This window comes from Musa acuminata, chromosome BXJ1-5, assembly GCF_036884655.1.
Source record: "Musa acuminata AAA Group cultivar baxijiao chromosome BXJ1-5, Cavendish_Baxijiao_AAA, whole genome shotgun sequence".
NCBI lineage: Eukaryota > Viridiplantae > Streptophyta > Magnoliopsida > Zingiberales > Musaceae > Musa > Musa acuminata.
Window position 1 is genome coordinate 36,402,151 of NC_088331.1, and position 72,089 is coordinate 36,474,239.

Here is a 72,089-nt window from a genome sequence, read left to right on the forward strand (position 1 = left end):
ATAAATTAAAAACTGAATATCATGATAGTTTAGCTCTAGTATAAAATGCCATGATCTAGAATCTCTTCAAAAGGAGAACTTGCTACTTAAGTACACCTTGAAGAAATTCGAGGTTGGTAGCAAATCTTTGAACATGATCCTTACAAATAAGGGTCACGTTCCTAAAAGAAGTGGAATCGGATTTGTGAGAAGTCCTCACCAAAATCCAACCACTTTCATTAAAGGTCCCGTCTTACATGTTCGGCACCAAAGCAATTGCAACTTTTGTTGCAAATATGGACATAAAACTTATAAATGTCCATTCAAGAAAATTAGTCCGAACAAACTAATTTGGGTTCCTAAAGGAACCATGATCAATTCTATGCAATATGATGAACAAGTTTTTAAGGCACCCAAAAGAAAATGGGTACCTAAAAATAATCTCTTCTTGTAGAAACATACACCATCACAAGCTAGGAGCAAGAGATGGCATCTAGATAGTAGATGCTCAAGACATATGACTAGAGATCCATCTCATTTCTCTATGCTCACAAGCAAAGAAGAAGGGTACGTCACCTTCGGAGACAACAACCAAGGCAAAATCATTGGCAAGGGAACCATAGGTAACAAATTCAAATTTTCTATTGATGATGTCTTACTAGTTGATGGATTGAAACATAATCTCTTGAGTGTTAGTCAATTATGCGATAAAGGTTATATCATTAGATTTGAATCAAATGTGTGTATTATTGAAAAACCAAACCATAACATAACTATGATTGCATTAAAACAAAATAATGTCTACACCATCAACCTTGATGAGCTAAGTAATGAAATGTGCTTCTCTGCTTTAAATGATGATGCTTGGCTTTGGCATAGGAGACTAGGCCATGCAAGCATGAAACTAATATCTAAGATCTCATCTAGAGAATTAGTGCGAGGAATTCCAAATATAAAGTTTATTAAGGACAAAGTATGCGATGCATGCCAACTAGGTAAACAAATAAAAACTAGTTTCAAACCAAAACCTCAAATTAGCACCACTAGACCATTACAATTGATTCATTTGGACTTATTTGGACCAATTGACACGACAAGTCTAGGAGGAAGCAAATATGTGTTTGTAATTGTGGATGACTATACTAGATACACTTGGATCTATTTCTTAGCTCACAAAAGTGATTGCTTCAAGTGTTTCTCTAAATTTTGTAAACTCACTCAAAATGAAAAAGGTTTCATGATTTCATCAATTCGGAGTGATCATGGTGACGAATTTCAAAACCATGACTTTCAAAATTTTTGTGAAGTTAATGGATACAATCACAACTTCTCCACTCCGAGGAATCCCCAACAAAATGGAGTAGTTGAAAGAAAAAATAGAAATCTACAAGAAATGGCAAGAACGATGTTAAATGAACATAGTTTACCTAAGTATTTTTGGGCCGAAGCCGTAAATACGGCTTGCTACATCATGAATAGAGTCCTAATAAGACCATCCTTATCAAAAACTCCCTATAAATTATGAAATAACAAAAAACCAAATATTTCCTATTTTAAAGTTTTCGGTTGTAAATGCTTTATTTTGAATGAAAGGGATGCCTTAGGAAAATTTGATGCTAAATCTGATGAAGGCATCTTTCTTGGTTACTCTTTCGTTTCTAAGGTCTTTCAGGTTTTTAACAAAAGAACCTTAGTAATAGAAGAGTCTATTCATGTAGTTTTCAATGAAATTTCTAATTTAAAGAAAAATGATTTTGATGATGATCTTGGTTTTGATAATTTGAATTTAATTGAACCCCCTCCTCAAAATAGCAACTTGGATGCATCTTCTTCCGAAATTTCCTTAACCAAGGAATGGAAGTATATAGATGCTCATCAAAAGGAGCTAATTATAGGAGATACATCAAAAGGGGTTCAAACTCCTTCTTCTTTCAAGAATTTTTGTGCTAACGCTGCCTTCCTTTCTCAAATCGAACCTAAATGCATTGACGAGGCCATAAAAGATGATTTTTGGGTTATTGCAATGCAAGAGGAATTGAATCAATTTGAGAGGAATAAGTTATGGAAGCTTGTTCCTAGACCTAGTGACCATTTAGTCATTGGTACTAAATGGGTCTTTAGAAACAAGCAAGACGAAAATGGTATCGTGGTTAGAAACAAGGCTAGATTAGTGGCCAAAGGTTTCAACCAAGAAGAAGGTATCGATTATGAAGAAACCTTCGCTCCCGTGGCTCGATTAGAAGCTATAAGGATGCTCCTTACCTACGCTAGTAGTAATAATTTTAAACTATTTCAAATGGATGTCAAAAGTGCTTTCTTGAATGGTTTTATTTCCGAAGAAGTATATGTCGAACAACCTCCCGGATTTGAAAATTCTCTTCTTCCTAACCATGTATTCAAATTGACTAAGGCTCTCTGTGGCTTGAAACAAGCTCCTGGAGCTTGGTATGAAAGGCTTAGTTCCTTTCTTATTTTAAATAATTTTAACAAAGGCAAGGTTGATACTACATTGTTTATCAAATATTTTGAAAATAATTTTCTTATTGTGCAAATTTATGTTGACGATATTATTTTTGGCTCTTCGGATGAATCACTATGTGAATCATTTGCCAAATGTATGAGTCATGAATTTGAAATGAGTTTAATGGGTGAATTAACTTTCTTTTTGGGATTACAAATCAAACAACTTAGTGATGGTATATTTCTTAACCAATCTAAATATACATTAGAATTATTAAAATGATTTAACATGGATAATTCAAAAGCAATAAACACCCCTATGAGTACTTCGACTAAGTTAGATATGGATGAAAATAGTAAAAATTTTGATCAAAAAACATATAGGGGTATGATAGGTAGTCTACTCTACCTCACCGCGACTAGACCGGATATTATGTTTAGTGTTGGACTTTACGCTAGGTTTCAATCAAATCCTAAATTATCTCATCTTAAAAGTGTTAAAAGAATATTTAGGTATCTTAAAGGAACTCCAAATTTAGGATTGTGGTATCCAAAATCTGAAAAATTCGATTTAATAGCTTATGCAGATGTCGATTTTGGTGGATGCAGGATAGATAGAAAAAGTACATCCGGAACATGCCAATTTTTAGGACATGCACTTGTTTCTTGGACTTCCAAGAAACAAAATTCAGTTGCACTATCTACGGTGGAAGCCGAATACATTGCTGCAAGTGCATGCTGTGCACAAGTTGTTTGGATGAAAAATACATTAGAAGACTATGGAATTCACTTTAAAAACATTCCCATAAAATGTGATAATACTAGTGTCATATGTCTTACTAAAAATCCAATTCAGCACTCTAGAACTAAGCACATCGACGTTAGGCATCATTTCATACGCAATCATGTCCTTAACAATGATGCTGTTCTAGAATTCATTGACACAAAGCATCAATTAGTAGATATATTTACAAAAGCTTTGAATGAAGACCAATTTGAATTCATTAGAAGGGAATTAGGTATGTTAAATTGTCCCTAAGAATAAACTTGTTTGAATGGATTTTCCGTAAAGCTTTTCATCCTCTCTCCGTTCCTCGATGAATCTGATCCTTCTCTTTCGATTCTAAATGACATGTTAAATTATCTTATCCTATCTTGAGTCAAACACCGCTCCCATCTGATCAAGATTAATGATTTTATGATATCTTGTGAATCTCGAAATTGATTTTGATGGCTTGATTATGAGTTTCAAGTTGATGAATTGAATTTAAATGGATTTGTATTCGAATTATGATCTTAGCTTATTGGAGTTACTACTTGAAATTTTTTTTATCACTATCTCTTCCTTGTACATCTACAATTTTTGTTATTTATAGAAAGAAGAGATTTGATAAAATGGATGAATGCTGAATTTTCCTTTAAGATGAACTCTGCGTAAATATTTTAGCATACTTAATTTTGAATGATAAAATTTTTATGATCAATGCTGAATTCCTGATATTATAATCACAAATTATGTGCTTCAAGTCTCATTCCCTTTTTGTTGATGACAAAGGGGGAGAAAAGTGGTGACTTGTACCATTTTAATAGCATGACTTATATGAATTGCAAAAGCTTGTGTGATATGAATGTCTTATATGCCTTGCAAAATCTTTGAGAATATCGCAAGATTCATTGATCATATTGAAAGCATGCCTTACATTTATATCATGAAATTCATGTTGAAAATCTTTATCTCCTGCCGTAGTAAAAATTGTCTCTTATCATTTGACTTGAAAATGATTTTCATCGAAGTTTCGCATTTACTTATGCTTAATGAGAATAACGATAAGTTCTACAGTTAGAACTTATCGGTTTATGCTTGAATTCAATGAGATGGAATTGAAGTGTTTTTATCTTCTCATAATATGGCATATAGAAAGGGGGAGTTATGTTTAACTTCGTCATCAATTGATTGTCATTATCAAAAAGGGGGAGATTGTTGAATCTCGGATTTTGATGATAAAATCAATTGATGGGTTAATTGATCTAATCCATATTATTGAGTTAAGTGTGCAAGATTGACTACGATAACCAAAAAACACAAAGCAAGAATACCGGAGTCAAGTTCGATGGACATTTAAGAGTCCGAAGAATCGTCGGAGATGCTGCCGGAACCAACCGAGAAGAAATCGAAAACCAATCGGAATTTTCGGAAGTTCACCGAAGAGATCGTCGGAGGTTCACGGAGATCACCGAGAAGGCTCGGCTACTCGTTAAAGTCATCACAAGTTCGGGAGCTTGTTGGGAGTCCGTCGGAAGAAGTTCGTCAGAAAGCTCGCCGGAACAAGACTCGACGTTCGCGGTTGAAAACTTGCTTAGGATGTTTTTTTTTTGTTATGTAGTTCACTTATAATTAGGATTAGGATTAAGAGATAATCCTATATCCTGGTTAGGGGCCAACTGAGCCCAAAATTAGACTTGGTTTGGGCTAAATTTGAAGCCCAACAAGTGAACCGAAGGGTCTGGCAGTGGCACCGCCTAGCACCCGAGAGCTGGGCAGTGGCACTGCCTGGGCTGGTGGAAGGTGGGAGCCTCATCGAAGAGGGGCCTCGTAAGTGGATGTAGGTCATTTGACCGAACCATTGTAAAATCGGTGTGATCTCTGGTTTGCATTTACTTATTGTCATTTATATTACTGCAAACCATTTGCACTTTAATGCTCTACTTCTTTCTCTCCATCTTACTTATCCCTTCAAGTTAAAATGCAATCGAAACGGTTTCAAATGAAAATGTTGCTTTGATCGTACGAAGTTTCCGAAAGTGTTTAAATCTTGTTGAAAAGTTTATCGCACTTTACCGCTGCACTAATTCACCCCCCCCCCCCTCTTAGTGCCGCTCCGATCCTAACACTACGATAAAAGTAAGACATGCAGCAGGAGTTGCTCCGGAGTCAAGACAATAATCACGTTGGGAGTTCGAGAGTTCGACGGAAGTTCGAACAGTCGTCGGAGGTTCTGTAGGAACAAATCCGAGAAGTCCATGAGCTTGCCAAAGAAGCTCGTCAGAACTCGCCAAGTGGATCGTCGCAAGTCCAAGAGTTTGCCGGAAGTCCGCAGGAGCATCACTGAGGGTTCAACGGATGATCAACGGAAGTTCGCCGGAAGCTCGCCGGAAGATGCGATTGACGCACCGGAGCAAGTTGCAGTAAATGTCTTAGGGAATATCATAGTTAGCACAATGATTAAGTTGGAAATGGGAGATGATCCCATTAACTTAATCTTAGGGCAATTGGGCCCCTGAAAAACCCAAATTGGGTCGAATGGATCAACCCATTCGGACCCTGATTTCTATCAGGCTGTTGAACCGTCCAAGGCAGGAGGTTGCACCGCCTGGGCTCAGTCTCTGAGCGAGACTGGGAGGTGCAACCGCTCCAGTCAGGTAGTGGCGTCGCCTGGGCTCAGTCTCCGAGCGAGATTGGGTGGTGCAACCTCCCCTGACAAGAGGTGGCACCGCTTGGGCTCGGTCTCCGAGCATTGGCTAAGCGGTGCAACCGCCTCAGTCAGGAGGTTGCACCGCCTGAGCTCGGTCTTCGAGCTCTGGCAGGAGGTGCAACCGCCCCTGACAGGAGGTGGCATCGCCTAGAGGTTCAGTCTTCGAGCTCTACCAGGCGGTGCAACCGCTCCAGTCAGGAGGTGCAACTGCCTGATCCCGAAATTCCGAGAATTGACAGTTTTAAGCTCCAAATTTGAACTGGGTTGGGGCCTATAAATACCCCACCCATTCAGAACTGAAAGGGCACAGAATACACACCGAAATCTTGATCTTGTTTTGTGATTTTTAGAGCTCAAAATTGTTGTAAAGGCCAAAAGTTCTTCTCCCTCTTTTCTTCCAAGTTCTGAGGTGTAAAGAGAGGAGAGAAAATTCTGTAAGGGTTGTCTCCTAAGCCCGTCAAAAGGAGTGAAACTGTAAAAGGGTGGTTGGCCTTCGCCTATTGAAGGAAGGCCTCTAGTTGACGTTGGTGACCTCGTCGGTGGAGGAAGCCAAAAGTGGAGTAGGTCAAGATTGACTGAACCACTCTAAATCTCGGTTTGTATTTACTTTGAGCATTTTATCTTTACTGTAAACCTCCTCTAAAGCTTACTGCCTTCTGCGCATATACGATCGGGTTTCAAGCTTTGCACTTTCCGAATCAGCGTTTAGACGTAAATCTATTTTTCGTACGATCATCATATTTCAGTTTGCGTTTACATTTTGATTTCTATCTTAACTGCAAACTGCCTTAATATCCTTGCTTAAGCTGTATCTCGCCTAATCAAGTGATTTACGAATCAGCATTTAAACGTAAATCAGTTTCTTCGTACGAACGTCATATTTCAGTTTGCGCTCATATTCTGGTTTTCATCATAACTGCAAACTGCCTTCATAGATTGACTTTAATGTCATCTCGCTTGATCTTAAGTTAAAGTAATCTTAGAATCGGCTTTCACACCGAAATCGTTTTTATCGTTTGAACATTTTTATCGTCGAAAGATTTCCGCTGCACTAATTCACCCCCCCGCCCTCTTAGTGCTCTTGATCCTAACAGGATTAGCTATGATAGTGATCAAGGCATAAAGCAAATGAAGTCCCGGAGTCAAGAACGAGATATTGTTGGGAGTTCGAGAGTTCGTCGGAAGTCCGAACGTTCGTTAGAAGTTCTGCCGGAATTGACCGAGAAGTCCAGGAGCTTGCCGAAGAAGCTCATCGGAACTCACCAAGAAGATTATCATGAAGTCCAGAAGCTTGCCGGGAGTCCACTGGAACATTGCTGAGAGATCGTCGAAAGTTCACCGGAAGATCGTCGGAAGCTCGCCGGAAGAAACATAGACTAACCATACCGGATTTGCTTAGTCTATGACTTAAATTTCATGGTTAGCACATAATTAAGATTAGAATTGGGCCAACCCAAGTATGGGACAATTGGGCCCATGTTTGGGCTGTGTTGGGCCAAGAGAAAGGCCCAAACAGTGACCAAACAGGTGAAACCGTCGTGGCACAGTCTCCGAGAATATGTCAGGTAGTGGTACCGCCAATATGGGTGGTGGTACTACCCAAACACAGTCTATGAGAGACTATCAGGTGGTGGTATTGCCTAGTGTCAGGTTGTAGGCGGTGGTACCGCCCGTACCTCAAAATTTTGGGAATTTAAATTTTGGCTCCAAGTTTTGAAGTCATTTGGGGTCTCTAAATACCCCAGCTATTCCTACATGGAGAAGCAAGAAAAATGAAAAAAAACTCTTTGTTTCTAGAGTTGAAAACCCTTGTAAAGTATAGAGTCCCTCGTCTTAAGTTTAGAGACCATTCTAAGGGAGAGTATGAGGGAAGCTTTATAAAAAGGGGGTGTAAAGGTTCTCTCCTAAGCTTGCAAAAGGAGAATAGAGTTGTAAGAAGGAGGTTGATCTTCACCTATTAAAGGAAGATCGTTAGTGAATGCCGGTGGTCTCGACGGAAGAGGAATCGGTGGAGTGGATGTAGGACACGACGATCGAACCACTATAACTCAGTTTGCATTTACTTCTTGCAAGTTACATTTACTGCAAACTGCCCTTATTTACTCTCACTACTCTATTTCCTCATTACATACTTACATAAGTGTTTTTAAGTTAAATATTTTTCCGATCGATTTTAATCGTACGAAGATTTTTCAAACCGATGTTTTTACCGCTGCACTAATTCACCATTCCCCCCCTCTTAGTGTTGACTCATTCCTAATAGTTGGTATAAGAGCCAAGTTTTCCTAATAGTTGGTATCATAGCCAAGTTTTTCTTATTTGGTTGAACACCCAAGAGAAATAACTCTTTTCGGCTTTCCAGAGGGTCACTCTCTCATTCGTCCTTCATTAGGACGGAATACACTTATTAGAAAACTCGAATTAGAGTTTTCTTGCTTTCTATGGATTTGAATTTATGGAATATTATCAAAAGTGATTTTCAAAAATCTTCTACTCTAATGAAAGAATGGATTGATTTGGAGAAGAAAACTTTTTCCTTAAATGCTAGAGCTATGAACGCTCTATTTTGTGTTTTGTATAAAACTGAGTTTAATCGAGTTTTTCCTTGCGAAACGGCTTTTGATATATGGCACACTCTCGAAATCACACACGAAGGCACTAGTAGAGTAAAATAGTCTAAGTTATATCTTTTAATACATGATTTAAATTTTTTCGAATGAAGCCAAGTGAAACCATTGTTGACATGTACACCCGTTTTACGAATGTCGTTAATGGTTTAAATGCTCTTGGAAAATGATTTTCTAATTTTGAACTTGTTAACAAGATCTTAAGATCTCTTTCTAAAAATTGGAAATCGAAAGTAATGGCTATACAAGAAACAAAGGATTTAAATAAATTTTCACTTGAAGAACTTATCGGGTCCTTGATGACTTATGAAATGACTCATGATGCACTTGACAAACATGAGAACCACCTTATAAAGAACAAGAAGGATTTGACACTTCGAACAATAGAATACCAGTTGAGTATGAATCAAGTGATGATGATGATGACATTGAACTTCTTAAGCTTAAAAAAATCTTAAAACAAGAATCAAAGAAAAAAAATAAACTTAAAAAGAACGTAACTACTTGCTATGAACGCAAGAAGAAGGAAGCACTTTGGGATGAATCGAGCTCATCCGATGACGAGGAGCAAACCAATGAAGACAAAACGACGAACTTCGCCTTAACGGCTCTCGACGATGAGGTAAATGACTCATGCGAAACCCCCTTAATTTATTTTAAAATTACTTGATACATTTCATATGTTGTTTTTAAATTAGTATATAAAAAATAAAAATAAATAAATAAAAGGGGATCATGCTTTTCTTTTTCTAGCTAATTTTGAAAATGATAAAAAAAAATTATATATTTTATGATAAAGAAACAAAATGTTAGATTTAAATCTAATAATCCTATGTATGTTTTTAAGAAAAAATAATGTGTATCTAAATTGATGATTTCTGATTGTGATTAAAAATACTTCATGAAATCATGCTTCATGATTTAATGATGGATAATGATGTAATGAAAATATTAACTGTTTTGATACTATGATTGATAATTTTATTCTATGCATGAGATTTTGAAGTTATACATGATGATTTTTGTGATTTATTGATCTTGATGATTTTTGTGATAAATCTTGCACTTTTGTTTTAAATGATGATATATGTTTTGATTTGACAAAAAGGACAAGGGCATGTATATATGAAATCAATCACTTAAATTAAAACAACTAAAAAGAGGAAAACATTTTTTGTGAAAATTTTTTTTCTCTATCTTATCAATTTTTTAAAATAGATTAATGATTCTATTCTTGAACTATTAAAGTGACTTTGTTAATTTGACGAATTGAATGAGTTGAAAATAAATAATGGTTTTTTCTCTTGATTTCTCAGAATTTATAACATAAGATTACCATTGAAGATCATTGACCATTTAATCTCCTAAGATTTATTATTTACTAAAAAGGAGATTTGTCAAGATGAATCATTTATGAATTGATCTTTCTTGATCTTTCAACTCTCATGTCATAATTTTCATATGATTACCTTTGTATTTACGTGATGCTTAGAGCATTGAAGGAAGAAAAAATAAATTACACTATTAAAAATTCTTCCTTCTTGTTTATAATAAAAAAGGAGAGAAAAAAATTGCTAGCATATCAAGAGATTGATAAATCAACTTAGGTCATTTTGAATATCTTGAAAATAATTTTGATGATTTGAGAAATTGAATTTCAACAATTTTTATTCAAATCATGATCTTGATCTCTTGAAATTACTTGAGATTTTTTCTTAATCAAGATCTCTTCTTTTTACCCCTATAATTTTTCTTGGTATTTTATTTAAAGAGGAGATTTACTATATGAATCATGTCTTTTGGTATTTACATGATATGATGTAATGTAATTTGACATTTAGATACTATCATGATTTGAAATACTATGATTTATTGCTAAAATGATGTATTATGAATGCTTGAGTATCATGTTGTTAGGATCAAGGTCAGCACTAAGAGGGGGGAGGGTGAATTAGTGCAACGGTAAAATCACATCTCGATTAAAACTTTCATACGGTAAAATCGTTTCCGACGTAAAATCATTTTCGGAAACTTAACTTAAATTGAAAGCATACGGAAGTGTAGTTGATGTAAAGTAATGGAGGTAGTTTGCAGTTAAGATAAATAGCAGAAAGTAAATGCAAACCGAGATTTAGAGTGGTTCGGTCAATCTTGACCTACATCCACTTTTGGCTTCCTCCTCCGACAAGGTCACCGACATCCACTAGAGGCCTTCCTTCAATAGGCAAAGGCCAATCACCTTTTTACAACTCAATTCTCTTTTTACCGGGTTTAGAAGATAACCCTTACACCTCCACTCACTCCTCTCTTAATCTATTCTAATACTTAGAACTTTGAGAGGAGCTCACATAAGATTACAATGGTGTTTCTATAATTTTTTACTCTCAATACTTGTGTGCTTTAACCAGGGATGAGAGGGGTATTTATAGGCTTCAAGTTGATTCAAACTTGGAGCCTAAAACTTTCCTATCCCGGGTTCCCCGACTGCCTGGCACCACTGCCCGGCACAACCACCCAGACTAGTGGTACCACTGCCTGGCACCCTGCCAGGGGCGGTACTGCTAGTCATAGGTGCCCAGCAAACAAATCACGTGAGTGATAACAAGTGTGACTTGATATAGAATCTTTTTGCTTATTATATTTTGGCGTATATCACTTTATAACTATTGCATAAATGCATATATATATTGTGATGTCTATGGATTTGTGCAATGGGAATCGGATCGTGATGAGATCACGATAATGAGATCGATTCACCTTTAAACGCATATCCTAAATAATCCCGGTCATAGGTTACTCGAGAGGGACATCGTGATAACCGGACAGACTGGTATGCTGTATACCCATCCATATGATGGATGCAGTTGGTCTCATAGCTGCTCGTGTAGGGACACTAGGGATACAGTACAGGTGCTCATTAGATAATGAGTTCACTGATTGATCCGCTTACGGAATGCTGGATGGTTGATGATCCCTTAATGTCAGACAGCGATTCCGTAGTCCTAGTGGTATATTTGGTCCTTAGACTTGAGACACCAAGGATGTCCTGTATGAGTGCTCCACTCTTTGATACCAGACTTATAGGTTTGGCTGTCCCAAATCTAGTACAGCTGGTCATTGGGAGTGGTAGTCGACCTTACAAGGGCTATTGAGTGTCGATAGAGGATCATCTACTCTCGGCGTCATGAGAGGAATATCCCATGTGTTCTTGCTCAGATAAATTCCTAGCTAGGGTCAGTCGGGTTGAGAGAGAAAGAGTTCTCCGGGAGAATCCGATTAGAGCGAGACTCGAGTAGAAACTAGGGGAAGACCCATTAGGGTTTGACAGGGGACCTCTATAAATAGGAGGGATTCAGAGCCTCATAGGCTATAGCCTTTGCTTGCCTCTCCTATTCTCCTCCCCCTCTCCACCTTAGAGCAGGAGAGGAGGACACTTGACCTCCTTCACACTCTCCTAAGGATCTACAAGGAAACAGGGATATACGATCTCCCTAGGTAACACAATCTACTCTATACGCAGTTTTAAGTTTCACAGATTTTGCGCACCAATCTTTGCACGACGACGAACATCTCTTTGGGAATCGGGGATTTTATTTTCTTGTTCTTCCGCTGCGCATGTGATGTCGCCCCTAAGATTTTCCAACAGTGGTATCAAAGCCAAATTGTTCATGCGAATGATTGGTTTTGAACTACGTGTGTTGTGTTTAGGAAAAACTTTTGACGTCAAAATCGTTGACGCAAAAGCAAGAAAGCGCAGCAACAGTTGTTGCCCTCGATCTACGTGCGTGTAGCGTAGCCGCAGGTAAGCAGCATAGGGGCTGCTTCTGCAACAGCCGGCCGGCAGCCTGCTTGCAGCAGGCTTGTGTTCGGCGGAGCTAACAGCCTGCGGGCAAAGGCGCCTGCGGCCGCTTCTCCCGCGGGGTGAGGCGTCGCAGGGCAGCGGCGCTTACCACCGCTGATCCCGCGGGCGAAACCCCCCCATAGGGGCGGCCGCCTGGTGGGACAGCACCGCCTGCGGGCATTGCCCTGCCGGCAGAACCGCCCGTGGAGGCGGCGGTGCCCGCAGGGGCACCCATCTGCAGTGGCAACGCCGCCAGTGGGCGTGCCGCCTACAGGCGAGGGCGCCCGCCGCATAGGCCGCCGTCAGTAGGGTGGCGGCGGCGGCGATAGTAGCAAAGGGCAGTAGGGCATTAGGGTTTTCGGGATAAAAGATAGTTTTACCCCCTCGGAATTTGAGAAATTTATGTTTATGTCTTTTGTTCAAATTATAAAAATACCCCTATGAATTCAAAAATTCCCTATATGTCCCTGATTTCATAAAATACTAATTAATTAAAAGGTTTAGTTGATTATTATTTTTTATCATCAAGTAGTCCTACATGATGATGATTATTTATACATGTGATGTATGATGTGTGGACGGATGATCATGGACCGTGTGATGTGTATACTTATGATTATTATTATTGAGGTCTGCGAGCCTCCATTATATTTCTCGTTTATTGTCGGGCCAACGTGCCTATGATTAAGTTGTAATCATATGAGGAGGCACAGTGGGAGCGTGGATGCGATAGCGGGACCCACGAGATGGACGATCGCGATGCATCAAGATGTCGACGGAACCGACGAGGACGATATGGACGATCATAGGGCATGGAGATGCACCGTTGCACACATAGATCTTGATGTGAGTGATTAGGCCTATTGGCTCGGGCCTAATCACATTAGGTTGTGGTCCATGATCATCTGGTGTGATTGCTTATACACATACTAGATATGTATATATATTTGCATGCGATGTAGATATATATTAAATATGTATATGTGTGACATGTCATATTAGAAGATCAAATCATAAAAACATCTCTTTCGATAATATTAAGTCGGTAAACGTGAGGCAATTATATAAAACTTGTGTGTGGACATTGTGTTTCAGTCCCTATCAGATTTCTTTTCACAGTTCATAATGAATTTTAATATGAACAAGCTTGAGGTGACTCTCCTAGAGCTCCTCAATATGTTGAGGGAGGTAGAGAGTACTATTAAGAAAGATAAGTCAGTTCTCTACACTTGTGAGATTAGAAAGAAAAGGAAAGCAGAAAGGTCCCTTAAGAAGGGAAAGGGCAAGGGCAGACCAAGAAAAGCAAAGGTTGCTAAGAAAGACCCAGCAAAGGACAAAAACTAGTGCTTCCACTATGGCAAAGATGGGCACTGAAATAGGAACTGCAGAGAGTACCTTGCAGAAAGGGCGAAACAAAAGCTTGGAGAAGCTTCAGGTACATTCATGATCAATCTCCAATTGTCAGATTTTTGTGATAGTGCATTGGTATTGGATACCAGTATTGCTTATCACATCTACAATTTATTATAAATTTTAGCAAAACCGAGGGGAGATTGGCGAGAGGAATATTGCATAAAGGTTTGTTTGTGCTAGACACTACTCCACATATCATGAATGTAAATGTGTCCAAAAGGAAACGAGATGAGATGAATAGTGCATACCTATGGCATTGTAGGCTAGGTCACATCTATGAAAGAAGGATTCAAAAGTTACTAAATGATGGATATCTAGATCCATTCGACTATGTGTCATAGGCAACTTGTGAGCCTTTCCTTCGTAGAAAACTGACCAACTCTCCATTTAGTGGAACTGGAGAGAGAGTCACTGAGCTGTTGGAACTCATACATAGTGATGTATGTGGACCCATGTCAACTCATGCCATTGGTGGTTACTCCTACTTCATTACATTTACTGATGATTTCTCAAGGTATGGATATGTGTACTTAATGAAGTACAAGTCCAAGGCCTTTGAGAAATTCAGAGAGTATAAGAATGAGGTGGAGAACCAGACTGGAAAGAGTATCAAAACTCTTCGATCAGATCGAGGAGGTGAGTACTTAAGTACAGAGTTTACTCAGTTCCTCAAGGACCATGGGATATTATCCCAATGGACACCTCCTTATACACCTCAGCTCAATGGTGTCTCTGAAAGGAGAAATCGTACGCTATTAGACATGGTACGGTCCATGATGAGTTTCGCTGACCTACCCATCTCATTCTAGGGATATGCCCTAGAGACTGCAGCTTACCTTCTGAATAGAGTTCCAACTAAGTCGGTAGTGTCTACACCATATGAGATATGGAAAGGGAAGAAGCCTGATCTTAAGGTTGTTAAGATTTGGGGCTGCCCTGCCCACGTTAAAAGACACAACCCCGATAAGTTAGAATCAAGGACAGAGCGATGTAAATTTGTGGGATACCCCAAGGAAACTTGTGAGTATTATTTATATCATCTCGAGGACCAAAAGGTCTTTATAGCTAAGAGAGTAGTGTTCCTTGAGAAGGAACACATTCTTGGCGGAGACAGTGGGAGAATGATAAAGTTGAGCCAAGTTGGAGAACCAAGCTTAAGCACCACTCTGCAGCCCGAGTCTGTTTAGGTACCTAATACACAAGTTTCAACTTTACGTAGGTCTGATAGAGTATCTCATCCTCCTAAAAGATATGTGGGACATATTCGAGGAGAGGATGTTGAGGATATTGATCCGCAGACCTACGAGGAGGCTATTATGAGTATAGACTCCGGGAAGTGGCAAGAAGCCATGAATTCTGAGATGGATTCTATGTACTCCAACAAGGTTTGGATGATGCGCCCGAAGGTATTTTACCCATCGATTGCAAGTGGATATTTAAGAAAAAGATCAGAGTAGATAGAAAGGTAGAGACCTATAAAGCAAGGCTACGATGAAACCTTCTCACCCGTAGCAATGCTAAAATCAATCAGAATTCTATTGGCTATTGCAGCACACTATGATTATGAGATCTGGCAGATGGATGTGAAAACCATATTCCTCTATGGGAACCTCGATGAGGAGGTGTATATGATGCAACCTGAGGGATTCGTGTCCAAGAACTGCCCAGATAAGGTGTGTAGATTGCTTAGATCCATTTATGGACTAAAGCAAGCTTCCCGAAGTTGGAACATAAGATTTGATGAGGCAATTAGATCTTATAACTTCGTTAAGAACGAAGATGAGCCTTGTGTTTACAGGAAGGTAAGTGGGAGCGCTATCATCTTTTTGGTGTTATATGTAGATGACATCCTGATCAATAGGAATGACGTAGGAATGCTATCCATAGTAAAGGCTTGGTTATCTAGACACTTCTCCATGAAGGACTTAGGGGAAGCATCCTATATTTTGGGGATTCAAATCTATAGAGATAGATCCAAGAGGATGCTTGGCTTGTCCCAGTCTAAGTACATAGAAACCATTGTCAAAAGGTTTGACATGGAAAATTCCAAGAGATGTCTCATACCGATGAGACATGGGATATCGCTTTCTACGAGTATGTTCCTAAAGACTCTAGAAGAAAGGGCGAACATGGATATGATACCTTATGCCTCAGCAATAAGGTCTATCATGTATGCCATGGTATGTACTAGGCCTGATATAGCGCATGCTCCGAGTGTCATGAGCAGTTATTAGGCGGATCCAGGCTTGGAGCACTAGAAAGTAGTAAAGTGTATCCTTATGTAATTGAGAAGGACTAAGGATCTTTTACTAGTATATGGAGGTAATAGCCTTAAGGTTGAAGGCTACATAGACTCAAGTTTTCAGTTTGATGTTGATGATAGCAAGTCGAATTCAGGGTATGTGTACACCTTAAATGGAGGAGTAGTGTGCTGGAAGAGTTCCAAGCAAGATACTACTGCTGAATCGACCACAGAGGCGGAGTACATTGCTGCATCAGATGCAGCAAAGGAGGGAGTCTGGGTGAAAAAGTTCATCACAGATTTGGGAGTCGTGCCGGATAGCGAGAAGCCGACTTCCGTATATTGCAATAACTATGGGGCGATTACTCAAATAAGGGAACCTGGGTCTCATCAGAAGTGTTCTGATGAGGTTCCAACTTATCAAAGAGATCATAACTCGAGGAGATGTAGTAGTAGAAAGAGTTCCATCTGAAGATAACATTGTAGATCCACTAACAAAGCCATTATCTCAGATTGTATTTAAGTGTCACAGGGGTCTGATGGGGATCAGACACATAGGTGATTGGCTTTAGGTCAAGTGGGAGATTGCTAGTCATAGGTGCCCAGCAAGCTAATCACGTGAGTGATGGCATGTGTGACTTGATATAGAATCTTTTTGCTTATTATATTTTGGCGTATGTCACTTTATAACTATTGCATAAATGTATATATATATTGTGATATCCTTAGATTTGTGCAATGGGAATCGGATCATAATGAGATCACGATAATGAGATCGATTCACCTTTAAACACATATCCTAAATAATCCCGGTCATAGGTTACTCGAGAGGGACATCGTGATAACCGGACAGACTGGTGTCCTGTATACCCGTCCATATGATGGATGCAGCTGGTCTCATAGCTGCTCGTGTAGGGACACTAGGGATACAGTACAGGTGCTCATTAGAGAATGAGTTCACTGATTGATCCGCTTACGGAATGCTGGATGGTTGATGATGCCTCATTGTCAAACAATGATTTCGTAGTCCTAGTGGTATATCTGGTCCTTAGACTTGAGACACCAAGGATGTCCTATATGAGTGCTCCACTCTTTGATACCAGACTTATAGGTTTGGCTGTCCCAGATCTAGTATAGCTGGTCATTAGGAGTGGTAGTCGACCTTACGAGAGCTATTGAGTGTCGATAGAGGATCATCCACTCTCGGTGTCATGAGAGGAATATCCCATGTGTTCTTGCTCAGACAAATTCCTGGCCAGGGTCATTCGGGTTGAGAGAGAAAGAGTTCTCCGGGAGAATCCGATTAGAGCGAGACTCGAGTAGAAACCGTATGGGTCTGACAGCACCATGCTCGATATACGGTCTCTGGGATATTAGATGGATGAGGGACTATAGGTACACGGTAATTGAGGACAGATAGGTCCAATGGATTGGATTCCCCTGTATCGTCTGGGGACTATGGCATAGTGGCCTAGTACGTCCATAGTCGATGAGTCAAGTGAATTATTACAGAGATAATAATTCATTGAGTTAGAATATGTTCTGACAGGTATGACTCATGGCCAGCTCGATATTGGGCCTAGAGGGTCACACACATATGGCAGGCATTGCGATGAGTAGAGGTTCGGATATGAGATATCCGACGGAGCCATTGTCTTATTAGATGCAAATCCAATACCCACTAGAGGAGGACCCATTAGGGTTTAACAGGGGACTTCTATAAATATAAGGGATTCAGAGCCTCATAGGCTAGAGCCTTTGCTTGCCTCTCCTATTCTCCTCCCCCTCTCCACCTTAGAGCAGGCTTGGAGTTTTGAGGAGCGTCGTCGCAGCCCTACTGTGTGGTTCACCGCTAGAGAGGAGGACGCTTGACCTCCTTCACCCTCTCCTAAGGATCTACAAGGAAACAGGGATATACGATCTCCCTAGGTAACACAATCTACTCTATACGTAGTTTTAAGTTTCGCGAATTTTTCGCACCAATCTTCGCACGACAACGAACATCTCTTTGAGAATCGGGGATTTTGTTTTCTTGTTCTTCCGCTGCGCATGTGATGTTGCCCCCAAGATTTCCCAACAGGTACAACCACCCAGACTAGCGGTACCACCGCCTGATACAGTCTCGAAGATTGTACCACGATAGTGAGACTTCTTTGGGTACTATTTGGGCTTCTTATTGGGCTCAACATAGTTCTTATATGGGCCTAGTTGGCTCGTAATTGGGTTGGCCCAATCCAAGCCCAATTACGTGCTAACTACGAAATCCTAAGATATATTCTAAGCTAAACAAGTCCATAAGTCTTGATTCTTCCAGCGAGCTTCCAGTGAACTTCCGATGGACTCCCGGCAAGCTCCTAGACTTCGTGACAATCTTCTTGGTGAGTTTCGACAAGCTTCTCTAACAAGCTCCAAGACTTCTCGGCTGGTTCCTCCAGAACTTCCGACGAACTCTCGAACTCCCAACGATGTCGTGTCCTTGACTCCAAGACTTCATTTTGCTTCATGTTTTACCATTGTAGTTAATCTTGCACATGTAAAACACACTTCGATCTAGATAATTAATCCTAAGCAATTAATCAAGTTGTCCGGCATGTCATTGGTCCCTCAACGCTTCGTCCGATTCTTCGATGCATCATCCTCTCCTGCGACCTATTGCCAAATCGGTCAATTAACTCCGTAACTCCGATATCCTTGGCGCAATGTCTGCTCTTCTTGGCCCAATACCCGAATCCACGGCTCGAAGTCTTTTGTCGATACATCGACCGATCCACCGGCCCGATATCTAATCTTCTGACATGTTCCTCCGGCCCAACATGATTTTTCCTGCTTTAATTGTCTCATCCTGATCAAAGCATCCTATGTGACTCAAAACACAGATTAAAACATAAACACATATTAATTGGTTTCATCATCAAAATCCAAGATTCAACAATCTCCCCCTTTTTTATGATGACAACCAATCGACAACGGAGTTAACCTTAACTCTCGGAGTTTAAACAAACTCCCCCTATCAATATAGATTATTGATAGAAACTCTTGGATTCAAAAAAACAAGCAACATGTCATGATCAAATCATGACATAACTTGGAAGCATAAGGGAGCATAGTGAAAGAAATAAGAAGGTAGTTTGCAGTTGAAGTAAATTGCTCAAAAGAAATACAAACCTGATTTTATAGTGGTCTGGTCGTCGTGACCTACATCCACTCCCGGTACCACCGCTTGACACAGTCTCGGAGACTATGGCATGATGGTGCCATATATTGGGTCAATGTTTTGGCTTTTCACCTGGCTCAACATAGTCCATACATGGGCCCAACTGACCCCTAATTGGGTTAGCCCAATTCCAATCCCAATTATATGCTAACTATGAAATTTAAAACATATAGTAAGCAAATTCGGTCTGGTTAGTCTATGCTTCTTTTGGCGAGCTTCCGGTGAACTTCTGATGATCTCTTGACAATATTCCAGTGGACTCCCGGCAAGCTCCTGGACTTCACGATGATCTTCTCAGCGAGTTCTGACGAGCTTCTTCTGCAAGCTCCTGGATTTCTCTATCAATTCCGGTAGAACTTCCGACGAACTCTGGAACTCCCAACGAAGTATCATTCTTGTTGAATCTCATATTTTGATGATGAAACCAATCGATATGTGTTTATGTTTTAATCTGTGTTTTGAATGATGTAGGATACTTCGATCAGGATGAGATAATTAAAGTAGGAAAATCATGATGTGCCGGAGGAACATGTCAAAAGATTGGACGTCGGGCCAGTGAATCGGTCGACGTATCGACAGAAGGCTTCGGGCCGTAGATTCGGGCATCGGGCCAAGAAGAGCGGAGATTATGCCAAGGATATCGGAGTTGCAGAGACAACTGGCCGATTAGGCAATAAGCCGCAAGAGAGGACGATGTGCCGAAGAATCGGACGAAGCGTCAAGGGGCCAATAACATGCCGGACAACTTGATTAGATGCTTAGGAATAATTGTCTAGATCAAAGTGTGTTTTACATGTGTAGGATTAACTACGATTGCTTGAAGACATAAAGCAAGTTTACCATAGTCAAGTTCAAGAGTTCGCCGAAAGTCTGAAGAATCATCGGAAGTGCTGCCGGAACCAACCGAGAAAGAATCGGGGACTTGCCGAAGTCTTCGGAAGTCCGTCGAAAAGATCGTCGGAGGTTTACGGAGATCACCGAGAAGGTTCGGATACTTGCTAAAGACTCGTTGAACTCGCCACAAGACTGGGAGCCTGCTGGGAGTCCACCGGAAGAAATCTGAGGGTGTATCAAAAGTCCGCCAGAAGTTCGTCGGAAAGCTAGTCGGAAGGAATCTCGACATTACCGATTAAAAATTTGTTTAGGGCTATATCTTAATTTTGTAGTTTGCATCTAATTTGAGTTACGATTAAGGGTTAATCCTATAACCCAGTTAGGGGCCAATTGGGCCCGAGTTTGGACTGGTTTGGGCCATGTTTGGAGCCCAACTAATGAGCTGGAATAGTCCAGGCAGTGGTACCACCAGACTAGGCGAAGGCACCACCCAGAACCCGAGAAGTCCGACCGTGGCACCGCTAGTACACTACCGGACTAGGCGATGGCATCACCCAGAACCCGAGAAGTCCGACCGTGGCACCGCTAGTACACTACCGGACTAGGCGATGGCATCACCCAGAACCCGAGAGGTCCGGCGGTGGCACCGCTAGTACATTGTCAGTGTCAGACACTGACAGGCGGTGGCACCGCCAGCACCGGGAAACCCAAAAGTAATTCAAATTTGGAGCCCAAATTTGAATCCTCTTGGGGCCTATAAATACCCCTTAATTCTCAACAGAGAAGACACCTTTTTAAGAAGCTAGAAAGTGAGAAAAAGCTCTAGCAAAGTCTTGTTTTCAATAGCTTAAGTGTTCACCTCCCTCTTTCTCTTTGGAAAAATATATAAGAGTGTGAACCACTTGTAAAAAGGTTGTAAGAGGGGTATTTTGTCCTTCCCCTTCAAAGTGATTTACTAGTGGAAGTTGGGAGCCTCATTGAAGAAGGCTTTGAAAGTGGATGTAGGTCATTTGACCAAGCCACTATAAATCGTGGTGTTCCTTGAATGTATGAGTATTTAATTTTCTGAACCATTTCTCCACTTAGCTGTAAATTATTCGGTTTTCATCTCCCTACTCTTGACTACCTTTACTCGAGCTATTTTAGCTAAGTCATCCATCATCGAATCAAAATCTCTATACATTTACGAAATCGATTTCAAACTTACGAGTTTTAATCCGCTGCACTAATTCACCCCACCCCTCCCCCCCCCCCCCCCTCCTCTTAGTGCCACTCCGATCCTAACAATTGGTATCAGAGCAAGGCTCACTCTCATATTTGGTTTAATACCCAAGAGAGATGGCTTACTCCAGCATGCAAGAGGGTCACTCTATTACACGTCCGCCTATGTTTAATGGGTCGGATTACACGTATTAGAATACTCGTATGAGAATCTTCCTTATTTCCATGGATTTTGAGCTTTGGAATATTGCCGAAAATGGATTTCAAAAATCTTCTCTTCCGATGAGCGAATGGGATGAATCGGAGAAGAAGGTTTTTGCTCTAAACGCAAAGCCTATGAATGCCTTGTTTTGTGCACTTGACAAAAATGAATTTAATCGCGTTTCAATTTGTGATTTGGCTTTTGATATTTGGAGAACTCTTGAGGTCACACATGAAGGCACTAGCCGAGTAAAAGAGTCCAAAATCAACATTCTTGTGCATTCTTACGAACTTTTCCGATTGAAACCAAGTGAGTCCATCGGAGACATGTACACCCATTTCACGGATGTCATCAATTGACTCAAAACTCTTGATAAAGGTTTTTCTAACTTTGAACTAGTAACTAAAATTTTAAGATCCCTTCCAAAGAAGTGGGATTCAAAAGTAACAGCTTTACAAGAAATAAAAGATTCAAATATTTTTTTCATTTAAAGGACTTATCGATGCATTGATGACATATGAAATGGTGCGCAATACACGTGAAGAACTTGAGAACCACATTCCAAAGAACAAGAAGGATTTGGGACATAGAACATATGAAGACCACTCGAGCAAAAGCTCAAGTAATAGTGAACTTCAACTTGCAAAGAAATTTAAAAAGTTAATGAAACAAAAATTAAAGAACAAAAAAAATGGAACTACTTACTTTGAATGCAAGAAGAAGAACACAAATTGGGAAGAATTGAGCTCCTTCGAAGACGAGGAGAAAAATCAACAAAGGCGAGATGGCAAACTACGCCTTAACGGCTTTCGATGATGAGGTAATAAAAATGCCCTTAATTTATTTCAAAATTACATAATACTTTTCATGAGTTATTTTTAATTTAGTTTAGGATTAATTTTCTTGAAAATTACATGTTTAATAATTTAATAATGAAAATAAAAAATTAGGAATCATCCTTATCATTCTAGTAATTTTGAAAATAATCATGAAAATTGTATGTTTATGATAAACAAAATGATTTTGATTAAAAATGCCTTATGAAATATGATATCATGCCTAATAAATTTATTTTTTGAAACAATGCATGATGATGACGAGTTTTGGGTAATTTATAGTTTATTGATTTTGATTATTTCTATGATGATCTTTTACGATTTATGGATTATTGATTTTTACCATGATGAAAGTTGCTTTTAAAAATGATGCACGGCTTTTGTATGCAAACTAAGCATGAAAAGATAGATTCACCTAAAAAGAAAAATGCATGACTACAACAAATAACAAAATGATTTTGTTTGAAAATGCCTTATGCCCAATGAAACCATCATTGATGAATATGCTTTATGTTTAATAGTTTCTTTAGCTTATAAGCCTTATCATGATAAATGTTTTGAAAAGTTTGTATCATACTTAATGATTATTATACATGATGATTTATTTGTCTTGAAGTTATTTGATTTTGATTAAATGAAATCATGTTTGACTTGAAGTAATGAGTTGAAATCATTTTTTTGGAATTATGTGTTGCATTTTGTTATCTTGATGATTTTTTATCTTTCTGTTTTAAATGATGATGCATGGAATTGAAAGAAAAAGACATGCATGTATGGAATCAATCAATAAGTTGAAACAAAAGGAGGAAAGAATTTTTTATTAAAAGAAATGTTGAGATTTTGATGATTTGGACGATTTGATTTGAATGAGTTTTATCCAAAATCATGATCTTGATTCCATGATATTTATAAATTAAGATTTATTATGAATCAAGATTTTTCATTAATCGATCTCCTAAGATTTTCGTTTGATTATTTATGAGTAGGTTTTTCAAAAAGAAATCATGCCTTTTGGTATTCACATGTTCTAATCTTTCATGATATGATTTTTATGCAATTCTTTGTATTCATGAAATGTTTATCTCATCACCCAATTATTTTATTTTTGATATTCCTTATGTGATAATATAAAATTATGCATGAAATACTCTTAATATTATTTTGATGCATACAAATGAAAAGTTATGGTCATGCATGGTAGGATGCAATTTGACAAATTAATACCATCATGATTTGAAATATTTATGATTTGGAATGATGTATGCAATACTTATGCTTTTTATTATGATAATGTATGTGATGTATTGTATATGATGTGTATCATGAATGCTTTAAATGATAAATATTTTGATATCATGATTGATGAATTTGTTCTATGCATGAGATTTTTGAAATTATGCATGATGAATCTTGTGATTTACGGATTATCAATTTTTACCTTAATAAAAGTGTCTTATTGATCCTTGTCGTAATAAATCTTGCACTTTCGATTTTAAGTATGATACATGTTTTTATTTGACATAAATAAAAAAGGACAAGCTTGAATGAAATAAATCACATGAATTAAAACAACTAAAAGAGAAGAACATTTTTTCTTGAAAATTATTTTTCTCTATCTTATTGATTTTGATGAATCCATTTGTATTTTTTTTATGAATCTCCTGGATTATGAAAATGATTTGAATTTAATGGGTTTTATTGAAATCATAATCTTGATTTCTCGCAATTATAATTTGAATTTTCTATTGAATGAATCAAGATTGTTTTCTATTTAAAAGGAGATTTGTCGAAATGTTTCATGGTCTTTTAGTATTCATGATCTTGATAATTATGTTTTGAAACTCTATGTAAATCAAGATCCTTCATCATGATTCTCTCATTTTATAAAAGAGGAGATTTTCTATGTGAATCATAAGATTTTATATGCATGAATTGAGATTTTGTTCTCCTACGATTCTTTTTGCTATTAACTAACAAGAAACTTGTTCTTGTAAACCATGATATGCTACTTGACTATTAGAACCCTTGTAGATTCTAAACTTAGGGTTGATCTCTTTAGGGAATCGGCATCCTTGGAACTCTATAGAGGTTCCTCCCTCCAAGTTGCTGCTCAAAGGCTGCAGAAAAGATTCATCTATTGCCTATGAAAATAGGAGGAATACATGGCTATTTATAGGGCTTCTAAACCCTAGCTCCTAATAGGACTCCTACTTCTAACCAACTCCTAATAGGACTCCTACTCAAGACTCCTATTTCTTTACAAGTCCTAATTCTTCTCTAAGAAACAATCTCCTAACCCTAGCCAGCCTCTTCACCTCTTTAATAGGGGTCAGCTTAGGTAGGTTTTACATGAATGTCCCTATCAATTAGGACTCTCCTAGCTAGAGTCCTAATAGACCCGCCCTCTTCAAATCAGCCTTGTCTTCGAGGCTGACGATTCATGAATTTTGATAATTTGATCTTTAAGTCGTCATAGTTCGCCCACTGTATTAGCACTTCAGTAGTGGGTCGTCATCGTCAAGTCATGATCCGTCAATTAATAATGGCACTTGGCTAGATCTGGAGTTCTCCTTGGGTAGTAATATTTGGTGGGTGACTTTGGGCTATCTCCAAGCACCTATTTACAACTTCCATCTGGCCGCCGGTTTATGGGTGATATGTCATACTCCTTTTCAATTTAGTACCCTGCATATGAAATAACTTTGTCCAAAATCTGCACGTGAAGATGCAAGTAGAATTTGTCACAAGTACAATGCGTCCCTTATAGCGTAATTCTTTTGAGTCCCAATTGTAATGAGCCATGGAGCTTAGTGCTTCCTCCAATTTTTTTATGATCTTACTAGTCTCCGAATCTTCCTGTCATTTCATCTTAATATCCTCAAGGAAGTCACTAGTCAAAAGTGAAATGACCAAAAATTCAGCATGCTTAGGTAGCCATGAAAGCTCCTCTGCAACAACATTCTCTTTCCCCTTTTTGTAAGTTATTTCATAATCATATCCAAAAAGTTTTGTTACCCATTTTTGCTGTTTGAGGGAAGATATCTTCTGCTCCAAGAAATATTTTAGGCTTTTATGGTCGATTTTGATTTGAAAGAATCGCCTAATCAAGTACGATCTCCACCTCATTGCTGCATGCATAATGGCGAGCATCTCTTTATCATATGTTAATATGTTTTGATAGGAGGGAGACAATGTCTTGTTAGTGTATATACAAGTGGCCGACCATCTTACATGAGAATGGCTCTAATTCTGACTCCAGATGCGTCGGCCTCAATAATGAAGGGTCAGTTGAAATCTGGTAGTGCTAGCGCCAGCATCGTCGTCATGGCTGCCTTAAGTTTGTCGAAGGCAACGGAGGCTTTGTCCAACCATTGGAAGACATCTTTTTTTAGTAAGGAAGTAAGTGGTGCACTGATCTTTCCATAGTTTTTCACGAACTTACTGTAGTAGCCTATTAAACCCAAAAAGCCATGTAGAAATTTTATGTTCCTTGGGGTTGGCTAGTTTTGTATTGCTTCTATGTTGGAGGGGTCCACTATCACACCTTCCTCTGATACGATATGCCCAATATATTCGACCTTTTGTTGAAGAAAGAAAAAATTTGTAGTGGTCATTGTGTGTTCGAAAGGCGGTTTTCGATATGTCTTCTTCGCACACTCGTATTTGATGATACCCGGATCAAAGGTCCAGCTTTGTAAAGATTTATGCTCCCTTTCATCTAGAAATTCATCTACTACTAGAATAGGGTATTTATCCTTGATAGTTATGTCATTGAGAGCTCGGTAATCAACGCTTATTCGTCATGTTCCGTCCTTCTTACATACAAGTAGCACCGGTGAAGAGCAGAGGCTGCAACTTGGCCAAATAACTCCTATTTTGAGCATTTATTTTACAATCCTTTCTATTTCCTGCTTCTGGAGATGTAGATACTGATATGGCTGAGTATTTGCCAGAGGTTTTCCTGGAAGAATCGTTATATAATGATCATGTCGACGGGTAAGAGGTAGGTTACGTGATTCATCAAATATATCTGAAAATTCAGCAAGCAAAGGAAGTATATTTGGATCTTCAAATTCTGTTGGCTCTCCCTTAGTTTGCTGCTCAAGTTGTACCATAAAGTCGCTGCATGCTTTATGCAAAACCTTCTCCATTTGTTGTGTGTAAATCATCGTTACGTCGCCCCCACGTTTTCCGTGCAGTATCACCTATTTCTCCTTACTGTAAAATTTCATAATTAGTTACATAAAATTCCAAGAAACATCACCTAATATCATCAACCATTTAATTATGAGCAAGGCCTCATGATCATCAAGAGTGAGGAGGAAGAAATATGTAATTATCTCTTGGTCTTGTAGCAACAGTTTCAAACTACGTCGGTTTAGGAAGTTATTAGTGTTGCTTGTGTCAATGACCTTCAAAATCCATCTGTCAATGACCTTAACATCAAACCTATTGTAATTCTCGATAGGTAAGGCCATCTGGACAGCAACCCTACTGTTTAGGAAGCTATTAGTGCTGCTTATGTCGATGAGAACAGTGATCGGTTGTTGTTTGAGAAGGCCTCCAACTTTCATCGTTTGCGGGTTTGAGTAGCCAGCTAGTGTATGTACCGTAACTTCGGTCAATTATGGCTCTTCTTCTGCATCTTCTTCTTCTTCATGTTCAAGGCTCTTTTCTATATGTTCAATGACCTCTTCTTCTACTGGTTCAATCATAAGAAGTCTCCCTTTACAATAGCAATGCTCACGGCTCCATCGCTCGTTGCAATGCCAACATAACCCCTTTGCATATCGCTCCTGAAGCTCTTCTCTTGTCAACCTCTTTGGTGCTGGGATTCGGTTGATAGTAGGGGCGACTGTGGGCTTTAGTATTGTAGGTTGAGGAGCGACCCTAGTCCTCTGAGCTTCATGGTTCAATCGCTTCTCTTAATGTCATGCGAAAAAGATGGCTGCCATAAGCGTGTACGGTTGTCGCGCTTTAACTTCTCCCTGGATCTCTGGCTTCAAGCCCTCAATGAAGGTCCCCAATAGTTGTTTTTGATACCAATCACAATTTTGATTAGATAGCCTTTCAAACCTAGTTTGGTACTCTTGAATGGTGGAGGTTTGTCGGATCTTTGCTAGTTGTCCGTCAATGTTCTCGTAATCGGTTGGTCCGAAGCGGATCAACAGTCCTTCTTTGAATTGTCACTATAAGAGGACTCTATGAGTGTGTTCAAACTAGTCAAACCATTATATGGCATCCCCTTCAAGATGTATAGCTACAATTTTCACCATAGATGTATCCGCGGTTTTGTGGTACCGAAAATATCACTCCGCACGCGAGATCCAACCAATCGGGTCTTCTTCTTACCATCTAGGGAAGTCCACTCTCATATATGGATAGTTGGGGTCAGTCATTGATCCTCCCCTCTCTTGGAAGTCATCTCTTCGGACTTAGTGCAATTGGTTAGAGCTCTCTCCTTGATGTGATTTCTTCGGGCTTAGTGGTCGGCCCAATCTGAGTTCGGTAAAGAGCATCCGAATCTTATCCTCCATTCGTGCCTCCAAGGCTTCGAATTTAGCATTGATTGCCTCTATAGATGCCATAGTATATCTCTCCAAATCTGTGATGTTAAGATCCCTCTTTTGTTGTTGGGTTAAAGGCATGCATAGGTTGAGAGAAGTGATGGTCGAAAGGATTGGTAGATTGGTGGATATAGGCTACTATTTAGGCTTGTTTTGTTACTGTTTTGAGTGTAGTTTGAGGGTGTGGTTTAGTGGAGTTTTAGGGCTGTTGATGAAAGTTTTAGATCTATAGTAGATAGCAGCAAAGGTTTGATAGCAATCAGTGGAAGTTTGCTACATAATTGTGTTGTCTTGTAAGAGCGGAATTGTCGTCGAAAAAATAATGATTTATCAATGAAATTTCCACCAAAAAATTGAGAGATTTGAGGAGGGAATTGACAGCAATATCTCAGTTTATATGACAGCAAGGATATCTAATTTAATCAAAAACATTTCGACAGTAATAGCAATAAAATTGGTGCAAGTTGCGATAGCAGAATTCTCATCAAAAAATTTCAGCGGTTTATGACAAAAATTTGCAGCAACCCAAAATCATTTTTAGAGATGAATTCCTCAATAGATCAATATTAGATGGAATTCAAGATGATCTATGAAGTATATAAGAAATTTCATTCAAAAAAGATTGCAAATAGATGTGTTAAGGCAACAATATGTGGCTGAAATTTTCTACAGCATAGATTTTCAAGTGTAGCAGATTGGACGTAAAAGTTCAATGGTTTATATTGAGAATTTTTTTAGGAAACCAAAGGGAAATATACTGTCACGAAGTGTCAAATCTATCATAAAAATTTCGTAGAGATTTGGATAGAAAGAACGTAATATCAAGATCAAACAAACAGTGCTATATGGCTGAAATTTTATAGTGCAGGTTTTCAAGTATAGCAGATTAGACGTAAATGATCAATAGTTTATATTGAGAATTTTTTAACAAAACTAAAGGGAAATCTACTGTTAGGAAGTGTCAATGCTGTCATAAAAATTTTGTAGAGATTTGGATAGAAAAAATATAGTAGCAAGTTCAAACAGACGGTGCTATGCGGTTGGAATTCTGCACTGTATCTTTCGCCACAGAGATGAAAACTTTGTGACGAAAAGTTTATTCAGCAATATAGGAACAATTTTTTTTGGATTTTCAAATAAAGATAACTAAATTGCAGCAGCAATAAGGTAGGAAACTAGAACCTGTTGCAATTCACGGGGAGATCAAAGGATGATCCGTGGTGGTGGAGATGACGGTGGAATTTGGCGACGATCTTTTAAGCAATTGTGAGAATTACTTTGGGTGGTTCTGGAGGGTTGATAGATGACTGTGGAAGGGCAGCGAGATGCCAAGAACGCTGCTCTTATACCAGGTGTTAGAACCCTTACAGATTCTAAACTTTGGGTTGATCTCTTTAGGGGATCGGCATCCTTGGAACTCTATAGGGGTTTCTCCCTCCAAGTTGCTGCTCAAAGACTGCAGAAAAGATTCATCTATTGCCTATGAAAAGAAGAGGAATACATGACTATTTATAGGACTTCTAAACCCTAACTCATAATATGACTCCTACTTCTAACCAACTCCTAATATGACTCCTACTCAAGACTCCTATTCATTTATAACTCCTAATTCTTCTCTAAGAAACAACCTTCTAACCCTAACCGGCCTTTTCATGTCTTTAATAGGGGTCGGCTTAGGTAGGTTTTACATGAATGTCCCTCTCAATTAGGACTCTCCTAGGTAGAGTCCTAACATTGACATCTTAATAATTTATAACTTGAGTTTTCTTTTTGAATCAAGATTGTTTCCTATCATGCTTTCTATTTACAAAAGAAGAAATTTGTCAAAAATGATATATGTCTTTTGACTTTCATTTTTCATCTTTGTTATTTACCCTTGTCATGATTTGAATATTATAGTAAAGGGAAATGAATTATACGATTGTATTGTTATTCCCTTCTATTTAACAATGACATAGGGGGAGCAAATTTTGCTAGCTTGCTAGCTAGCTTACATACTTCAAGAAGAAGCAAAAGTGCTATCTTGCAAATCTCAAAAGAAGCAATATGTGCCAAGTTACACATTTCAAAAAGAGGCAAATTAGTCCATCTTGCAAAGGAAGCAAAAATTTGCTAGCTTGTAACTTGCATATTTCAAGAAGCAAGAGTTGCTTTCTTGAACATCTCTAATTTGCTAGCTAGCATGATGTAGAACTTGTTATCTTGAACATTACAAAGAAATGCTATCTTACACATTGCAAAGAAAAGCAAATATACCAACTTGTACATCTTTAAATTTGCTAGCTTGTATGTTGCAAAACTTTCATATCTACAACTTGATAGCTTGAATGTTCTAAGCATGATGTAACACATGCTAAATTTTCAAGCTTATAAATTGCATGATGATAAAACTTGATATTATATTTTTCATGCAATATGTTGAACATATACTTAAACACATGAAAGTTAGAACTTCTCTTTTTTGTTGATGATAAAGGGGGAGAAGTATGTTGATTACATGCATGATTTGATCATGACATGTTGCTTGGATTTTTGAATCCAAGAGTTTCTATCATTATGGCATATTGATAGGGGAAGTTTGTTTAAACTCCGGGAGTTGAGGTTAACTCCGTCATCGATTGGTTGTCATCATCAAAAAGGGGGAGATTGTGAATCCCATATTTTGATGATGAAACCAATCGATATGTGTTTAGTTTTAATCCACATTTTGAGTGACACAGGATGCTTCGATCAGGATAAGATAATTAAAGCAGGAAAATCATGTTGTGCCGGAGGAACATGTTAGAAGATTGGACATCGGGTCGGTGGATCGGTCAACGTATCGATAAAAGGATTCGGGCCTTGGATTCGGGCATCGAGCCAAGAAGAGTGGAGATTGTGCCAAGGATATCGGAGTTGCGGAGTCAACTGGCCAATTGGGCAATAGGCCGCAAGAGAGGACGATGCGCCGAAGAATCGGATGAAGCGTCGAGGGACCAATGACATGCCGGACAACTTGATTAGATGCTTAGGATTAATTGTCTAGATCAAAGTGTGTTTTACATGTGCAGGATTAACTACGATAGCTTGAAGACATAAAGCAAGTTTACCAGAGTCAAGTTCGATGGGTGTTCGAGAGTCCATCGAAAGTCCGAAGAATCGTCGAAAGTGCTGCCGGAACCAACCGAGAAAGAATCGGGGACTTATCGAAGTTTTCAGAAGTCCACCGGAAAGATCGTCGGAGGTTCACGGAGATCATTGAGAAGGTTCAGATACTTGCCAAAGACTTATTGAACTTACCACAAGAACTGGAGCCTACTAGGAGTCCGTTGGAAGAAATCCGAGGGTGTATCGGAAGTCCGTCGGAAGTTCGTCGGAAAGCTCACCGGAAGGAAACTCGACGTTGTCGGTTAAAAATTTGCTTAGGGCTATGTCTTAATTTCGTAGTTTGTATCTAATTTAGGTTAGGATTAAGGGTTAATCTTATAACCCGGTTAGGGGCCAATTGGGCTCGAGTTTGGACTGGTTTGGGTCATATTTGGAGCCCAACAGTGAGCTGGAAGTCCAAGCGGTGGCACCGCCAGATTGGGCGGTGGTACTGCCTAGAACTTGAGAGATCCGGCGGTGGCACCACCAGTACACTATCAGTGTCAGACACTGACAGGCAGTGGCACCACCAGCACCGGAAAACCCAAAAGTAATTCAAATTTAGAGCCCAAATTTGAATTCTCTTGAGGCCTATAAATACCCCTCAATTCTCAGCAGAAAAGACACCTTTTTGAGAAGCTAGAAAGTGAGAAAAAGCTCTAGCAAAGTCTTATTTTCAATAGCTTAAGTGTTCACCTCCCTCTTTCTTTTTGGAAAAATCTATAAGAGTGTGAACGACTTGTAAGAAGGTTGTAAGAGGGGTATTTGGTCCTTCCCCTTCAAAGTGATTTACTAGTAGAAGTTGGGAGCCTCATCGAAGAAGGCTTCGAAAGTGGATGTAGGTCATTTGACCGAACCACTATACATCGTGATGTTCCTTGAATGTGTGAGTGTTTAATTTTCTGAACCATTTCTCTACTTAGCTGCAAATCGTTCGGGTTTTGATCTCCCTACTCTTGACTATCTTTACTCGAGCTATTTTAGCTAAGTCATCCATCGTCGAATCAAAATCTCTACACATTTACGAAATCGATTTCAAACTTACGAGTTTAAATCCGCTGCACTAATTCACCCCCCCCCCCTCTTAATGCTGCTCCAATCCTCACAGTTCTTGACTTCGGGACTTCATTTTGCTTTATGCATTAATCACTATCGTAATTAATCATGCACAAATAAAACCTATGATAAGACCCTAAAGTCTTATTGTCGCTCTGATACCAAATGATAAGACTCTACGGTCTTAACTTTTGGCTCCTCTCCAATTGGTATCAGAGCAGCGATCCTTGGCGTTTTCATTGTTCTCGCTGTAGTTATCATCTCAAAAAAAAAAAAAAAGGAACGCAGGAAAAAAAAAAAGAAAGAAAGAGATCGTGTGAGAAAGGGTGAAGCCGACGGCCACCGACCACCACTGCCTTCTCAACCGAGAAGGAAACTCTGCTTCCGGCCACTGACCACCACTGCCACTGCCAGTTGCCGCAATCTTCTCCTCATCGATCCCAGCCCTCGGCGAGGCAACCACCACCGTTGCCTCCTTCTCCACCGCTGCCCGCCTCCCCTTGCGTCGCAGCGTAGCCGCTCGATCTCTCCTCCTCGGCAATCGTTGGTGACGCTACTCCCAGCCATGCCACCACTGTTGCCTCCTTCTTCACCGTCGTTGCCAGCATCGCCAGTGGCTCCGGCTGTGGTGCGATAGAAACAGAGTACCCTATTTCCCCTCTCCAGCATCGTAACTTCCCGACCAGTGACGACCCTCGTTGCCTCTTTCTCCACCGTCGTCACTGCTTCCCTACCATTGGATCACCACTGCCCACCTCCCAGCCACAACCCTAGCCGTGCCCCCACCCCTTGGGTCGCAGCCACAGCCGTCGGTTGCCGCAGCCCCTCATTGCAACGGTTGCAGAAACAGAGCTTCCTCTATTGCTGCAACCCCGTCGATCCCTGCCGCGACCCTTGCTGCCTCCTTCTCCACCGCCACCGCGGCACTCTGGCCAGCGACCACCACTGCTGCCAGCCACCACAGCCTTCTCCTCAACCGCTCGTGATCCTTCCAGTCAACCCCTTCTGTGTTGCGACAAAAACAGAGCACGCAACAACCACCGTCGCACGCAGCAACAAAAAATAGTGGCATCCTCTACTGCCGCAACCGTCGATTGTAACAACCACCGCCGCTGCTCCCGGCCAATGACCAACCCCTCATTCTGCAGAAACCACCCTCTAGCAGTGCATACAGCAACCGCAGCAAGTACGCTGCCCGGCCTCAACTCCAGTAGCGTATGCACCACCGATTCCTCTTCTCAACCCCGACCGCTTCAATGCCGCCTCCCCCTTGCTTAGCATCTTCTACCACAACCGCAGGTTGCCATCACTGCAGCCCCAACCACCCTCTAGCAACGCACATAGCAACCATAGTAAGTACGCTGCCCGGCCTCAACTCCAGCAGCGCACGCACCATCGATTCCTCTTCTCAACCCCGGTCGCTTCAACGCCGCCTCCCCCTTGCTTAGCATCTTCTACCACAATCGCAGGTTGCCATCACTGCAGCCTCAACCCCACTGCCCGGTGATTGCCTCTTGAGTCGCAGCAGCTGCAGCCACATCAACGCAGTCGCCTTCCAACCCCTGTACTCTCACCCCACGCAGCACTGCCCTCAGCATCCACCTCCTCGGCAACTTCACATCGATAGTGTTGATGCCCTTGATCGACACCAAAAATAGGAGTTAAGATTATAGATTTGCAGTCTTACGCAATGGCCACTGATAACTCAGTGAAGGAACAAATGGAAGCGTTGGAAACCAGAATTGAGAACCGGCTATAAGAAATTCTTCATGATTTCAAAAAGAGCTTGTTGGAGCATTTTAGCGGGTTTCAACAAGATGAGAGCTCAAGTTCTACATTGCACAGATCTGAAAATACAGAAAAAAAAAGGCCCCAAGATTGTGACACAAACTATTTACACATGAAGGTGAAATTTTCGAGATAGAAAGATGGAGATCTGACCAGTTGGATCTCTAGGGCAGAAAATTTTTTCCATTTTCACATAACTCCAAAAGAATCTAAGGTGGAAATAGCCTTAATCCAGCTCGATAGAGATGCACTCCAGTGGTACGATTAGTATGAAACTATTTACGGAGTTCCTTCATGGGAGAAGTTCAAAAGAGGGCTTCTTGTTTAATTTGGCCCATCCGAATATGAGAATGTTGATGGCCAGCTCACCAAAATTCGTCAAACTTCTACAATGTTGGAATATCATAGTATGTTTGAAAGATTATCAAATCAAGCTAGAGATTGGTCGGAACGATAGCTTCTGCATACATTTATTGAAGGGCTTAATCTGGAGATCTGTGAAGTTAAGGCTCGTCAACCCCGCACTATGATAGTTACGATCTCATTTGCACATCTACATGAGAAAAAAATTAGCAAGGGGTTTGTACTATGATGAAAAATGGAGTATGGAGCACCGATGTAAACAAGGGCAACTTCTGATGATTGAACCAATTGGAGAGGAGCCGAAAGCTAAGAATGTGGACTCCGATCATGAAGGTATAAATTCTAATGAAGATGTTGAACTTACCATACATACAATGTATACATTAGCCGACTACTCTAACCCGCAAACTATGGAAGTCGGCGGAACTCTAAAGCATCAGCCTATTATAGTTTTGATTGATACTAGTAGCACTAACAATTTTATGGATAGTGAGACTGTTGACCGATTGGCCCACCACATTGAAGACTATGACAGATTCGAAGTAAAGATTGTTGATAGACAGATTTTCACTTGTGATAACAAAGGTTCAAAGATAAAATTGATTATACAGGGCCAGAAGTTTCTTACAACGATTACTACACTGAAACACCGACCTGTTGCTTATACTTTCAAAAAATGGATATCATACTTGATCAACGGGTTGTGATGCATTGCAAATAGTTTATGACTAAAGTGCTGAAAGAGAAGCTCCTCGAGATTGATGCTACTCAGCCTTGAGGATAGACTGATTTGAAGAGGGAGGAACTATTAGGACCCTTTTTCTGAGCTTTTGAATAATGTTTATTGAGTCTGTTTAGTTCAGTTGTTTATTGAGTTCAATTAGAGTCAGGTAGAGGTTTATTTAATATTTATTTATTATTAAGAGTCCAAGTCCTGAACTCTAGGTGAAACTCTATAAATAGTGATATAACCCTTTCTTTTGGAAATCAATGAATCAATCAATCAATGAAATATTATTCCACTCTGTGGCCAAACCCGAGGAGGTCAATCCCCTCGAAGTGATCAAGGAGGGCCAATCCCCTCGAAGCGATCAAGGAGGCCGATCCCCTCGAAGCGATCATTATCATTCGTTTTTCTCCCCTTTCTTCCACGATAAGACTTTAGGGCCTTATCAATTGGTATTAGAGCAATGATAAGGCTTTAGGGTCTTATCAACTTACTTCGATCTAGATAATTATTACAAAGCTTGAATCATGTTGTCCAGCATGTCATTGATCCATCGATGCATTGTCCGATTCTTCGACGTATCGTCCTCTTTTGCAGTTTATTATCCAATCGGTCAGTTGACCTCCGCAACTCTGATATCCTTGGCGCAATATCCGCTCTTCTTGGCTCGATGCCCAAAACCATGGCTCGAAGCCTTCTATCGATACATCGACTGATCCTCCGGCGTGACGTCCAATCTTCTGACGTGTTTATCTCCGGCCCAACATGATTCTTCCTGCTTTAATTGTCTCTCCCTAATCGAAGCTTTCTGCATCACTCAAAACCAAATTATATCATAAACACTCTCAATTGGTTCATCATTAAAATCCGAGATTCAACATCTAGGATGGAGTCGTGCAAGTTTGTATGATACCCCAAAGAAACTTGTGGGCATTATTTATATCACCCAAATGATCAAAAAGTCTTTGTAGCTAAGAGAACAGTGTTCCTTGAGAGGGAACACATTTTTGGCAGAGATAGTAGGAGCATGATAAAGTTGAACGAGGTTGGAGAACCTAACTCTAGTACCATTCCACAGCCCGAGTCTACTTAGGTACCTAGCATATAAGTTCCAACTTTACATAGGTCTATTAGAGTATCCCAACCTCCTGAGAGATATGTGGGACATATTAGAAGAGAGGATATTGAGGATATTGATCCTCAGACCTATGACAAGGCTATTACGAGTATAAACTTCGGGAAGTGGCAAGAAGCTATAAATTCTAAGATGGATTCCATGTACTCCAATAAGGTTTGGAACCTTGTTGATGCACCCGAGGGTATTGTACCCTTTGGTTGCAAGTGGATCTTCAAGAAGAAAATCGGAGTAGATGAAAAGGTAGAGACCTATAAAATAAGGCTAGTGGCTAAGGGGTATCGTCAAAGGCAAGGTGTTAACTATGACGAAACCTTCTCACCCATAGCTATGCTAAAATCAATCCAAATTCTATTGTTATTGCAGCACACTATAATTATGAGATCTAGCAGATGAACGTAAAAACTGTGTTCCTCAATGACAACCTCGATGAGGAGGTGTATATGATACAGCTTGAGGGATTCATGTCCAAGGACAGTCTAGATAAGGTGTGTAGGTTGCTTAGGTCTATCTATGTACCAAAGCAAGCTTCCCGAAGTTTGAACATAAGATACGATGATGCGATCAGATCTTATGACTTCGTTAAGAATGAAGATGAGCCTTGTGTCTGTAGGAAGGTAAGTGAGAGTGCTATCACGTTCTTATTATTATATGTGGATGACATCCTAATCATTGGGAATGATATAGGAATACTCTCTATAGTAGAGGCTTGGCTATCTATGTTAGGATCAAAAGCAAATTAGTGTAGCGGATAAAATCATCGATTTCAAAAAATCTTCGTTCGTTGAAAACTGATCTCGAAAGATGTTAACTTAAAAAGCATATGAGAGCGTTGTGAGAGTAAGAAATCAGTTTGCAATGTAAAGTAGATTGCAGTAAAGGTAAATAGTAAAACAGAAATGTAAATTGATTTATAGTGATTCAATCGTTGTGACCTACATCCACTCTACCGATTCCTCTTCTGTCGAGGCCATTGGCATCCACTAACGATCTTCCTTCAATGGGCGAAGATCAACTACCCTTACAACTCGATTCTCCTTTTGATAGATTCAGGAGAGAACCTTTACAACCCCCCTTACTCCTCTCTCAAACTACACTAATACTTAGAGCTTTGAGAGGAGTTCTTATAAGATTACAATTACGTTTTTCTTCTTTTTTGCTCTTAATTCTTATGTGTTTTAACTAGGGATGAGAGGGGTATTTATAGGCCTCAAGTGGATTCAAACTTGGAGCCTAAACATGTCGCATTCTCGATTTTCAGGGTACTAGCGGTACCACCACCTATGCTGGGCGGTACCACCACCTGCAGCATTGACATTGGGTGGTACCATCACCCAATCTAGTGGTACCACCGCCTATAAGACTATGTTTGGATGGTATCACTACCCAGACTGGCTGTACCACCACCTGACACTGCCATTAAGCGGTACCATTAGCCAATCTAGCGATACCAATGCCTAATACAATCTCAGAGACTATGCCACGACGGTGCCACTTGTTGGGTCATTGCTTGGGCCTTTCACTTGGCCCAACACAGCCCAAACTTGGGCCCAAATGACCCCTAATTGAGTTGGCCCAATTTCAACCCAATTATGTGCTAACTATGAATTTTAAGAAATTTACTAAGCTAAATAAGTTCATAAGTCTAGGTTTCTTCTGGCAATCTTCCGACGAACTTCCAACAATCTCTCGGCAATGTTCCAGCGGACTCCTAGCAAGCTCCTGGACTTCACGACGATCTTTTTGGTGAGTTCTGATGAGCTTCTTTGGCAAGCTCCTGGACTTTTTGGTCAATTACAATAGCACTTCTGACGAACGTCCGAACTTCCAACGAACTCTCAAACTCCCAACAAAATCGCGTTCTTGACTCCAGCACTTCATTTTTCTTTATGCCTTAATCGCTATCATAGTTAATCCTGCACACTTAAAACCTACTTTGATTTAGACATTTATTATAAAGAAAATAAAATATTGTCCGGCATGTCATTGGTTCATCGGCACTTCGTCTGAATCTTCGGTGCATCGTCCTCTCTTGCGGCCTATTGCCCAATTGGCCAATTAACCTCCGAAACTCTGATTTACTTAGCGTAATTTTCGCTCTTCTTGGCCCGATGCCCAAACCCATGGCTCAAAGCCTTCTGCCAATATGTCAATCGATCCTTCGGCTCGACGTTTAATCTTCTAACATGTTTTTCTCCGGCCCAACATGATTCTTCCTACTTTAATTGTCTCTCCCTGATCGAAGCTTCCTGCTGTTGAATCTCGGATTTTGATGATGAAGTCAATTGTCATTTGTTATCTAATCTATGTGTTGAGATAAGTGTGCAGGATTAACTACGATGAGAGTAAGACAAGCAGCAGGAGTTGCGCCGGAGTCAAGATCATGATCACGTTGGGAGTTCGAGAGTTCGACGGAAGTTCGGACGGTCGTCGGAGGTTCAGAGAGAACAGATCCGAGAAGTCCAGAAGCTTGCCAAGCGAAGCTCGTCGGAACTCGCCAAGTGGATCGTCGCAAAGTCCAGGAGTATGCCGGATGTCCGCAGAAGGATCACCGAGGGTTATCGGTTGATCGACGGAAGTTGGCAGGAAACTCGCTGGAAGAAGCGATTGACGCATCGGAGCAAGCTGCAGAAGTTGTCTTAGAGATAATCGTAGTTAGCACGATGATTAAGCATGAAAATGGGAGGTGATCCCATTAGCTTAATCTTGGGGCAATTGGGCCCCTGAAAAGATTCAAAGTGGGTCGAATGGAGTGAACCATTCGGACCCTGATTGCACCAGGAGGTGCAACCGCCCCAGCCAGGAGGTGCAACCGCCTGGGCTGTGGGGTTGAGAGGTGCAACCGCCCCAGCCAGGAGGTGCAACCGCCTGGGCTGTGGGGCTGGGAGGTGCAACCGCCCCAGCCAGGAGGTGCAACCGCCAGGGCTGCACGGCTGGGAGGTGCAACCGCCCCAGCCAAGAGGTTGCACCGCCAGAGCTCAAGTTCCGAGCTCTGCCAGGCGATGCAACCACCAAGCTCAGTCTTCGAGCTTTGGCAGAGAGGTGCATCAGCCTGAGCTCAGTCTCGAGCTCTGCCAGGTGATGCATTCACCAAGCTCAGTCTTCGAGCTCTGGCAGAGAGGTGGATCAGCCTGAGCTCAGCTTGGAGCTCTGCCAGGTGATGCAACCACCGAGCTCTGTTTCGAGCTCTGCTAGGTGATGCAATCACCAAGCTCAGTCTTCGAGCTCTGCCAGGTGATGCAACCATCGAGCTCAGTCTTCGAGCTCTGGCAGAGAGGAGCAATCGGCAGAGCTCAGTCTTCGAGCTCTGCCAGGCGGTGCCACCTCTCCAGTCGAGAGGTGCAACCGCCTGATCCCAGAAATTCTGGGATTTGATCGATTTGATCGTTTTGAGCTCGAATTTTGAATTGGGTTGGGGCCTATAAATACCCCACCCATTCAGCACTGAAAAGATACAGACCCATACCGAAATTGTGATCTTTTCTGTGATTCTAAAGAGCTCAAAAGTGTTGTAAAGCCTTTAAGTCTCCTCCTTCTGTTCTTCAAGTTTTCAATTGTAAAGTGAGGAGAGAAAGGTCTGTAAAGGTTGTCTCCTAAGCCTGCCAAAAGGAGAGAAATTGTAAGAGGGAAGTTTGGCCTTCGCCCATTGAAGGAAGGCACCTAGTTGACGTCGGTGTTAGGATCGAGAGCACTAAGAGGGGGGGGGTGAATTAGTGCAGCGGAAATCGTATAATAAATTTAAAACCAAAAGCTGCGTTTGTTCAAAAACTATTATGATGCAAAAGCAAATTCTCAGTTTGTATCTAAGTGCAGTTTGCGTCTAAGCGCAGATTGCGTCTAAGCGCAGTTTTGCGTCTAAGCGCAGATTGCGTCTAAGCGCAGTTTTGCGTCTAAGCGCAGTTTTGCGTCTAAGCGTAGTTTTGCGTCTAAACTCAGATTTACGTCTAAATGCAGATTTACGTCTAAACGCAGATTTACGTCTAAACGCAGTTTTACGTCTAAACGTAGTTTTACGTCTAAACGCAGATTTACGTCTAAACGCAGTATTACGTCTAAACGCAGTTTTACGTCTAAACGCAGTTTTACGTCTAAACGCAGTTTTACGTCTAAACGCAGTTTTACGTCTAAACGCAGATTTACGTCTAAACGCAGTTAGACGCAGATTTACGTCTAAACTTTGAAACTTGTTTGTATACTCGCAGAAGGCAGTATGCAGTTGAAACCAAGACGTAAACGTGAACTAAAATCTGATGATTGAGCGAAGAAAGCCGATTTACGTCTTAATGCAGTTTTACGTCTAAATGTTGAAACTCGTTTGTAAAATCGTAGAGGACAGATTGCAGTTATTAATAGGATTAAAATGTAAGCGTAAACTGCAAGGAAGCCCGTTCGTAAAAGCACGGAAAACAGATTTGCAGAATCAAACGTAAACGTAAACTGTAATGTATGAAAATACGAGTTTACGTCTGAATGCAGAATTGGAAGAACAGCACTTAGAACTTGTTCGTGAAAGCGCAGAGAGCAGTAGTGACGAGGGAGGTTTGCAGTAATGATAAAGTGCTCGAAAATAAACGCAAACCAGAGATTTAGAGTGGTTCGGTCAGCCTTGACCTACTCCACTTTTGGCTTCCTCCACCGATGAGGTTGCCGACGTCAACTAGGTGCCTTCCTTCAATGGGCGAAGGCCAAACTTCCCTCTTACAGTTTCTCTCCTTTTGACAGGCTTAGGAGACAACCTTTACAGACCTTTCTCTCCTCACTTTACAGTTGAAAACTTGAAGAACAGAAGGAGGAGACTCAAGGGCTTTACAACACTTTTGAGCTCTTTAGAATCACAGAAAAGATCACAATTTCGGTATAGGTCTGTATCTTTTCAGTGCTGAATGGGTGGGGTATTTATAGGCCCCAACCCAATTCAAAATTCGAACTCAAAACGATCAAATCGATCAAATCCCAGAATTCTGGGATCAGGCGGTTGCACCTCTCGACTGGAGAGGTGGCACCGCCTGGCAGAGCTCGAAGACTGAGCTCTGCCGATTGCTTCTTCTCTGCCAGAGCTCGAAGACTGAGCTCAATGGTTGCATCACCTGGCAGAGCTCGAAGACTGAGCTTGGTGGTTGCATCACCTGGCAGAGCTCGAAATCTGAGCTTGGTGGTTGCATCACTTGGCAGAGCTCCAAACTGAGCTCAAGCTGATGCACCATTCTGCCAGAGCTCGAAGACTGAGCTTGGTGAATGCATCACCTGGCAAAGCTCGAGACTGAGCTCAGGCTGATGCACCACTCTGCCAAAGCTCGAAGACTGAGCTTGGTGGTTGCATCGCCTGGCAGAGCTCGGAACTTGAGCTCTGGCGGTGCAACCTCTTGGCTGGAGCGGTTGCACCTCCCAGCTTTGCAACCCTGGCGGTTGCACCTCCTGGCTGGGGCGGTTGCACCTCCCAGCCCCACAGCCCAGGCGGTTGCACCTCCTGGCTGGGGCGGTTGCACCTCTCAACCCCACAGCCCAGGCGGTTGCACCTCCTGGCTGGGGCGGTTGCACCTCCTGGTGCAATCAGGGTCCGAATGGTTCACTCCATTCGACCCACTTTGAATCTTTTCAGGGGCCCAATTGCCCCAAGATTAAGCTAATGGGATCACCTCCCATTTTCCTGCTTAATCATCGTGCTAACTACGATTATCTCTATGACAACTTCTGCAGCTTGCTCCGATGCGTCAATCGCTTCTTCCGGCGAGTTTCCGGCCAACTTCCGTCGATCAACCGATAACCCTCGGTGATCCTTCTGCGGACATCCGGCATACTCCTGGACTTTGCGACGATCCACTTGGCGAGTTCCGACGAGCTTCGCTTGGCAAGCTTCTGGACTTCTCGGATCTGTTCTCTCTGAACCTCCGACGACCGTCCGAACTTCCGTCGAACTCTCGAACTCCCAACGTGATCATGATCTTGACTCCGGCGCAACTCCTGCTGCTTGTCTTAATCTCATCGTAGTTAATCCTGCACACTTATCTCAACACATAGATTAGATAACAAATGACAATTGACTTCATCATCAAAATCCGAGATTCAACAATCTCCCCCTTTTTGATGATGACAATCAATTGATAAAGGAGTTATCCTTAACTCCCCCTATCTATATGCCATAGTTGAGATAAGTCAACCTTGAATTCAAGACCTAAGAATTCAAGTGACGTATTGATAAGTTAGATCAGTTAAACTTATCAATACTTCCATCATGATGCCTATCATGATGTATCTCTTCAAGAATTATGTCAAGGCATGACATACATCATCAAGTTTGTATGATAGTGTTTGTAACCAATCATCATGTAATCATATAAAGCTACGAAGGACTTTTTACATGATGCTTACATTTGAGATTTTCTAGTAAGTTTGCATTTTCTTCACAATATCAAATCAAGATATGATGCAAACTATAGTACATGTTCACATATCTCTTGGTGATGCAAGGATGGCATAACATTGTTTATTGCATCACTCAAGTATTTGCAACTATGACATGGATATGATTATGGCAGTTCAGCTATGACATAGTGTTTATCAATTCATATTTTTCTCCCCCTTTGTCATCAACAAAAAGCATGATAGCATTATCGAGCATATAAAGGAAGTCATGACACATATATCTCTTTATTGTTTTTGCTTTGACGGAGGAAAGTCATTTTCCAACGAGTTTTCATAAGAGTGTACGGGAACATCCCATTTTTAGCATACAACCCGAAAATTGAACTTTTTACATGCATTTGGTTAAAAATATTTGTCACATAATTTGCAACATGTTATTTGATCAAGCGTTGTCAAGGCATGTAATAGTAATAACATCCGAAAGATAATTTTAACTAGTTTAAGTATTTGGACACATCAACATACCTAATTCTCTTCTTATGTAATCAAATTGTTCTTCACATAGGGGTTTTGTGAAGATATCAGCCAGTTGATGTTTGGTATCAATAAACTCTATGGTCACGTCATGATTAGTGACATGATCACGTATAAAGTGATGTCTAATATCAATGTGTTTTGTTCTTGAGTGTTGTATAGGATTTTTAGTTAAGCATATTGCACTCGTGTTATCACATTTAATGGGAATATCTTTAAGATTCACTTTGTAATCTTCTAAAGTGTTTTTCATCCATACAACTTGTGCACAGCATGCACTTGCTGCAATGTATTCAGCTTCGGTTGTTGATAGGGCAACCGAGTTTTGTTTCTTAGATGACCAGGATACAAGGGCATGTCCTAAAAATTGACATGATCCTGATGTGCTTTTTCTGTCTAGTTTACAGCCAGCGAAGTCCGCATCAGCATAGGCTGTTAATTCAAAATTTTCTGTTTTTGGGTACCATAATCCTAGATTGGTAGTTCCATTAAGATATCTGAGTATTCTTTTAACAGCTTTGAGATGAGATATCTTAGGGTCTGATTGAAATCTAGCACAAAGTCCTACACTGAACATAATGTCTGGTCTGGTGGCAGTGAGGTAAAGTAAACTTCCTATCATACCCCTATAGGTTTTTTGATCGAAGCTTTCTCCATTCTCATCAATTTCTAACTTAGTGGAGGTGCTCATAGGAGTGTCAATGGCTTTTGAATTATTCATTTTGAACTTCTTTAGCAAACTTACAGCATATTTGGTTTGACTAATAAAGATGCCATTGCTTAGTTGTTTGATTTGTAGGCCTAAGAAGAATGTTAACTCTCCCATTAGACTCATTTCGAATTCATGACTCATAGTTTTCGAAAAGGATTCACAAAGAGATTCATTTGTAGAACCAAAGATAATGTCATCAACATAAATCTGAACAATGAGAAAATCATTTTCAAAATTCTTGATAAACAATGTAGTATCAACCTTGCCTTTTACGAAATTATTTTCAATGAGAAAAGAGCTAAGTCTCTCATACCAAGCCCTTGGGGCTTGCTTTAAACCATAGAGAGCTTTAGTTAATCTAAACACATGATTAGGGTAGCCATTATTTTCAAATCCAGGAGGTTGTTCAACATAAACTTCTTCGGAAATGAAACCATTTAGAAAAGCGCTTTTAACATCCATTTGAAATAACTTAAAATTATTGCAACTAGCATAGGCAAGGAGCATCCTTATGGCTTCCAATCGAGCCACAGGTGCGAAGGTTTCTTCATAATCGATACCTTCTTCTTGGTTGAAACCTTTGGCCACTAATCTAGCCTTGTTTCTAACCACGATACCATTTTCATCTTGCTTGTTTCTAAAGACCCATTTAGTACCAATTACTAAATGGTCATTTGGCCTAGGAACAAGCGTCCACACCTCATTTCTCTCAAATTGATTTAATTCATCTTGCATTGCGATAATCCATGAATCATCTTTCATGGCTTCAACAACACATTTGGGTTCAATTTGGGAGAGAAAAGCGGCGTTGGCACAAAAGTTTTTAAAAGAAGATCGTGTTTGAACCCCTTTTGATGTGTCTCCTAGGATTAGCTCCTTAGGATGAGCATCTATATACTTCCAATCCTTGGGTAAGGATGTTTTGGTTTAGGGAGCCTTTGCCTTGAGGAGAGTTTCAGAGCAATTGATGTTTGTCACATGATTTCGTATGAATTTTTATTTAAGGAAGAAGCTCTTTGTAAGATAGATCTTTTAAGGTGCATACGAATGTTTGTTTGGTGTCCCTTTTATGACATGTTTAGTTTCTACAAGAATTAATTCGTAGATGAACAGGTTTTGAAGATCAGGGGTATGTGAATTTGGATATCATATGTTTCTAATTGTATCGTATTTGTGATTTCATAGCTTCCACTTGTTACTTAAGCGTTGCGAGTTCCTTTTTGATTTTATGACCATTGAGAGTCAAGGAGCAGAACATTATTTCTTGCTCCGGCCTAGACTTTTAATGTTTTTATAGGAACGGATGATTTTTAGGAACCCATTTGCTTTTGGGTGCCTCATAAACAGATCTATATTTTCTATCATGTTGCATAGAGTTTATCATGGTTCCTTTAGGAACCCAAATTAATTTGTTTGGACTTATTTTCTTGAATGGACAACAATGTGTCTTGTGTCCAGATTTGCAACAAAAGTTGCACTTGGTTTGGTGTTGAACGTGTAAGATGGGGCCTTTTACAAAGGTAGTTGGATTTCGGTGAGGACTCCTCACAAATCCAATCCCACTTCTTTTGGGAGCATGACCCTTGTTTGTAAGGATCATGTTTAATGACTTGCTACCAACCTCGAATTTCTTCAAGGTGTCCTTAAGCAGCAAGTTTTCTTTTTGTATGGTTTCTAAATCATGACATTTGATACATGAGTTTAAACTATCATGATGTTCGACTTTTAATTTATCAAACTCACAGGTAAGATTATCATGTACCCTTTTTAGCAACTTGTATTTTCTATTTATAACTTTGCATTCATCAAATAAATCATGGAAGGCATTTAATAATTCATCGAAAGATAAATCAGCATCTAATAAATCCGTTACCTCCTCTTCGATGGCCATAAAGGCGTAATGAGCAACTTGCTCGGTGTTGGATTCTTCCTCCTCAGATGCGCTCGAATCATCCCATGTTGCTTGGAGCGCCTTCTTCTTTGTTGTTCTTTTCTTGACTTGGGGACAATCACTTTTGTAATGTCCCGGCTTTTTACACTCGTAGCAGATTACTTGGTCCTTCTTTGATTCAAGTTTATTTTTCACATCGTTTTTAAACTTGTTTCTTTTGAAGAATTTCTTAAACTTTCTTGTCAAAAGTGCCAGGTCATCGTCACAATCCTCATCACTTGAGATTTCTCTCAAGTGGCATTCAGAAGTTTTAAGTGCCATATCCTTCCTGTTCTTTGGAAGGATGTCTTCTTGCTCTTCATGAGCTTTGCAGGTCATTTCGTAGGTCATTAATGACCCGATTAGTTCTTCAAGAGGGAAATTTTGCAGATCTTTTGCCTCTTGAATGGCGGTGACTTTAGGATCCCAACTCTTAGGAAGGGATCTTAGTATCTTATTCACAAGCTCAAAATCCGAAAAGCTCTTTCCGAGACCTTTTAAACCGTTGACGACATCCGTGAAACGGGTAAACATGTCGCCAATGGTTTCACTCGGTTTCATTCGAAAAAGTTCAAAAGAATGCAGCAACAGATTGATTTTTGACTCTTTCACTCTACTTGTGCCCTCGTGGGTCACTTCAAGTGTGTGCCAAATATCAAAAGCAGTTTCGCAAGTTGAAACACGATTAAATTCGTTTTTATCTAGTGCGCAAAATAAGGCATTCATAGCCTTTGCATTAAGAGCGAAAGCCTTCTTTTCCAAATCGTTCCAATCGATCATTGGAAGAGAAGATTTTGAAAATCCATTTTCAACAAGGTTCCATAGTTCAAAATCCATAGAAATAAGAAAGATCCTCATTCGGGTCTTCCAGTAAGTGTAGTCCGTTCCACTGAACATGGGTGGACGTGTAATCGAATGCCCCTCTTGGTTTCCGGCGTATGCCATCTCTCTTGGGTTTTAATCCTTTAGAGAGTTAACCGAGCTCTGATACCAATTGTTAGGATCGAGAGCACTAAGAGGGGGGGGGTGAATTAGTGCAGCGGAAATCGTATAATAAATTTAAAACCAAAAGCTGCGTTTGTTCAAAAACTATTATGATGCAAAAGCAAATTCTCAGTTTGTATCTAAGTGCAGTTTGCGTCTAAGCGCAGATTGCGTCTAAGCGCAGTTTTGCGTCTAAGCGCAGATTGCGTCTAAGCGCAGTTTTGCGTCTAAGCGCAGTTTTGCGTCTAAACTCAGATTTACGTCTAAATGCAGATTTACGTCTAAACGCAGATTTACGTCTAAACGTAGTTTTACGTCTAAACGTAGTTTTACGTCTAAACGCAGATTTACGTCTAAACGCAGTATTACGTCTAAACGCAATTTTACGTCTAAACGCAGTTTTACGTCTAAACGCAGTTTTACGTCTAAACGCAGATTTACGTCTAAACGCAGTTAGACGCAGATTTACGTCTAAACTTTGAAACTTGTTTGTATACTCGCAGAAGGCAGTATGCAGTTGAAACCAAGACGTAAACGTGAACTGAAATCTGATGATTGAGCGAAGAAAGCCGATTTACGTCTGAATGCAGTTTTACGTCTAAATGTTGAAACTCGTTTGTAAAATCGTAGAGGACAGATTGCAGTTATTAATAGGATTAAAATGTAAGCGTAAACTGCAAGGAAGCCCGTTCGTAAAAGCACGGAAAACAGATTTGCAGAATCAAACGTAAACGTAAACTGTAATGTATGAAAATACGAGTTTACGTCTGAATGCAGAATTGGAAGAACAGCACTTAGAACTTGTTCGTGAAAGCGCAGAGAGCAGTAGTGACGAGGGAGGTTTGCAGTAATGATAAAGTGCTCGAAAATAAACGCAAACCAGAGATTTAGAGTGGTTCGGTCAGCCTTGACCTACTCCACTTTTGGCTTCCTCCACCGATGAGGTTGCCGACGTCAACTAGGTGCCTTCCTTCAATGGGCGAAGGCCAAACTTCCCTCTTACAGTTTCTCTCCTTTTGACAGGCTTAGGAGACAACCTTTACAGACCTTTCTCTCCTCACTTTACAGTTGAAAACTTGAAGAACAGAAGGAGGAGACTCAAGGGCTTTACAACACTTTTGAGCTCTTTAGAATCACAGAAAAGATCACAATTTCGGTATAGGTCTGTATCTTTTCAGTGCTGAATGGGTGGGGTATTTATAGGCCCCAACCCAATTCAAAATTCGAGCTCAAAACGATCAAATCGATCAAATCCCAGAATTCTGGGATCAGGCGGTTGCACCTCTCGACTGGAGAGGTGGCACCGCCTGGCAGAGCTCGAAGACTGAGCTCTGCCGATTGCTTCTTCTCTGCCAGAGCTCGAAGACTGAGCTCAATGGTTGCATCACCTGGCAGAGCTCGAAGACTGAGCTTGGTGGTTGCATCACCTGGCAGAGCTCGAAATCTGAGCTTGGTGGTTGCATCACTTGGCAGAGCTCCAAACTGAGCTCAAGCTGATGCACCATTCTGCCAGAGCTCGAAGACTGAACTTGGTGAATGCATCACCTAGCAAAGCTCGAGACTGAGCTCAGGCTGATGCACCACTCTGCCAAAGCTCGAAGACTGAGCTTGGTGGTTGCATCGCCTGGCAGAGCTCGGAACTTGAGCTCTGGCGGTGCAACCTCTTGGCTGGAGCGGTTGCACCTCCCAGCTTTGCAACCCTGGCGGTTGCACCTCCTGGCTGGGGCGGTTGCACCTCCCAGCCCCACAGCCCAAGCGGTTGCACCTCCTGGCTGGGGCGGTTGCACCTCTCAACCCCACAGCCCAGGCGGTTGCACCTCCTGGCTGGGGCGGTTGCACCTCCTGGTGCAATCAGGGTCCGAATGGTTCACTCCATTCGACCCACTTTGAATCTTTTCAGGGGCCCAATTGCCCCAAGATTAAGCTAATGGGATCACCTCCCATTTTCCTGCTTAATCATCGTGCTAACTACGATTATCTCTAAGACAACTTCTGCAGCTTGCTCCGATGCGTCAATCGCTTCTTCCGGCGAGTTTCCGGCCAACTTCCGTCGATCAACCGATAACCCTCGGTGATCCTTCTGCGGACATCCGGCATACTCCTGGACTTTGCGACGATCCACTTGGCGAGTTCCGACGAGCTTCGCTTGGCAAGCTTCTGGACTTCTCGGATCTGTTCTCTCTGAACCTCCGACGACCGTCCGAACTTCCGTCGAACTCTCGAACTCCCAACGTGATCATGATCTTGACTCCGGCGCAACTCCTGCTGCTTGTCTTAATCTCATCGTAGTTAATCCTGCACACTTATCTCAACACATAGATTAGATAACAAATGACAATTGACTTCATCATCAAAATCCGAGATTCAACAGTCGGCAACCTCATCGGTGGAGGAAGCCAAAAGTGGAGTAGGTCAAGGCTGACCGAACCACTCTAAATCTCTGGTTTGCGTTTATTTTCGAGCACTTTATCATTACTGCAAACCTCCCTCATCACTACTGCTCTCTGCGCTTTCACGAACAAGATCTAAGTGCTGTTCTTCCAAATCTGCATTCAGACGTAAACTCGTATTTTCATACATTACAGTTTACGTTTACGTTTGATTCTGCAGAACTGTTTTCCGTGCTTTTACGAACGAGCTTCCTTGCAGTTTACGCTTACATTTTAATCCTATTAATAACTGCAATCTGTCCTCTACGATTTTACGAACGAGTTTCAACATTTAGACGTAAAACTGCATTCAGACGTAAAACGGCTTTCTTCGCTCAATCATCAGATTTCAGTTCACGTTTACATCTTAGTTTCAACTGCATACTGCCTTCTGCGAGTATACAAACGAGTTTCAAAGTTTAGACGTAAATCTGCGTCTAACTGCGTTTAGACGTAAATCTGCGTTTAGACGTAAAACTGCGTTTAGACGTAAAACTGCGTTTAGACGTAAAACTACCTTTAGACGTAAATCTGCGTTTAGACGTAAAACTACATTTAGACGTAAAACTGCGTTTAGACGTAAATTTGCGTTTAGACGTAAATCTGCATTTAGACGTAAATCTGAGCTTAGACGCAAAACTGCGCTTAGACGCAATCTGCGCTTAGACGCAAAACTGCGCTTAGACGCAATCTGCGCTTAGACGCAAACTGCACTTAGATACAAACTGAGAATTTGCTTTTGCATCATAATAGTTTTTGAACAAACGCAGCTTTTGGTTTTTAATCGTTATAAGATTTCCGCTGCACTAATTCACCCCCCCCCTCTTAGTGCTCTCGATCCTAACAATTGGTATCAGAGCAAGGTTAACTCTCTAAAGGATTAAAACCCAAGAGAGATGGCATACGCCGGAAACCAAGAGGGGCATTCGATTACACGTCCACCCATGTTCAGTGGAACGGACTACACTTACTGGAAGACCCGAATGAGGATCTTTCTTATTTCTATGGATTTTGAACTGTGGAACCTTGTTGAAAATGGATTTTCAAAATCTTCTCTTCCAATGATCGATTGGAACGATTTGGAGAAGAAGGCTTTCGCTCTTAATGCAAAGGCTATGAATGCCTTATTTTGCGCTCTTGATAAAAACGAGTTTAATCGTGTTTCAACTTGCGAAACTGCTTTTGATATTTGGCATACACTTGAAGTGACCCACGAGGGCACAAGTAGAGTGAAAGAGTCAAAAATCAATCTGTTGCTGCATTCTTTTGAACTTTTCCGAATGAAACCGAGTGAAACCATTGGCGACATGTTTACCCGTTTCACGGATGTCGTCAACGGTCTAAAAGGACTCGGAAAGAGCTTTTCGGATTTTGAGCTTGTTAATAAGATACTAAGATCCCTTCCTAAGAGTTGGGATCCTAAAGTCACCGCCATTCAAGAGGCAAAAGATCTGCAAAATTTCCCTCTTGAAGAACTAATCGGGTCATTAATGACCTACGAAATGACCTGCAAAGCTCATGAAGAGCAAGAAGACATCCTTCCAAAGAACAGGAAGGATATGGCACTTAAAACTTCTGAATGCCACTTGAGAGAAAACTCAAGTGATGAGGATTGTGACGATGACTTGGCACTTTTGACAAGAAAATTTAAGAAATTCTTCAAAAGAAACAAGTTTAAAAACGATATGAAAAATAAACTTGAATCAAAGAAGGACCAAGTGATCTGCTACGAGTGTAAAAAGCCGGGACACTACAAAAGTGATTGTCCCCAAGTCAAGAAAAGAACAACAAAGAAGAAGGCGCTCCAAGCAACATGGGACGATTCGAGCGCATCTGAGGAAGAGGAGTCCAACACCGAGCAAGTTGCTCATTACGCCTTTATGGCCATCGAAGAGGAGGTAACGGATTTATTAGATGCTGATTTATCTTTCGATGAATTACTAAATGCCTTCCATGATTTATTTGATGAATGCAAAGTTATAAATAGAAAATACAAGTTGCTAAAAAAGGTACATGATAATCTTACTTGTGAGTTTGATAAATTAAAAATCGAACATCATGATAGTTTAAAGTCATGTATCAAATGTCATGAGTTAGAAACTATACAAAAAGAGAACTTGCTACTTAAGGACACCTTGAAGAAATTCGAGGTTGGTAGCAAGTCATTAAACATGATCCTTACAAACAAGGGTCATGCTCCCAAAAGAAGTGGGATTGGATTTGTGAGGAGTCCTCACCGAAATCCAACTACCTTTGTAAAAGGCCCCATCTTACATATGCAAAACCAAACCAAGTGCAACTTTTGTTGCAAATCTGGACACAAGACACATTGTTGTCCATTCAAGAAAATAAGTCCAAACAAATTGATTTGGGTTCCTAAAGGAACCATGATAAACTCTATGCAACATGATAGAAAATGTAGATCTATTTATGAGGCACCCAAAAGCAAATGGGCACCTAAACGTCATCCTTTCTTGTAGAAAACTAAACAATCGCAAGCTAGGAGCAAGAAATGGTACCTTGATAGTGGATGCTCAAGGCATATGACCGGAGATCCATCTCAATTCTCTAAGCTCTCTAGCATAGATGAAGGATATGTCACCTTCGGAGACAACAACAAGGGTAAAATCATTGGCAAAGGAACCATAGGTAACAAATCCAACCTCTCTATTGAAGATGTTTTACTAGTTGATGGTTTAAAACATAACCTCTTGAGCATTAGTCAATTATGTGATAAAGGATATATTATAAGATTTGAATCTAATGCCTGCATCATTGAAAAACCACACAAAAATGTATCTGTGATTGCATTAAAACAAAACAACGTATACACTATTGACATCAATGACTTATGTAATGAAATGTGCTTTGCCGTTATGAATGAGGATGCTTGGCTATGGCATAGAAGATTAGGTCATGCTAGCATGAAACTAATCAATCAAGTATCATCTAGAGAACTTGTAAGAGGAATTCCTCATATCAAGTTCATCAAAGATAATGTATGTGATGCTTGCCAATTAGGTAAGCAAATTAGGGGTAGCTTCAAAGCTAAGAATCAAATAAGCACCTCTAGGCCCTTACAATTGATCCATATGGACTTGTTCGGACCAATCTCTACATCGAGTCTAGGAGGTAGCAAATACGCCTTTGTCATTATTGATGACTACAGCAGATATACATGGACCTACTTCTTAAAACAAAAAAATGAATGCTTTAGACATTTTACCAAGTTTTGTAAACTTGTTCAAAATGAGAAGGAATCTATGATTTCGTCAATTAGAAGTGATCACGGTGGAGAATTTCAAAACCAAGACTTCCAAGAATTCTGTGAACTCAACGGATACAACCATAACTTCTCTACTCAAAGAAATCCTCAACAAAATGGGGTAGTAGAAAGAAAAAATCGAAATTTGCAAGAAATGGCAAGAACCATGTTGAATGAACATAGCCTACCCAAATATTTTTGGGCCGAAGCTGTAAACACTGCATGTTATATTTTAAATAGAGTCCTAGTAAGACCCTTACTCACCAAAACTCCTTATGAGTTATGGAATAACAAAAAACCCAATGTCTCATATTTTAAAGTCTTTGGGTGTAAGTGTTTTATCTTGAATGAAAAGGATAACTTAGGAAAATTCGATGCTAAATCTGATGAAGGAATCTTTCTTGGTTATTCTTCGGTTTCTAAAGCTTTTCGCATCTTCAATAAAAGAACCTTAATTATTGAAGAATCCATCCATGTTGTTTTCAATGAGATTTCAGAAATTAAGAAAAATGATCTTGATGATGATATTAATTTTGATTCCTTGAATTTAAACGAAACCCCGTCTCCAACTAGCAACTTGGTTGCATCCACTTCCAAAACATCCTTACCCAAGGATTGGAAGTATATAGATGCTCATCCTAAGGAGCTAATCCTAGGAGACACATCAAAGGGGGTTCAAACACGATCTTCTTTTAAAAACTTTTGTGCCAACGCCGCTTTTCTCTCCCAAATTGAACCCAAATGTGTTGATGAAGCCATGAAAGATGATTCATGGATTATCGCAATGCAAGATGAGTTAAATCAATTTGAGAGAAATGAGGTGTGGACGCTTGTTCCTAGGCCAAATGACCATTTAGTAATTGGTACTAAATGGGTCTTTAGAAACAAGCAAGATGAAAATGGTATCGTGGTTAGAAACAAGGCTAGATTAGTGGCCAAAGGTTTCAACCAAGAAGAAGGTATCGATTACGAAGAAACCTTCGCACCTGTGGCTCGATTGGAAGCCATAAGGATGCTCCTTGCCTACGCTAGTTGCAATAATTTTAAGTTATTTCAAATGGATGTTAAAAGCGCTTTTCTAAATGGTTTCATTTCCGAAGAAGTTTATGTTGAACAACCTCCTGGATTTGAAAATAATGGCTACCCTAATCATGTGTTTAGATTAACTAAAGCTCTCTATGGTTTAAAACAAGCCCCAAGGGCTTGGTATGAGAGACTTAGCTCTTTTCTGATTGAAAATAATTTCATGAAAGGCAAGGTTGATACTGTTGAATCTCGGATTTTGATGATGAAGTCAATTGTCATTTGTTATCTAATCTATGTGTTGAGATAAGTGTGCAGGATTAACTACGATGAGAGTAAGACAAGCAGCAGGAGTTGCGCCGGAGTCAAGATCATGATCACGTTGGGAGTTCGAGAGTTCGACGGAAGTTCGGACGGTCGTCGGAGGTTCAGAGAGAACAGATCCGAGAAGTCCAGAAGCTTGCCAAGCGAAGCTCGTCGGAACTCGCCAAGTGGATCGTCGCAAAGTCCAGGAGTATGCCGGATGTCCGCAGAAGGATCACCGAGGGTTATCGGTTGATCGACGGAAGTTGGCAGGAAACTCGCCGGAAGAAGCGATTGACGCATCGGAGCAAGCTGCAGAAGTTGTCTTAGAGATAATCGTAGTTAGCACGATGATTAAGCATGAAAATGGGAGGTGATCCCATTAGCTTAATCTTGGGGCAATTGGGCCCCTGAAAAGATTCAAAGTGGGTCGAATGGAGTGAACCATTCGGACCCTGATTGCACCAGGAGGTGCAACCGCCCCAGCCAGGAGGTGCAACCGCCTGGGCTGTGGGGTTGAGAGGTGCAACCGCCCCAGCCAGGAGGTGCAACCGCCTGGGCTGTGGGGCTGGGAGGTGCAACCGCCCCAGCCAGGAGGTGCAACCGCCAGGGCTGCACGGCTGGGAGGTGCAACCGCCCCAGCCAAGAGGTTGCACCGCCAGAGCTCAAGTTCCGAGCTCTGCCAGGCGATGCAACCACCAAGCTCAGTCTTCGAGCTTTGGCAGAGAGGTGCATCAGCCTGAGCTCAGTCTCGAGCTCTGCCAGGTGATGCATTCACCAAGCTCAGTCTTCGAGCTCTGGCAGAGAGGTGGATCAGCCTGAGCTCAGCTTGGAGCTCTGCCAGGTGATGCAACCACCGAGCTCTGTTTCGAGCTCTGCCAGGTGATGCAATCACCAAGCTCAGTCTTCGAGCTCTGCCAGGTGATGCAACCATCGAGCTCAGTCTTCGAGCTCTGGCAGAGAGGAGCAATCGGCAGAGCTCAGTCTTCGAGCTCTGCCAGGCGGTGCCACCTCTCCAGTCGAGAGGTGCAACCGCTTGATCCCAGAAATTCTGGGATTTGATCGATTTGATCGTTTTGAGCTCGAATTTTGAATTGGGTTGGGGCCTATAAATACCCCACCCATTCAGCACTGAAAAGATACAGACCTATACCGAAATTGTGATCTTTTCTGTGATTCTAAAGAGCTCAAAAGTGTTGTAAAGCCTTTAAGTCTCCTCCTTCTGTTCTTCAAGTTTTCAATTGTAAAGTGAGGAGAGAAAGGTCTGTAAAGGTTGTCTCCTAAGCCTGCCAAAAGGAGAGAAATTGTAAGAGGGAAGTTTGGCCTTCGCCCATTGAAGGAAGGCACCTAGTTGACGTCGGCAACCTCATCGGTGGAGGAAGCCAAAAGTGGAGTAGGTCAAGGCTGACCGAACCACTCTAAATCTCTGGTTTGCGTTTATTTTCGAGCACTTTATCATTACTGCAAACCTCCCTCATCACTACTGCTCTCTGCGCTTTCACGAACAAGATCTAAGTGCTGTTCTTCCAAATCTGCATTCAGACGTAAACTCGTATTTTCATACATTACAGTTTACGTTTACGTTTGATTCTGCAGAACTGTTTTCCGTGCTTTTACGAACGAGCTTCCTTGCAGTTTACGCTTACATTTTAATCCTATTAATAACAGCAATCTGTCCTCTACGATTTTACGAACGAGTTTCAACATTTAGACGTAAAACTGCATTCAGACGTAAAACGGCTTTCTTCGCTCAATCATCAGATTTCAGTTCACGTTTACGTCTTAGTTTCAACTGCATACTGCCTTCTGCGAGTATACAAACGAGTTTCAAAGTTTAGACGTAAATCTGCGTCTAACTGCGTTTAGACGTAAATCTGCGTCTAATTGCGTTTAGACGTAAAACTGCGTTTAGACGTAAAACTGCGTTTAGACGTAAAACTGCGTTTAGACGTAAAACTGCGTTTAGACGTAAATCTGCGTTTAGACGTAAAACTACATTTAGACGTAAAACTGCGTTTAGACGTAAATTTGCGTTTAGACGTAAATCCGCATTTAGACGTAAATCTGAGCTTAGACGCAAAACTGCGCTTAGACGCAATCTGCGCTTAGACGCAAAACTGCGCTTAGACGCAATCTGCGCTTAGACGCAAACTGCACTTAGATACAAACTGAGAATTTGCTTTTGCATCATAATAGTTTTCGAACAAACGCAGCTTTTGGTTTTTAATCGTTATAAGATTTCCGCTGCACTAATTCACCCCCCCCCCTCTTAGTGCTCTCGATCCTAACAATTGGTATCAGAGCAAGGTTAACTCTCTAAAGGATTAAAACCCAAGAGAGATGGCATACGCCGGAAACCAAGAGGGGCATTCGATTACACGTCCACCCATGTTCAGTGGAACGGACTACACTTACTGGAAGACCCGAATGAGGATCTTTCTTATTTCTATGGATTTTGAACTGTGGAACCTTGTTGAAAATGGATTTTCAAAATCTTCTCTTCCAATGATCGATTGGAACGATTTGGAGAAGAAGGCTTTCGCTCTTAATGCAAAGGCTATGAATGCCTTATTTTGCGCTCTTGATAAAAACGAGTTTAATCGTGTTTCAACTTGCGAAACTGCTTTTGATATTTGGCATACACTTGAAGTGACCCACGAGGGCACAAGTAGAGTGAAAGAGTCAAAAATCAATCTGTTGCTGCATTCTTTTGAACTTTTCCGAATGAAACCGAGTGAAACCATTGGCGACATGTTTACCCGTTTCACGGATGTCGTCAACGGTCTAAAAGGACTCGGAAAGAGCTTTTCGGATTTTGAGCTTGTTAATAAGATACTAAGATCCCTTCCTAAGAGTTGGGATCCTAAAGTCACCGCCATTCAAGAGGCAAAAGATCTGCAAAATTTCCCTCTTGAAGAACTAATCGGGTCATTAATGACCTACGAAATGACCTGCAAAGCTCATGAAGAGCAAGAAGACATCCTTCCAAAGAACAGGAAGGATATGGCACTTAAAACTTCTGAATGCCACTTGAGAGAAATCTCAAGTGATGAGGATTGTGACGATGACCTGGCACTTTTGACAAGAAAGTTTAAGAAATTCTTCAAAAGAAACAAGTTTAAAAACGATGTGAAAAATAAACTTGAATCAAAGAAGGATCAAGTAATCTGCTACGAGTGTAAAAAGCCGGGACACTACAAAAGTGATTGTCCCCAAGTCAAGAAAAGAACAACAAAGAAGAAGGCGCTCTAAGCAACATGGGATGATTCGAGCGCATCCGAGGAAGAAGAGTCCAACACCGAGCAAGTTGCTCATTACGCCTTTATGGCCATCGAAGAGGAGGTAACGGATTTATTAGATGCTGATTTATCTTTCGATGAATTACTAAATGCATTCCATGATTTATTTGATGAATGCAAAGTTATAAATAAGAAATACAAGTTGCTAAAAAGGCTACATGATAATCTTACTTGTGAGTTTGATAAGTTAAAAGTCGAACGTCATGATAGTTTAAATTCATGTATCAAATGTCATGATTTAGAAACTATACAAAAAGAAAACTCGCTACTTAAGGACACCTTGAAGAAATTCGAGGTTGGTAGCAAGTCATTAAACATGATCCTTACAAACAAGGGTCATGCTCCCAAAAGAAGTGGGATTGGATTTGTGAGGAGTCCTCACCGAAATCCAACTACCTTTGTAAAAGGCCCCATCTTACACGTTCAACACCAAACCAAGTGCAACTTTTGTTGCAAATCTGGACACAAGACACATTGTTGTCCATTCAAGAAAATAAGTCCAAACAAATTGATTTGGGTTCCTAAAGGAACCATGATAAACTCTATGCAACATGATAGAAAATGTAGATCTATTTATGAGGCACCCAAAAGCAAATGGGTTCCTAAAGATCATCCGTTCCTATAAAAACATTAAAAGTCTAGGCCGGAGCAAGAAATAATGTTCTGCTCCTTGACTCTCAATCGTCATAAACCAAGAATCAAAAAGGGACTCGCAACGCTTAAGTAACAAGTGGAAGCTATGAAATCACAAATACGATACAATTAGAAATATATCATATCCAAATTCACATACCCCCTTGATCTTCAAAACCTGTTCATCTACGAATTAAATTCTTGTAGAAACTAAATATGTCATGATCTTAAAAGGGACACCAAACAAACATACGTACGCACGTTAAAAGATCTATCTTACAAAGAGCTTCTTCCTTAAATAAAAACTCATACGAAATCATGTAACAAACATCAAATTGCTCTGAAACTCTCCTCAAGGCAAAGGCTCCCTAATCAAATCATCTTAAGTACTCACCTGCTGCAGGCGGTGGCACCTCTCCAGCTCGCGGTTGCACCTCCAGCCATCACGGGTTGCCAGAGGTTGCACCGCTCCAGCCAGAGGTGCAACCGCCAGCAGCTCTGCTCTTTAAAATCACGCTAGGGCCGGCTGAGGAACCGACCCCAACTCACCCCCATTTCCTCCTCTACTCTTCCAAGTCTCCTCCATTCCCATTTCACTCCTCTAAGCCTTCCAAATACCTCTTATTTCGGAGCAAAACATCAAGAATCCTTCCTTCTCTTGAAGATTTCACAAAGGTACTCTTTAAGAAGCTCTTAAATTCTGTTTTGTTCTTCATTTACTTTAGCTCATCATCATACCTCTAAACAGCAGTAGTAATGGGATCTAGAAGATCCTCAAGGGACAAGGGAAAGAGGAGAGTAGTAGAAGAGTTTGATCTCACTCTTTTTGATTCCAAAAACCATGCTGAAAAATTTCTCTCCTTCGAACTAAGAAGCATCAATAAGGGAAAATACGTAGATCTGAATGAACTAAGAGATGTAGAGACCATCCATTGGTTTGCCAACCTAAATCTACTTCCCATTTTGCAGATCAACGAACCCATTTATCCTAGACTAGTTAGATTGTTTTATAACAACATGCAAAAAGATGATGAAGAAAGGATATCAACCTATCTCTTAGGACAACACATCTCAATCACTGATAGATTCATTTGTGATATGATAGGTATTCCCATGAAAAGCATAGGACTTTACTTCAAAGGATCATGGGATGAAAAAACTATTGAAACATCCTACGTTGAAGCCTTAGGAACAATCCTTGCCAATCCTAACGTAGAATCTATTCCTAAAAGTTGTGAACATCTAATGCCCTTTAACACTAAGATACTTCATCACATCATGACTAGTATAATTCTTCCTAAGCAATACCATCATGATGAAGTGAGTCAATTGGAATTAGGAATTATGTACCTAATTATGAAAGAACGTGACATTTGTCTTGGGTATCTGATCCAACAAAACATGTGGGAATTATCTACGAAAGATATGATGCTCCCATATGGTGGAATTATTACTAGAATAATGAAAGCTTACGACATTCAAATACCACTAGAAGAAGAGGTAATGAAATCAGATAGATACAGCATAATAAACAAAAATCTGCTTCACCGACTAAGATGTCACTATAGGAACGGTAACTGGGTTAGAATGCCTAGAAGAACTGATCCCCCTCAACCTGAACCTGAACCAGAGCCGGAAACCCCAGTCTTTAGGAGTACCCACTCTCCTCCGATCTGTCCCTATGAGGAAACACATCCGGTTGAGCAAACTCACACATCATCCATCGAAGATATCGGGATTCGGATGGACCGATTTGAGCAACGACAAGAACGGCTTGAACTTCGACAAGATCAAATCCTAACCGAGCTACAACAAATCCATCGACAATTTGACTCTTTACTTAGGCACTTTAATCTTCCACCTCATGAATAAGCTTGTATAAACATCTGATGTTTTTGATATGACATGTTGTAAACTCCTTATGTTATTCATGAAGGACTTTGTCTTTATGGTTACTTGATATGCTGTACATATGTTACCCTGATATGGTTATCTTTGTCTATGTAAGCATATTTGCAAACATCTCTTGTTGTTTATCTCGTTTTTTTTTCACTGAAACTAAAAAGGTTTAAAAGCCTATGCCTTGAAAATATGAAGCAACATACCAATGTAAGTTGATAAGTCAGCAGTATGACATTGATATGGTTGCTATTGCTAATATGATTGCTATCATGCCATGTATCAAGATGCCAAACAAAAATTTGCTGAAATAAAAATCCTGCTATACAATATGATACAATGCTACACTTGCTGAAATGAGAATCTTGCTATATGATATAATGCTGCACTTGAAATAATTGTGTTACTACATCAAAAGCTTAACACTCAAGAACAAAACACATTGATATTAGACATCACTTTATACGAGATCATGTCTCTAATCATGATGTAACCATAGAGTTTATTGATACCAAACATCAACTGGCTGATATCTTCACAAAACCCCTATGTGAAGAACAATTTGATTACATAAGAAGAGAATTAGGAATGTTGAATTGTCCGAATACTTTAACTAGTTAAAAATTATTTTTCGGATGTTATTACTATTACATGCCTTGACAACGCTTGATCAAATAACATGTTGCAAATTATGTGACAAATATTTTTAACCAAATGCATGTAAGAAGTTCATTTTTCGGGTTGTATGCTAAAAATGGGATGTTCCCGTACACTCTTATGAAAACTCTTTGGAAAATGACTTTCCTCCGTCAAGCAAAAACAATAAAGAGATATATGTGTCATGACTTCCTTTATATGCTTGATAATGCTATCATGCTTTTTGTTGATGACAAAGGGGGAGAAAAATATGAATTGATAAACACTGAGAAAAATATGAATTGATAAACACTATGTCATAGCTGAACTGCCATAATCATATCTATGTCATAGTTACAAATACTTGAGTGATGCCATAAACAATGTTATGCCATCCTTGCATCACCAAGAGATATGTGAACATGTACTATAGTTTGCATCATATCTTGATTTGATATTGTGAAGAAAATGCAAACTTACTAGAAAATCTCAAATGTGAGCATCATGTAAAAAGTCCTTCGTAGCTTTATATGATTACATGATGAATGGTTACAAACACTATCATACAAACTTGATGATGTATGTCATGCCTTGACATAATTCTTGAAGAGATACATCATGATAGGCATCATGATGGGAGCATTGATAAGTTTAACTGATCTAACTTATCAATACGTCACTTGAATTCTTAGGTCTTGAATTCAAGGTTGACTTATCTCAACTATGGCATATAGATAGGGGGAGTTAAGGATAACTCCTTTATCAATTGATTGTCATCATCAAAAAGGGGGAGATTGTTGAATCTCGGATTTTGATGATGAAGTCAATTGTCATTTGTTATCTAATCTATGTGTTGAGATAAGTGTGCAGGATTAACTACGATGAGAGTAAGACAAGCAGCAGGAGTTGCGCCGGAGTCAAGATCATGATCACGTTGGGAGTTCGAGAGTTCGACGGAAGTTCGGACGGTCGTCGGAGGTTCAGAGAGAACAGATCCGAGAAGTCCAGAAGCTTGCCAAGCGAAGCTCGTCGGAACTCGCCAAGTGGATCGTCGCAAAGTCCAGGAGTATGCCGGATGTCCGCAGAAGGATCACCGAGGGTTATCGGTTGATCGACGGAAGTTGGCAGGAAACTCGCCGGAAGAAGCGATTGACGCATCGGAGCAAGCTGCAGAAGTTGTCTTAGAGATAATCGTAGTTAGCACGATGATTAAGCATGAAAATGGGAGGTGATCCCATTAGCTTAATCTTGGGGCAATTGGGCCCCTGAAAAGATTCAAAGTGGGTCGAATGGAGTGAACCATTCGGACCCTGATTGCACCAGGAGGTGCAACCGCCCCAGCCAGGAGGTGCAACCGCCTGGGCTGTGGGGTTGAGAGGTGCAACCGCCCCAGCCAGGAGGTGCAACCGCCTGGGCTGTGGGGCTGGGAGGTGTAACCGCCCCAGCCAGGAGGTGCAACCGCCAGGGCTGCACGGCTGGGAGGTGCAACCGCCCCAGCCAAGAGGTTGCACCGCCAGAGCTCAAGTTCCGAGCTCTGCCAGGCGATGCAACCACCAAGCTCAGTCTTCGAGCTTTGGCAGAGAGGTGCATCAGCCTGAGCTCAGTCTCGAGCTCTGCCAGGTGATGCATTCACCAAGCTCAGTCTTCGAGCTCTGGCAGAGAGGTGGATCAGCCTGAGCTCAGCTTGGAGCTCTGCCAGGTGATGCAACCACCGAGCTCTGTTTCGAGCTCTGCCAGGTGATGCAATCACCAAGCTCAGTCTTCGAGCTCTGCCAGGTGATGCAACCATCGAGCTCAGTCTTCGAGCTCTGGCAGAGAGGAGCAATCGGCAGAGCTCAGTCTTCGAGCTCTGCCAGGCGGTGCCACCTCTCCAGTCGAGAGGTGCAACTGCCTGATCCCAGAAATTCTGGGATTTGATCGATTTGATCGTTTTGAGCTCGAATTTTGAATTGGGTTGGGGCCTATAAATACCCCACCCATTTAGCACTGAAAAGATACAGACCTATACCGAAATTGTGATCTTTTCTGTGATTCTAAAGAGCTCAAAAGTGTTGTAAAGCCTTTAAGTCTCCTCCTTCTGTTCTTCAAGTTTTCAATTGTAAAGTGAGGAGAGAAAGGTCTGTAAAGGTTGTCTCCTAAGCCTGCCAAAAGGAGAGAAATTGTAAGAGGGAAGTTTGGCCTTCGCCCATTGAAGGAAGGCACCTAGTTGACGTCGGCAACCTCATCGGTGGAGGAAGCCAAAAGTGGAGTAGGTCAAGGCTGACCGAACCACTCTAAATCTCTGGTTTGCGTTTATTTTCGAGCACTTTATCATTACTGCAAACCTCCCTCATCACTACTGCTCTCTGCGCTTTCACGAACAAGATCTAAGTGCTGTTCTTCCAAATCTGCATTCAGACGTAAACTCGTATTTTCATACATTACAGTTTACGTTTACGTTTGATTCTGCAGAACTGTTTTCCGTGCTTTTACGAACGAGCTTCCTTGCAGTTTACGCTTACATTTTAATCCTATTAATAACTGCAATCTGTCCTCTACGATTTTACGAACGAGTTTCAACATTTAGACGTAAAACTGCATTCAGACGTAAAACGGCTTTCTTCGCTCAATCATCAGATTTCAGTTCACGTTTACGTCTTAGTTTCAACTGCATACTGCCTTCTGCGAGTATACAAACGAGTTTCAAAGTTTAGACGTAAATCTGCGTCTAACTGCGTTTAGACGTAAATCTGCGTTTAGACGTAAAATTGCGTTTAGACGTAAAACTGCGTTTAGACGTAAAACTACGTTTAGACGTAAATCTGCGTTTAGACGTAAAACTACATTTAGACGTAAAACTGCGTTTAGACGTAAATTTGCGTTTAGACGTAAATCTGCATTTAGACGTAAATCTGAGCTTAGACGCAAAACTGCGCTTAGACGCAATCTGCGCTTAGACGCAAAACTGCGCTTAGACGCAATCTGCGCTTAGACGCAAACTGCACTTAGATACAAACTGAGAATTTGCTTTTGCATCATAATAGTTTTCGAACAAACGCAGCTTTTGGTTTTTAATCGTTATAAGATTTCCGCTGCACTAATTCACCCCCCCCCCTCTTAGTGCTCTCGATCCTAACAGATACCACATTGTTTATCAAAAATTTTGAAAATGATTTTCTCATTATTCAGATTTATGTTGATGATATTATCTTTGGTTCTACAAATGAATCTCTTTGTGAATCCTTTGCGAAAACTATGAGTCATGAATTCGAAATGAGTCTAATGGGAGAGTTAACATTCTTCTTAGGCCTACAAATTAAACAACTAAGCAATGGCATCTTTATTAGTCAAACCAAATATGCTGTGAGTTTGCTAAAGAAGTTCAAAATGAATAATTCAAAAGCCATTGACACTCCTATGAGCACCTCCACTAAGTTAGAAATTGATGAGAATGAAGAAAGCTTCGATCAAAAAACCTATAGGGGTATGATAGGAAGTTTACTTTACCTCACTGCCACCAGACCAGACATCATGTTCAGTGTAGGACTTTGTGCTAGATTTCAATCAGACCCTAAGATATCTCATCTCAAAGCAGTAAAAAGAATACTCAGATATCTTAATGGAACTACCAATCTAGGATTATGGTACCCAAAATCAGCAAATTTTGAATTAACAGCCTATGCTGATGCGGACTTCGCTGGCTGTAAACTAGACAGAAAAAGCACATCAGGATCATGTCAATTTTTAGGACATGCCCTTGTATCCTGGTCATCTAAGAAACAAAACTCGGTTGCCCTATCAACAACCGAAGCTGAATACATTGCAGCAAGTGCATGCTGTGCACAAGTTGTATGGATGAAAAACACTTTAGAAGATTACAAAGTGAATCTCAAAGATATTCCCATTAAATGTGATAACACGAGTGCAATATGCTTAACTAAAAATCCTATACAACACTCAAGAACAAAACACATTGATATTAGACATCACTTTATACGAGATCATGTCTCTAATCATGATGTAACCATAGAGTTTATTGATACCAAACATCAACTGGCTGATATCTTCACAAAACCCCTATGTGAAGAACAATTTGATTACATAAGAAGAGAATTAGGAATGTTGAATTGTCCGAATACTTTAACTAGTTAAAATTATTTTTCGGATGTTATTACTATTACATGCCTTGACAACGCTTGATCAAATAACATGTTGCAAATTATGTAACAAATATTTTTAACCAAATGCATGTAAGAAGTTCATTTTTCGGGTTATATGCTAAAAATGGGATGTTCCCGTACACTCTTATGAAAACTCTTTGGAAAATGACTTTCCTCCGTCAAGCAAAAACAATAAAGAGATATATGTGTCATGACTTCCTTTATATGCTTGATAATGCTATCATGCTTTTTGTTGATGACAAAGGGGGAGAAAAATATGAATTGATAAACACTATGAAAAATATGAATTGATAAACACTATGTCATAGCTGAACTGCCATAATCATATCTATGTCATAGTTGCAAATACTTGAGTGATGCCATAAACAATGTTATGCCATCCTTGCATCACCAAGAGATATGTGAACATGTACTATAGTTTGCATCATATCTTGATTTGATATTGTGAAGAAAATGCAAACTTACTAGAAAATCTCAAATGTGAGCATCATGTAAAAAGTCCTTCGTAGCTTTATATGATTACATGATGAATGGTTACAAACACTATCATACAAACTTGATGATGTATGTCATGCCTTGACATAATTCTTGAAGAGATACATCATGATAGGCATCATGATGGGAGCATTGATAAGTTTAACTGATCTAACTTATCAATACGTCACTTGAATTCTTAGGTCTTGAATTCAAGGTTGACTTATCTCAACTATGGCATATAGATAGGGGGAGTTAAGGATAACTCCTTTATCAATTGATTGTCATCATCAAAAAGGGGGAGATTGTTGAATCTCGGATTTTGATGATGAAGTCAATTGTCATTTGTTATCTAATCTATGTGTTGAGATAAGTGTGCAGGATTAACTACGATGAGAGTAAGACAAGCAGCAGGAGTTGCGCCGGAGTCAAGATCATGATCACGTTGGGAGTTCGAGAGTTCGACGGAAGTTCGGACGGTCGTCGGAGGTTCAGAGAGAACAGATCCGAGAAGTCCAGAAGCTTGCCAAGCGAAGCTCGTCGGAACTCGCCAAGTGGATCGTCGTAAAGTCCAGGAGTATGCCGGATGTCCGCAGAAGGATCACCGAGGGTTATCGGTTGATCGACGGAAGTTGGCAGGAAACTCGCCGGAAGAAGCGATTGACGCATCGGAGCAAGCTGCAGAAGTTGTCTTAGAGATAATCGTAGTTAGCACGATGATTAAGCATGAAAATGGGAGGTGATCCCATTAGCTTAATCTTGGGGCAATTGGGCCCCTGAAAAGATTCAAAGTGGGTCGAATGGAGTGAACCATTCGGACCCTGATTGCACCAGGAGGTGCAACCGCCCCAGCCAGGAGGTGCAACCGCCTGGGCTGTGGGGTTGAGAGGTGCAACCGCCCCAGCCAGGAGGTGCAACCGCCTGGGCTGTGGGGCTGGGAGGTGCAACCGCCCCAGCCAGGAGGTGCAACCGCCAGGGCTGCACGGCTGGGAGGTGCAACCGCCCCAGCCAAGAGGTTGCACCGCCAGAGCTTAAGTTCCGAGCTCTGCCAGGCGATGCAACCACCAAGCTCAGTCTTCGAGCTTTGGCAGAGAGGTGCATCAGCCTGAGCTCAGTCTCGAGCTCTGCCAGGTGATGCATTCACCAAGCTCAGTCTTCGAGCTCTGGCAGAGAGGTGGATCAGCCTGAGCTCAGCTTGGAGCTCTGCCAGGTGATGCAACCACCGAGCTCTGTTTCGAGCTCTGCCAGGTGATGCAATCACCAAGCTCAGTCTTCGAGCTCTGCCAGGTGATGCAACCATCGAGCTCAGTCTTCGAGCTCTGGCAGAGAGGAGCAATCGGCAGAGCTCAGTCTTCGAGCTCTGCCAGGCGGTGCCACCTCTCCAGTCGAGAGGTGCAACCGCCTGATCCCAGAAATTCTGGGATTTGATCGATTTGATCGTTTTGAGCTCGAATTTTGAATTGGGTTGGGGCCTATAAATACCCCACCCATTCAGCACTGAAAAGATACAGACCCATACCGAAATTGTGATCTTTTCTGTGATTCTAAAGAGCTCAAAAGTGTTGTAAAGCCTTTAAGTCTCCTCCTTCTGTTCTTCAAGTTTTCAATTGTAAAGTGAGGAGAGAAAGGTCTGTAAAGGTTGTCTCCTAAGCCTGCCAAAAGGAGAGAAATTGTAAGAGGGAAGTTTGGCCTTCGCCCATTGAAGGAAGGCACCTAGTTGACGTCGGCAACCTCATCGGTGGAGGAAGCCAAAAGTGGAGTAGGTCAAGGCTGACCGAACCACTCTAAATCTCTGGTTTGCGTTTATTTTCGAGCACTTTATCATTACTGCAAACCTCCCTCATCACTACTGCTCTCTGCGCTTTCACGAACAAGATCTAAGTGCTGTTCTTCCAAATCTGCATTCAGACGTAAACTCGTATTTTCATACATTACAGTTTACGTTTACGTTTGATTCTGCAGAACTATTTTCCGTGCTTTTACGAACGAGCTTCCTTGCAGTTTACGCTTACATTTTAATCCTATTAATAACTGCAATCTGTCCTCTACGATTTTACGAACGAGTTTCAACATTTAGACGTAAAACTGCATTCAGACGTAAAACGGCTTTCTTCGCTCAATCATCAGATTTCAGTTCACGTTTACGTCTTAGTTTCAACTGCATACTGCCTTCTACGAGTATACAAACGAGTTTCAAAGTTTAGACGTAAATCTGCGTCTAACTGCGTTTAGACGTAAATCTGCGTTTAGACGTAAAACTGTGTTTAGACGTAAAACTGCGTTTAGACGTAAAACTACGTTTAGACGTAAATCTGCGTTTAGACGTAAAACTACATTTAGACGTAAAACTGCGTTTAGACGTAAATTTGCGTTTAGACGTAAATCTGCATTTAGACGTAAATCTGAGCTTAGACGCAAAACTGCGCTTAGACGCAATCTGCGCTTAGACGCAAAACTGCGCTTAGACGCAATCTGCGCTTAGACGCAAACTGCACTTAGATACAAACTGAGAATTTGCTTTTGCATCATAATAGTTTTTGAACAAACGCAGCTTTTGGTTTTTAATCGTTATAAGATTTCCGCTGCACTAATTCACCCCCCCCCCTCTTAGTGCTCTCGATCCTAACACCTGCGTCACTCAAAACACAAATCAAATCATAAACACTATCAATTGGTTTCATAATCAAAATTTGAGATTCAACAAGCTAGACACTTTTCCATGAAGGACTTAGGGATAGCATCCTACATATTGGGGATTCAGATCTATAAAGATAGATCTAAGAGGATGCTTGGCTTATCCTAGTCTAAGTACATAGACACTATTATCAAAAGGTTTGGCTTCAAAAATTCTAAGACAGGTCTCACACCGATGAGACAGAGGATAATGCTTCTAGGAGTATAACCCCAAAGACTCGTGAAGAAAGGGCAAACATGGATAGGATACTCTATGCCTCAACGATAGGGTCTATCATGTATACTATGCTATCTATCAAGCTTAATATAGCATATGTTCTGAGTGTCACAAGCATGTATCAGGCAAATCCAAGCTTAGAGCACTGGAAAGTAGTAAAGTGTATCCTTATGTACTTGAGAAGGACTAAGGATCTTTTACTGGTATTTGGAGGAAGTAGCCTCAAGGTTAAGAGCTACACGGACTTAAGTTTCCAATCTGATGTCGATTATAGCAAGTCTAATACAGGGTATGTCTTCACCCTGAATGGAGTAGTATATTGGAAGAGTTTCAAGAAAGATACTACTACTAACTCAACTAGAGAGGTGGAGTACCTTGCTATTATAGAGGTAGCCAATGAGGGAGTCTGGATGAAGAAGTTCATCACAAATCTGGGAGTCGTGTCGAACAACGAGGAGTTGATTCCCTTATATTATGATAATAACAGGGCAATTGCTTAAATAAGGAAACCTGAGTCTCATCAGAAGTGTTCTAAGGAGGTTCCAACTTATTAGAGAGATCGTGGCCCGAAGAGATATAGTAATGGAATGAGTTCCATTCAAAAATAAAATTATAAATATATTGATAAAGTTATTGTCTCAGATTGTCATTGAGCATCATATAGATCTGGTAGGGATTAGATACGTAGGTGATTAGCTTTAGGTCAAATAGGATATTACTAATCATAGGTGCTCTATAAGCCAATCACGCGAGTGATGACATATGTGACATAACAAACACTCTCTTTGCTTATTATTATTATTATGATATTTTCTCACTTTATATTGCATGATGTATAAATATATCGTGATGTCTATAGATACGTATAATGGGAATCAGATCGTGATATCATAATAATGAGACCTTAAATAATCTTGGTCATAGGTTACTCAAGAGAGAAATCGAGATTGTTATTTATAGGTGCCTTGTAAGCTAATCACACGAGTGATGGCACATGTGATATGGCACGTAGTCCTTTTACTTATTATTATGATATTTTCTTACTTTATATTACTTATTGCATATATAAATTGTGATGTCCATAGATCTGTGCAATAGAAATTGAATCGTGATGAGATCAAGATAATGAGACCGATTTGCCTTTAAACATAAACCCTAAATAATCTCGATCATAGGTTACTCGAGAGGGACATCGAGATAACCGGATAAATTGGTGTACTATATACCCATCCATATGATGGAGGTAGTTGGTCTTATAACTACTAATGTGGAGACACTAGGGATATAGTGTAGGTGCTTATTGGAGAATGAGTTTACTAATTGATCCCGCTTACGGAATACTGGATGGTTGTTGATGCCTTATTATCAAACAACAATTTCGTCATCCTAATGGTGAATCTGGTCCTTAGACTTGAGATACTAAGGATGTCCTATATGAGTACTCCACTCTTTGATATCAGACTTATAAGACTGAAAGTTTCAGATCTAACACAGTCAATCATCGGGAGTGGTAGCCAATCTTATAAGGATTATTGAGTATCGATAGAGGATCATCCACTGTCGGTATCATAAGAGGAATATCTTATGTATTCTTGCTTAGACAAATCTCTGGCCAGGGTCATTCGGATTGAGAGAGAAAGAGTTCTTTGGAGAATCCGATTAGAGCGAGACTCGAGTAGAAACCATGTGGGCCTGATAGCACCATGCCCGGTATACGATTTATGGGATATTAGATGGATGATGGACTATAGATATATGGTAATTGAGGACAGACAAGTTCAATGGATTGGATTCCCCTATATCGTCTAAGGACTATGGTGTAGTCGCCTAGTACGTCCGTAGTCGATGAGTCGTGAATTATTATGGAGATAATAATTCACTATGCTAGAAAGAGTTCTGATAAGTATAACTCATGACCAGCTCAATATTGGGTCTAGAGGGTCACACATATATTATAGGTGTTACGATGAGTAGAGGTTCGGATATGAGATATCCACTAGAGCCCTTATCTTATTGGATACACAATAAATCCCTAAATCATTGGATCTTATAGATGAGATAAAATAAGAGCTAATGAGAGATTATTAGATAGAGATCTACTAATCTAAGAGGCTTTGGTAGTTAGATAGAGATCTAGTATCCAATAAGACAGGATCCATTAGGGTTAAGTTAACAATGGGCTCTACAAATAAGAGAGAAGGGTCATAGGCTAGGCCTTCTTGGCTGTCACCTCCAATTCTCCTCTTCCCTTCTCCTCCTCAGCCAATAGGTATAGAGATTTGGGCAATGATTCGAGAAGCATCTTCATAGCTCCTACCATGTGGATCACCGCTAGAGAGGAGGACACTTGACCTCCTTCATCCTTTCCTATAAATCTATAGGATTTCAGGGATATTCGATCTCCTTAGGTAAAACAATTATCTCACACATGGTTTTTAATTTCGTATATTTTTATGCACCAATCTTCTCATGATGGCGAACACATTTTGGAAAATCTGAGATTTTTTTTTTCTGTTCTTCCGTTACACATATGATGTCACTCCTAGATTTTCCTATAGAGATAACTGGATAGACTAGTGTGTTGTATACCCATCCATATGATGGAGGTAGCTGGTCTTATAGCTGCTCATGTGGGGACACTAAGGCTATAGTGTAGGTGCTCATTAGAGAATGAGTTCACTGATTAATCCACTCCTAGAATGTTGGTTGGTTGATGATACCTCATTATCATATAGTAATTCCATCATCTAAGTGGTGTACCTGGTCCTTAGACTTGATACACCAAGGATGTCCTATATGAGTACTATGCTCTTTGATACTGAACTTATAGGTTTAGACGTTCCAAATCTAGTACAACCGATCATCAAGAGTGGCAACTAACCTTACAAGGGCTATTGAATGTTGATAGATGATCATCTACTCTCGGTATCATGAGAGAAATATCTCATGTGTTCTTTCTTAGATAAATCCTTGGCCAAGGTCATTTGGATTGAGGGAGAAAGAGTTCTCCGAGAGAATCCGATTAAAGCGAGACTCTAGGAGAAACTATATGGGCATAATAGAACCATGTCCGGTATACGGTATATGGGACTATAGGTATATATAAACTAAGGATAGATAGATCCAAAGAATTAGATTCCCTTGTATCGTTTAGGGACTATGACGTTGTATCCTAGTACTGCTAGTCATAGGTGCCCAGCAAGCTAATCACGTGAGTGATGGCATTTGTGACTTGATACAGAATCTTTTTGCTTATTATATTTTGACATATATCACTTTATAACTATTACATATATGCATATATATATTGTGATGTCCTTGGATTTGTGCAATGGGAATCTGATCGTGATGAGATCACGAAAATGAGATCGATTCACCTTTAAACACATATCCTAAATAATCTCGGTCATAGGTTACTCGAGAGGGACATCGTGATAACCGGACAGACTGATGTGTTGTATACCCGTCCATATGATGGATGCAGTGAGTCTCATAGCTGCTCGTGTAGGGAGACTAGGGATACAATACAAGTGATCATTGGAGAATGAGTTCACTGATTGATCCGCTTACAGAATTCTGGATGGTTGATGATGCCTTATTGTCAGACAGCGATTCCGTAGTCCTAGTGGTATATCTGGTCCTTAGACTTGAGACACCAAGGATGTCATGTATGAGTGCTCCACTCTTTGATACCAGACTTATAGGTTTGGCTATCCTAGATCTAGTGCAGTTGGTCATTGGGAGTGGTAGTCGACCTTACGAGGGCTATTGAGTGTCGATGGAGGATCATCCACTCTCGGCGTCATGAGAGGAATATCCCATGTGTCCTTGCTCAGACAAATCCCTGGCCATGGTCATTCGGGTTGAGAGAGAAAGAGTTCTATGGGAGAATCCGATTAGAGCAAGACTCGAGTAGAAACCGTATGGGTCTGACAGCACCATGCTCGATATACGGTCTTTTGGGATATTAGATGAATGAAGGCCTATAGGTACACGGTAACTGAGGACAGATAAGTCCAATAGATTGGATTCCCCTGTATCGTTTGGGGACTACGGTGTAGTGGCCTAGTACGTCCATAGTCGGTGAGTCAAGTGAATTATTACAGAGATAATAATTCACTGAGTTAGAAGGAGTTCTGACAAGTATGACTCACGGCCAGCTCGATATTGGGCCTAGAGGGTCACACACATATGGCAGGCATTGCGATGAGTAGAGGTTCAGATATGAGATATCCGACGGAGCCCTTGTCTTATTGGATATCCAATAAGCCCCTGAATTATTGGAGGATCCCATGGATGAGATCCAATAAGAGCCCATGAGAGATTATTGGATAGAGATCCACTAATCTAAAAGGCTTGGGTTATTGGATGCAGATCCAATACCCACTAGGCGAGGATCCATTAGGGTTTGACAGGGGACCTCTATAAAT